A 72,089-nucleotide genomic window follows, 5' to 3' on the forward strand; every position below is an offset into this window, starting at 1 on the left:
CAAATTTTCTTCTTGTTCTATGGAATTAGAAGATTTTTTTCAATCTTGCTAAAATTTTTGAAAAAAGAAATAATTTTAACTCTCTTAAATCCTTACAGTTTAAATATTACTTTATAAACAGAAATTCCAAAATACCGTTGTAGGGACCAAAAAATGCCAAAAGAATACATATTACTAAACAAACAAACAACAAGTCAGTGAATGCATTGCAATCTATAGGTGTTTGTTATTTAAGCCCAAGGAAGGGTATCATGTTATTCATATGAGACCATTAGATATCTTGTTATAGTGTCAATGAAATATTAAACTGTCCTAGAAAACAAACTCCTTTCTGTGAACAAGAGTAATTTATGGACCTTAAATCAAGAAGGAAGAAATTAATAAGGATTCTGAAAAACATTTTGTCGCTGGTGTATTTACAAATAGTCAATATTCTCATCTAAAAAAGTTTCATCGTGATTATATGCAAAGCACCACATCTTTGTGATTATCATGGAGGGTGAGACTACCACAGATGATAAACATTTCCTAAAATACTTATATGATTCATAATGAATTAGTAAAACAAGAATAGATTATTTTGCATATCGTTACCCAAATTAGGTTTAATATACGAATATGTATTTTATTACTAAATGGAAACATTGTTTCAGTCATAATGAATATCCTAAATATGTTCAGATATTTTCACCAAATTAAAAACATTATTGCGCAAAGCAAATTTTAATAAACTATGTATGTACACACTATGAGAACTGCAAATGACTTTGTTTTTGAAAACTTAATAGGCACTTATACTAGAAATAATACATTTCGAACACCTAGTGCTTGACACCTTACGGTGAACTTTTGCTGAGATCTGAAAACGCTGCGCATTGACAGCTTTGTGGATCAGGGCACGGCACAGTCTCAGGGTTCTCAAGTCTCACGCTGGTTCTGCAAGCCAACTTCTTCTGGTTCAGCATCTTTGCAATAGTATGACCAAACATTACAGAACTCTGAGTTTAAGATACAGTCACTGGATTCTCTGCTTAGTTATTTTATAACCACAATAGCTATTTGCTGGCACCATATTATTTTCACATCATTCCAAAAGAGATATATGATATCAGAATCACTAAGTTACTATATCACTTACTTTCACGTATAAAATACATTTCAATTTTTTATACTTCTGATATTATATAACAATATATTTAAATTTTTTATAATACAAGACAATAAGAAAAACAGCATGTTATTTCAAAATACATTGAATTGTTCAGAAATGCATTTTGAAATAAATATCCTTATTTCTAATCCATGTTTGAAAATGTCTTTGAAGATAATTAGGTAATTATGGAATTTTTACACATTACTTATTTTTGCTTTGAATGTATAGAATTTTGATTGAAGCCATCCATGGGAAAAAATTTTAGTCTGTTTTCAATTACTAAAAAGTAATAATACAGAACTACCTTATTTTTCAAATGCAGACTGATGTTATATTAAGTGTTTGAAAACAGTTTGATTTCCTTAACAATCTGTGCCAGAGAAAGTGCTTTATAAACATTTTGAAATGTCCAGGCAGTATTTTCAGCTAGCAAAGATATCTTACTTTCCTAACCGCACCCCAAGAATACACTTAAAATGACATTACAAGGTCTCATTTCAGTGGGGTTAGAACTAATAATGTTTCCCTGTAACTGGTAATTGGCAAAAATCTGTTTACTTCTACTCTGCTTTCCCTTTGTGCTTAAATGTTCTGTTGATTCCATCATGAACTTCAAGGTGAACTTCAGAGGTTCACTGAGAGGTTTATTCATTTTGGCAGAGAAAAAAGCTGACTCTATATGTAGCTAAACTTTAAACTACATTCCTGTACCTTGCAAAACCATCAACATTTTCTCCACAACTGGCTATTTTCCATTTTTGATATGAATAAAGCCAAAATAAGAGCTAGTTAAGAAACCAGAAATCTTTTCAGCTCTGGAAAAGTAGAGAGAGAAAAAGAAATATCCAGCAGAAAATATTGGTTGTATGCTCACCAAATCAATCCTTCAACCTAATTTCATTTTTAAGACAAATTGGATTATCTTTCCCTTTAAAAAGCTGTTGAATTCACTGTAAATACAAAATTCAATTTAATTTACATATACTAATCAAGTAATCTTTCTATTGGTATTGGAGAAAAAAAGACCAAATATAATTCCAAATGTCATATTGCACTGAGCTGTATGTCACCTGTGGATGCCAATTTAAAGTCTGAGGCATAGTATATTTGTATTCATCCTTCACCTCTGCTTATTAGACTAGTTAAGCGAAGCCCAAATTTGAAAGCATGGTTATAAATTACTGTCTTTTGATTTTGTTTATGAACCAGTTTAGTAAAACATAAACTTTGTTCCTGAATAGTTGAAATATGGTAGTTTTAACATACCCCATGTCAACCCCTTTATTCTTATGTGTATTATTATGAAACGTTGTTATCTGACAGCTTTAGGAGAAAGTTAAAGATATGAGAAAATACTTGTGTAATTCAGTCAATAAAGCCAAAATATTCTTAGTAACTTGAAGAAATTAGGCTTCTTATGTTTGGGTATTTTAAACAATGAGTAGAATAGAATTGCCTTAAAATTCTGATTACAATTTCTGGATCTTAGGATTGAGCTCTAAATTCTAGGACTGTGGCTACAAGTGAAGCATTCTAAGAGGGTATTGCTGTGAAAATTAAGTCTAGCTGATCATTGTAATGCTTTTAAATGCCCTGCCATTCTTAATTCACATCCATCAATTGCAATCATTAATCAAGTTGAATGCAATGGTTTGGGTGAATACTTAATATTGATTCTAGCTTAAATTTCACTGTAATTATCACTTAATGGTAAGCAGTATGTGTAATATTTAAATATAATCGTTTAAACTGTCAATTAAGTGACAGCAGGGAAAAAGGACAAATCCTGTGACCCAGACAGGAATCATCAGGAGATCTTCTCTGAAACAGAGGAAGAAAAAAGCCAAAGGGTTGGAAAAAAGAAAAAAAGACAAGAGGAGTGAATATTTATTGGCACATGTAAGCTTAGTGTTGTCACTAACATGTTTACAAAAGTGCTCTTAGACACAAATGGAAAAACAGGCACAAACAGAGGACAGGCCCTTTGAGTATTAGAAGACAACCTTAATTTCCAATTACCAAAAATTTTCTGATAAAATTCAGGATAGTCCTCCTACATGGAAAGTTCAAACACTTATTTAATTCATTGCAAAATCCTACATTTGAAAAGACAAAACAGATCAGTTAATTCAACTCCTGTCCCAAATGTGTTACTTGGATTTTCATAAGTCAACTTTGTGAAAGTGCCTTAATTTCACTGATTATAGTTTTCTTCATTTGAAAATGAATGTTTGAAAATGAAATAATCCCCAAAGAAATGTAAACCTGCCTTCCTTCTAAACCACCACTTTCTGCTCTTTTTTGTTTTAGCTACAGGTAGCCAGCATGCAGTTTTCAGTAAGATGAATCAGTCTTATAACTCTGAATCCAGGCATCTGTTGAAGCCTTCAGCTCTGTTTCCAGCAGTTTAATTTGAGAATATATATCTGTTTAGGTCTACTTATAGAGATGTCTCAGTCTACTTGAAGAGTTGTCTAAATCTGTGATTCTCAAAATGTGAATCCCCGACCAGCAACACTGGCATCACCTGGGAATTTTATAGAAATATAGATTATCAGGCCTCACCCCACACATACCAAATAAGAAACTCTGCGGGATAAGTCCAGCAATCTGTGTCTTTCAGGTGATTATAGAAGTTTGAGAACTATTTTCTCACAAAGCAACAGGTATTAAATGCAAAATAGTTGACAGAACAAATGCCTTAAACTTGCCTCTCCCCCAAATCCCACCAAATTGACCATAGATATTAAGAGCAAAAATAACAAACAGAAGAACAAGTAAATAAATCCATGGCAATACCAATTATCTGGGACTCATCAGTATGCTCTATCTGTGAGCAGTTTCTGGAAAGAAAATACAGACAGGACAAAAATGATGCCAATATCCAATAGATATGAGGAATTACTTACTACATGAAAGTAAAGTAGAAAACCTTTAAAAAGATATGTTTTCCCCCATCCTTGGAATAACTTTAGAATCTGAACTCCAAGATCCTTGCAGTGGGACCAGAGATCACAAGGTTGCTGATGGGAATTTGATGTAATTATGATTTAAAAGCTCAGGAAGAGCTGCTTAGTCCCATTTTCAGATATAAAGCCACAAACATCACTCTGAAGCAGTTCTGACATTCTAAATGATCAGAGTACTGGAGATTTTTAAATTCATGAGTCCTACTATTGTGGTACAGTAATCGGCTGCTACATGTTTATGTGAAAAGAGTGGCAGGTGCATAGGCTATTCATATCACTAATGTCAAATGCATATGTATACGCATTATATAGGTATATACATGTATCACATATGTATAGGCATTATATATGTATATGTGTTGTATAAAATATATATACTATATATGTGTATATATATTCCCCAGATCCTAAATATTTAAGGAAATCCATTGCTCAAGAAAGAGAACAAGAAGAAAAAAAGAAAGAAAACAAACTCATACCCTCAAACAACTATTCAAAGATGACTAAACATCTGTACATGCCTGGTAATAGTGAATACAGCAGGCAAAATTTATTGGACTTCATCTCATAATGCTGGAAAATATATAAATAATATATAAAAAGAAAATATTATGAGTAATAGAGAAAATTAATAAATTGTGCATTAGAACTTTAGATTTGGTCATTAAACAAGTAATGGGTTCTTTGTAAAGCCCTATAAGCAAGACACAACTTTGAAAGTCTGAAAAACTGGAAGAATTAAAAAAGCACAGAGAAAACACATAAGTTGTAAGAACAAGGTAATTAGTATAAAGAGAACATTAAAGTATTAAAAACAAGATAATTAAATTTATATTAATAATTTTGAAAATCTCACTGAAATGGTTAGCTTTACAAGAAATATAATTTACTTGAGGTCATACAGTTTAGTAATGGAATTAGTTCGGTCTGAATACAAAGTTTCTTGTATCAGATGCTGTTGATTGCCAACTTGAAATCTACCCTACTACCCACTTTTTTTTCCTGGCAATTTGGGAGATGATTTTGATTCAGATGTCTACCTTCTTTTACAAGGCCAAATACTTCAGAGGAAGCAGCCAATTTCCACAGCCCCAGGGAGAGAATTATAATAGGTTTAATCCAATTCCGGAACCATGTATTAACTCAGCCAGCTTTCTCCCACTGACTTGAAATAACAGCTTTGTCATTTTTGAGATCACACGTATGTGCAGATCTATTTCTGGAAGCTTTTTTTTTTCTGTAATTGTACCTCCTTCTTTGGTTATGCCTGTATTAATATAATATTCTTTTAAAAACAGTAACTTTTTATTAAGTTTTAATATTTGGAAATAGAAGTCCTCACTTAGTTGTTTCATTTGATACTAAACATTTTTTATTTTTAATTTTTATGGGTACATATTAGATGTATATATTTATGGGGTACAAGAAATGTTTTGATACAGGCATGCAATGTGAAATAAGCACATCATGCAGAATGGGGTATCCATCTCCTCAAGCATTTATCCATTGAGTTGTAAACAATCCAATTACACACTTTAAGTTATTTTAAAATGTGCAGTTATTATTGACTATAGTCCCATGTCGTGGTATCAAATAGTAGGTCTTGTTTATTCTTTCTAACCACTTTTTGGGTACCCATTAACCATTAGCACCTCTCCCCCAGGCCCCACTACACTTCCCAGCCTCTGATACTCATCCATCTACTCTCTATGTCTATGACTACAATTGTTTTGATTTTTAGATCCCATAAATAAGTGAGGCCATATGATGTTTGTCTTTCTGTGCCTGGCTTATTTCATTTAACATAATGATCTCTAGTTCCATCCATATTGTTGCAAATGACTGGATCTCATTTTTTTTAATGGCTGAAGCTGAATAGTACTACTCTGTGGTGTATATGTACCACATTTTCTTTACCCATTCATCTTTGATGGACACTTACATGGCTTCCAAATCTTAGCTATCATAAACAGTGCTGCAACAAACATAGGAGTGCAGATATTTCTCTTCGATATACTGATTTCCTTTATTTGGGGTATATACCTAGCAATGGGATTGCTGGACCAAATGGTAGCTCAGTTTTTAGTTTTTGGAGGAACTTCCAAATTTTCCTCCATAATGGTTGTACTAATTTACATTCCTACCAATAGTATATGAGGGTTTCCTTTTCTCCATATCCTTGCCAGCATTTGTTATTGCTTGTCTTTTGGATAAAAGCTATTTTAATTGAGGTGAGATGATATTTTATTGTAGTTTTTATTTGCAGTTCTCTGGTGATCAGTGATGTTGAGCACCTTTTCATATGCTTGTTTGCCATTTGTATGTCTTCTTTTGAGAAATATCTACTTAAATCACTTGCCCATATTTTTTATCAGATTATTAGATGTTTTCCTATACAGGCATTTCAGCTCCTTATGTATTCTGGCTATTAATCCCATGTCAGAGGGGGTAGTTTGCAAATATTTTCTCCCATTCTGTGGTTGTCTCTTGACTTTGTTGTTTTCTTTTCTTTCTTTCTTTTTTTTTTTTTTTTTTTTTGAGACAGGGTCTCACTCTGTCACCCAGGCTGGAGTGCAGTGGCACAATCTCATATCACTGCAACCTCTGCCTCCTGGGTTCAAGCAATTCTTTTGTCTCAGCCTCCTAAGTAGCTGGGATTACAGGTGCATGTCACCACTGCCTCGCTAATTTTTGTATTTTTAGTAGAAATGGGGTTTCACCATATTGGCCAGGCTGGTCTCAAACTCCCAACCTCAGGTGATCCACCTGCCTTGGCCTCCCGAAGTGTTGGGATTACAGGCATGAGGCACCATACCTAGCCAACTTTGTTGTTTTCTATCCTTTGCTGTGTAGAAGCTTTTTAACTTGATGTGATCCTGTTGGTCTATGTTTGCTTTGGTTGCCTCTACTTGTAGCATATTGCTCAAGAAATCTTGGCCCAGATCAAGTCCTGAAGATTTTCTCCAATGTTTTCTTATAGTAATTTCACAGTTTGAGGTCAGATTTAAGTCTTTATTCCATTTTGATTTGATCTTTGTATTTAGCAAGAGATAGGAGTCTAGAGTCATTTTTCTGCATATGGACATTCAGTTTTCACAGCATATTTATTGAAGAAACTCTTTTCACCAGTGTGTGTTCTTGGCAGCTTTGTCAAAACTGAGTTCACTGTAGGTGTGTGGATTTGTTTCTGGGTTATCTGTTTGGTTCCACTGGTCTTTGTGTCTGCTTTTATGCCAGTACCATGCTGTTTTGGTTACTATAGCTCTGTAGTATAATTTGAAGACTAGTAATGTGATTACTCCAGTTTTGTTCTTTTGGCTTAGGATAGCTTTGGCTATTATGGGTCTTTTGTGGTTCCACATACATTTTAGGATTGTTTCTTCTATTTCTGTGAAGAATATCATGGATATTTTGACAGGGATTGCATTAAATCTGTAGATTGCTTTGAGTAGTGTAGACATTTTAACAATATCAACTATTCCAATCCATGAACGTAGAATATTTTTCCCACATTTGGTGTCCTCTCAATTTCCTTTATCAGCGTGTTATAGTTTTTATTATAGAGATCTTTCACTTCATTGGTTCAGTTAATTCATAGGCATTTAATTTTATGTGTGACTATTTTAGACGGGACTAGTTTTTTATTTCTTTTTCACATTGTTTACTGCTGCTGTTTAGAAGTGCTACTAAATTTTGTAGGTTGATACTGTATTCTGCAACTTTCCTGAACTTTTTTATCAGTTTTAATAATTTTTGTGGATTCTTTAGGTTTTATTCAAATATAGGATCAAATCATTAGCAAAGGAGAAAAATTTGACTTCTTCCTTTCCAATCTGGATGCCTTTTATTTCTTTCTCTTGTCTGATTGCTCTAGCCATGATTTCTGGTACTATGCTGAAAAACAGAGGTTACAGCGGGCATCACTGTTTTCCAGATCTTTGAGGAAACACTTTCAGTTTTTTTCCCATTCAGTACAATACCCGCTGTGGATCTTTTGTATATGAATTTTATTATGTTGAGGTGTGTGTTCCTTCTATCCCTAGTTTTTTGAAGGTCTTTATCATGAAGGGATGTCAAATTTTATTAAATGCTTTTTCAGCATCAATTGAAATGATCATATGATTTTTATCCTTCATTCTGTTGACATGATGTCATGTTGATTGACTTGCATATGTTGAATCATCCTTGCAACCCAGGGATAAATCCCATTTTGACATGATGAATGATCTTTCTAATGTATTGTTGAATTTGGTTTGCTAGCATTTTGTTGAGAATTTTTGCATCAATATTCATCAGAGATATTGGCCTGTACTTTTCTTTTTTTGACGTGTCTTTGTCTGGTCTTGGTTTCAGAGTAATACTGGCATTCTAGAAGGAGTTTGGAAGTATTCCTTCCTCCTCTATTATTCAGAATAGCTTGAAGAGGATTAGTATTAGTTCTTCTTTAAATGTTTTGTAAAATCTGGCAGTGAAGCCATTACATTATGGGCTTTTCTTTACTGAAAAACTTTTTATTACAGAGTCAATCTCATTACTTGTTATTTGTCTGTTCAGACTTTGGAGTTCTTTCTGGCTCAATCTTCATAGGTTGTATATATCCATTTCTTCTAGATTTTCCATTTCATTGATATATAGTTGCTCGTAGTGGCCACTAATGATTATTTAAATTTCTACAGTATTAGTTGTAATTTCTCCTTTTCATTTCTGACTTATTTATTTGGATCTTCTCTCTATTTTACTTAGTCTGGGTAAAAGTTTGCCAATTTTGTTTAACTTTTACAAAACCAAATTTTTGTTTCATTCATCTTTTGTATTTTTTTATTTCAATTTCATTTATTTCTGTTCTGATCTTTATTATTTCTTTTCTTCTATTGGAGAGATTGCTCTGCTTTTTCTGGTTCTTTAAGATGCATAATTAGACTAGTTATTTAAAGTTTTTTCCTTCTCTTTGATTTAGTCACTTATAGCAAATAAATTTCTGAGTACTGCTTTTGCTATAACCCATAGGTTTTGGTATGTTGTGTTTCCATAAGCATTTGTTTCACTAAATTTTTAAATTTTCTTCTTAATTTCCATATTGACCCACTTGTCCTTCAAGAGCATATTGTTTAATTTTCTTGTATTTGTATAGTTTCCAAAATTCCTCTTGTTATTAATTTCTAGTTTTATTCCATTGTGGTCAGAGAAGATGCTTGATAGTATTTCATTTTGTTTAATTTTTTAAGACTTGGTTTGTGACCTAACATGGTCTATTCTTCAGAATATTTTATATGCTGAGAAAAAGAATGTGTATTCTTCAGCTCTTCAATGAAGTGTTTTGTAAATACTTATTAGATCGAATTGGCCTGTAGCACAGATTAAGTCTGATGTTTATTTGTTGATTTTCTGTCTGGAAGATCTGTCCAATGCTGAAAGAGGGGTGTTGAAGTCTCCAATTATCATTGTATTAGGGTCTATCTCTCTCTTTAGCCCTAATAATATTTCCTTTATATATTTGGGTGCTCCAGTGTTTGGTGCATATATATTTAAAATTATTATATTATCTTGCTGAATTGACACCTTTATCATTATGTAATAAGCTTGTTTGTCTCTTCAAATAGTTTTTGTCTTGAAATCTATTTTGTCTGACATAGGTGCAATGGCTCTTGTTCTTTTTTGGTTTTCATTGGCATGAAATATCTCTTTCTATCCCTTTATTTTCAGTCTATTTGTGTGCTTTTTGGTGAAGTGTGTTTCTTGTAAGCAACAGATCAATAGGTCTTGTTTCTCCATCCAGTCAGTCAGTTTATGTCTTTTGATAGGAGAGTTCAGTCTATTTACATTCAATGTTATTATGGATAGGTAAAGACTTACTCCTGCCATTTTGTTATTTTTTTTTTGTGATTGTTTTGTAATATTCTCTTTCTTTTTTCTTTCATTGCTGTCTTCCTCTAGTGAAGGTAATTTTCTCTGGGGATATTATTTAGATTCTTGCTCTTTATGTTTTGTGTATCCATTGTATGTTTTTTGGTTTGAGGTTACTATGAAGCTTGCAAATAGTATCTTATAACCAAATAACTTAACCTGACAACAACTAAATAATATTTGTATAAACAAACCAACAAGCAGACAGAAAACTAATAAAAATTCACCTTAACTTCATCCCTCCACCTTTTAATTTCGGTTGTTTTAATTTTTGTATTATTGTACTGATTATGTCCTGAAAAGTTGTTGTAGTTATTACTTTTGATTGGTTCAATTATTCTTTCTACTTAGGATAAGAATAGTTTACACACCATAGTTATAGTGTCAAAATATTCTGTGTTTTTCTATGCACTTACTATTACCAGGAAGTTTTGTACCTTCGGGTGATTATTTATTGTTCATTACTGTTATTTTCTTTCTGATTGAAGCACACCCTTTAGCATTTCTTGTCAGACTGGTCTGGTATTGATAAAATCCATCAGTTTTTGTTGCTTGGGAAAGTGTTTCTCTTTCATGTTTGAGGAATATTTTCACCAGATATATTATTCTAGGGTAAAAGTTGTTTTCCTTCAGCACTTTTAATGTTTCATGCCCCTCTCTCTTGGCCTGTAAGGTTTCCACTGAAAAGTCTGCTTCCAAATGTACTGGAGCTCCGTTGCATGTTATTTGTTTCATTTCTCTTGATGCTTTTGGGATCCTTTCTTTATTCCTAACCTTTGGGAATTTAATTGTTAAATGCTTTGAAGTAGTCTTTTTGTTAAATCTGTTTGGTGTTCTATAACCTTCTTGTAATTGAATATTAATATATTTCACTAAATTGGGGAAGTTCCCTTATTATTCCTGTGAATACACTTTCTACCCCATCTCTTTCTCTACCTTCTCTTTCATGCTAGTAACTCTTAAACTTGCCGTTTTGATGCTATTTTCTAGACCCTATAGGCATGCTTCATTGTTTTTTTTCTCCTCTTGATTTGTATTTTCAAATAAAGCCTGTCTTTAAGCTCATTAATTCTGTCTTCTTCTTGCTCCATTCTGTGATTAAAAGACTATTATGCATTTTTCAATGTGCCAATCGCATTTCTCAGCTCTGGAATTTCTGCTTTATTCTTTTAAATTATTTCAATCTCTTTGTTAAATTTATCTGATAGAATTCAGAATTTTTTTCATGTTATCTTGAATTTCTTTGAGTTTTCTCAACACAGCTATTTTGAATTCTCTGCCTGAAAGATCTCCTAACTCTGTTTCTCCAGTATTGGTCCCTGGTGCCTTATTTAATTTATTTGGTGAGGTCATGTTTTCCTGGGTGGTGCTGATGCAAGTAGATGTTCTTTGGTTTCTGGGCACTGAAGAGTTAGATATTTATTGTAGTCTTTGCTGTCTGGGCTTATTTTTCACCATCCTTCTTGGGAAGCCTTTCCAGATATTTGAAAGAACTTGGGTGCTATGATCTAAGTTGTTTCTGCTTTAAGGAACACCTCAACCCAGTAGCACTGTGATTCTTGTAGACTCATAGAGGTACTGTCTTGATTGTCTTGGATAAGATCTGAGGAATTTCTATAGATTACAGTGAAGAGATTCTTGTTCTCTTTTTCTTTGTTTACTTTCTCCCAAACATACAGAGTCTCTCTCTCTTTCTCTCTCTCTCTCTCTCTCTGTTCTGAGCCACCTAAAGCTGGGAGGAAGGTGGGGTGACACAAGCACCCCTGTGACCACCACCACTATTACTGTGCTGGGTCAGACCTGTATCTAGCACAGTGCTGGAACTTGCCTAAGGCGTGCTGTAACTACTCCCTGGCTACTGTCTCTGTTTGTTCAAGGTCCTGTGGCTCTACAATCAGCAGGTGGCAAAGCCAGCCAAGCCTGTGTTCTTCCTTTAGTGTGTCAGGGTCCACTAGGCCCTGAGTGAGTCCAGAAGTGACATTCAGGATTCTTAGGCTAGATTCAAAAACTTTAGAAGTCTACCTTGTATTTTATTGTATTGTGGCTGATCTGGCACTTAAAACACAAAATGCAGTCCTTCCCACTCTTCCCTCCCCTTTCCAAAGGCAGAGGAGACTCACCGAGCAGCCACTGCCACCCTTGGCCACAAGGAGTACTGCCAGACTACCAACCATGTTCCCTTAAGGGCCAAGATCTCCTAAGTCAGCTTGTGGTGAATGTTGCCTGGCCTGGGACTCACCTCTGCCCCATGGTAAGTCCAGAAATTGCCATCAAAGAGTCATATCCCAGAATTGTGAGCCCAAAGAGTCTGCTTAGTGCTCTACCCCCTTGTGACTGTGTTGGACATTAAGCCAGTAAGTCTCAGAGGGTCACCCAATGCCCTTCAGTAATACCTTGGTGGTTATTCAGGGTCCAAGGGCTTTTCAGTAAGCAAGTGATGAATGCTGATAGAACTAAGTCCTTTTCTTCAAGCCTATGGGTTTCCTTCTTGCCCAGGGTGTGTCTAGAAATGTTATCTTGGAGCTAGGGCCTGGAACGGGGGCCTTATCACTCTGATCAGTGCCCTATCTTGCTGTGGCTGAGCTGGTATTCAGGATGCAAGACAAAGTCTTCCCCACTCTTCCTCTCCTCTCCTCAAGCAGAAGAAGGGGTCCCTTTTGGGACCACAAGCTGTGCAGCCTGAGATTAGGGAAGGGGTTGTGCCAGCACTCCTTTGGCTGCCCCAGCTAGCGTCTCAGTTTGTTGTGTGCCCTCCCAGTCTACTGTCTCTGGGCGTAGTTCAGCCCTAGAATTGCCTAAGAGTTGAAGTCCTTGTTTCTTAGACTGTCTTTCAAATTTACTGAGAGACTGAGAACACTTTGGCCCTGAGTGACGAGGTTTGTAGGCACACAAGTTCAGGCCATGGGAAGGTGATTCTCATCTGGCTAAGGCTGATTAAAGGCTCCCTCTGTGGGTGAGCATCAGCTGAGTTTGGTTCAGCTTTTCTTTCTGCCCTAACAGGACTGAACTGAGTTCAGTGCCTTACAGTTGCTGTGTTCTCCCTCACCCAATGCCCAGAGATGATCTCAGCACACTGCTGCTGCATGGATTGGGGAATGATGGCCTTGGCGATTCAAGACTGCTTTTTCTATCTCTTTAGTGCCTCTTTCAGCAAAATGAAGTTAAAAGCCAGGTACTGGCCAGGCGCAGTGGCTCATGCCTGTAATCCTAGCACTTTGGGAGGCTGAGGCGGGCAGGTCATGAGGTCAGGAGTTCGAGACCAGCCTGGCCAATATGGTGAAACCCCGTCTCTTCTAAAAATACAAAAATTAGCCAGGCATGATGGTGTGCATCTGTAGTCCCAGCTACTTGGGAGGCTGAGGCAGAAGAATTGCTTGAACCCAGGAGGTGGAGGTTGCAGTGAGCTGAGATCATGCCACTGCACTCTAGCCTGGACAACAGCGCTAGACTCTGTCTCAAAAAAAAAAAAAAAAAAAAACCCACAAAAAACAAAACAAAGAAACAAAAACCCAGGTACTATGAGTGCCTACCTGATTTTTGGTTCTTACAAGGTGCTTTTTTCTGTGTAGATAGTTGTTAACTTGGTGTCTTTGCATGGAAGATGTTTGGTGAAGCTCTATTTTCTGTCATCTTGCTCTGCCTCCTATGATATTAATCAGTTTTTGAGAAGCAATAATTTTTACACCAGGGAATATAGTTTTTACAATTTGCTTTTGAAATCTTTGAAATGGGCCTACTTATTTAAAGCTTCTTGATACGTTTAATGCTACCATTAATGTTTTGTTTATGGAATGTCTTATGTTCCCTTCATTATTTACAGATCTTGTTCTCTTGTCGTGCCCAAGAATTTTAGAACAAAGTAAAATGAAATTGTTTTAAATGACGTGGAAGATCATTAATGTTAAATTATTTTAGTTTTAAATATTTGTGTTTGCATCAATCGTGTTTGAAAAAAATCCATTTATGATCATTCCCTTTGTGTACTATAACTTTCTCATTGTTTTATTTTTATTATTTATTTCATATAGGATATTTACCATATAGCTTTCCTCTTATTTTTAGTGGAATTAAAGAAAACACATGAAAACATGCTAGTCTTCTGACTGTCATTTAACTTAAAATTTTAAATGTCATGAATTCAGAAAGCTACTTCTATAATAGTAGGGTATGAGCATATCTTTGAAAATGTGTACAATCTTAGGCTATTAGAGTGAGGGGGTGGGGGAAACAGGCAATTTAGATGAGATGGCTAAGACTTCTAAAGGTTAGTAGTCCAATCTAAAGTGTACATCATTCTGCCCCTGTGCCGTCCTCACTGGGCAGAGTACACAGTGTAAGGGGTGAAGCCTCTGGGTGATTTGTCCCCCATCAAGGCCATAGGTATGAATTGGAGATCAGGTACAGTACTTTAGTTAAGCAGGGTATGACAGGCAAAATGAAAGAAGGACCCTTGCTGTAGGGGAATTTGGGAGCTAGGTGAGACTCTAAAAAGAGATCTAAAGACAATATAAAAACACGAAAGATAGTCCAGTTGAATAATCTAGGAATACATAACAATTGAAAATGTGTTGGAAATTCTGTAAGAGATCCAACAGAATTACATTGTATTGTTGAGTATAATGCAGAAGTCCCAAGATCAAATTTGATGAACTACCAATGTGATGAACTGATTCTAAGCTCTTCTGGTTATGCACATGTTAGTGATAGTGTGGGAAGAAAGGAGATTGTTGGTAACGTGAGTGAGTGAGATTGCTCATATTTATTCTGATTTATCATTAAGTTGGCTTGGAAACTGCATCAGAGCAGCGTTTGCTATAGTTAAAAGCTCAATGGCTTAATTAAAGCCATTATCTAATTATAGACTTAGGGAAGGCAGATCTAAAAAAGTTAGGTAATAAAGTTCAGGGAGAAGCTGACTGGCACTATCATGTTTTGCTTTTTCAGTAAACTGACTTACAAATTGCTTCCTATTTAGCTGAGTGGATTAGTCATGAAGTTGATCTGACTAGTGTAAATATATTTAAAACATTGATTCACTTTAATTCTATTTTTCTCCAATAGAAAAGTCCATGGTTAGCTTTTCTTGTAATTTGTTTACTTTGCCGATTTACTTTAAGTTTTTCCTAAAGAAATGACTTAAAATTTCAGTGTCTTTCTAGGAGTAGAAAATACCATTGACTTTGAATAAATTTGGTTCAAGTAAAGGTGACAAAAAGACAATGCTCAAATATACAAAGCAACTGCTTCAACAAGAACAAAAAGGATTATACAGATTTAGCCACAGTGCTTGAATCTTCCCAATTCAATCACATTAGAATAATTATGTACAATTCAGTCTACATTAAAGTGGTCTAACTGTGAATATAATATTGTGTTCCTAATTCTTTGTTAATCTAATTCATTTCCTCATATGACACAATACCCCATGTTCACAAATTTACTTTTGAATCAAGAAGAAAGAAAAACTTGAGTTCTGGAACAGCGTGTCTTCTTTCACATTCTGATATTATCTAGCTCTTTGGTAGGGCAGCATAGAGGGAGAGCTGACTCACTGGGGAAATTAAAAATATGTGACAGCACTTTTTAATACAAAGCTTCCCAGGAACCAGGCAAATTGGGATTGGCAGTATCAATATCAGCTCATGTTGGGTGGATCTGCTTTGCTCTGGGTGGTCTTTGTGCGCTTCCTAGTGGGCAGCTTGTTTGGCTAAAGGCAGAGAAATAGCGCTTCAAGGATTTTGAAATTATCAGGAAGATAAGAAAAGACAAAAGAAAACGGACCGAGGAAAGTACTGTGCTTTAGGGTTTGGGCAAAATACCAAGACATTAATTTAAAGAAAAGAGCAACAAGTAGGTTTGGGGAAGGGAGATTTTTGTATTTAAATGTATTCTTGTTTCTTCCTATAACTCTTGAATCTCTGGACTCCCATGCTTATTCTATTTAATGCCCTAAATCTTATGAAGTACAAGGATTCACTTTTCTCTTGCCTTAACCTACTTCAATCCCATCCACATAAGTTCGGAAGTAGAGAATGATGCCTCCAAAAGATGTAAACCAATATTTAGATTCAATGTATAAATGCAGGGCCCCTTTAGAGATAGTCTGTACAACACAGTGAGGCCAGAGGCTAGACTGACAGCTGAAATATTACCTACCTGCTGCCCATTGTGCTCATGAACCCATTGAATGAGACGAACCCATTGAATGAGTTGAACCCATTGAATAAACACAGGGAAAAACAAAGCTAGTTTTCTCCTTAATTTCAACCTGCAATTTTGAAATATGAAATGAAGAGAATCTTGTGTCTTAGCATGAGAAAGACAGAAAACATGTCAGTTCTCTATGAATGATCAAAGTCCATATCCTCTAACAAAAATCAGAGAACCAGTATTTTAGTTCATTTTTTTAGAAATAAATCTACAGGTGCTTAAAATATATAAGACAAAGCACTCTGTGAAAATATGCTATATTGAACAACACTGAATAATTAGAAGTATTTTTTTTTTAATTCCTTTTGTACTTCGGGGTTTAAACTAAGATATTATTGATTGACATTAAATAACATCATGATCAGAGTTATATGGTTAATAAGATATTTTTGTTCTTGCATATCTAATGTTTATAGTATCTCTGAGTATTACTGACAGGGTCAAATATACAGCCTAATACCAAAAGATAAAATCAAGAGTGGTGTGAAATAAAAGGAGATGGCATATGATGCAAGGAAAAGGATGTTTGTATGTGGAGATCTGAATTCTACTTGGGATTAAGTAACTCACTTGTTTCATTAACTTTGGAAAAGGAGTCTAACGTTAGATTCCTGATCTGTGAAATGAGGATGTTAAGATCTGGCCTGCTCATCTCACAGGGTTATGTGAACATAAATGGAAATAATAAATCTTTAACATTCTTATAATCAAAAATAATTTATAAAGAGGTAAGAGATTATAAAACAGAGCTGGGATATGGAAGACAGTCTGTATATAAGTTTTAGTCCCTGTTATTTTATTTTAATTTTTTGAGATGGAGTTTTGCTTTTGTCACCCAGGCCTGGAGTGCAATGGCATGATCTCGACTCACAGCAACCTCTGCCTCCCGGGTTCAAGCAATTCTCCCACCTCAGCCTCCTGAGTAGCTGGGATTACAGGCACCCGCCACCAGGCCTGGCTAAATTTTTTGTATTTTTAGTAGAGATGGGGTTTCACCATGTTGGCCAGGCTGGTCTCAAGCTCCTGACCTCAGGTGATCTGCTCTTCTCTGCCTCCCAAAGTGCTGGGATTACAGGCGTGGGCCACCACACCCAACCTAGTCCATGTTCTTTTAAAAGTATGAAACTTCTATAAATTTATTTTGGGGAGAAGAAAACAGCAATGCTTACTGAAGTGCTTAATCAATTCTTAAATTTTCAACTTGCAGTATACAAAGAATATTGAGACAATTTAGAGAGCTGACTCAATTACCTGCTCTTCCATCAAAGTAGATATAATATTGGAATATAGCAGCCCTTATTTATCCAAAGTGATACCCTCCAGTACCTCCAGTAAATGCCTAAAACCACAGATATACCAAACCCTGCATATACCATGTTTCTTTCTTACATATAAATACTATTATAAAATTTCATTTATAAATTAAGGACTGTAAGAGATTAACACAATAATAATAAAATAGAACAATTATAACAATATATTGTAATAGAAGTTATATGAATGTGATCTCTCTCTCACTCTCAAAATACTATAATATTTTCAGATCATGAAATCATAGAAAATGAAACTGCAGATAAGGGGAAACTTCTATAATATTCTATCTGAGCTAGTAAGAAAGGCTTTGGTGACAGCCGTGAGGGAAGTAGGCATCTCTGAAGTCTAGACAATTCAATGGTTATCAAAAAACAATACAATTCACTGGAAACTTTTTTCCCTCAACAAAATATCCTTTTAAAATAGTTTACTATTAAATTTTTTTCAAATGTTTATGTAGCATTTACAATTTTATACTGAAATTTTGAGGCTGATATTTCATATATTTCAAATAAATGTTATTTGTCATAATCATTATCATTATTGTTGCAAAGAAAAGAACACAGCCTATTTCTCGAAATTCCTACTGAGTCCAGTGTTCTTATAACATAAAATAAATTCATTAGTTTTATATATGTAATACACCTACACATAAAAACATAGCTAATGTTTAGCAGGCATTTCCCATGTACAGAGGATATTTTTGTGTGCTACATGTTTTGTCTTGTTTAACTCTCACAACAACCTTCTGAGGTCTATTCCAAATGTGCACATGAAATGATGCTCATGAGATGAGCCATAGCAAGGTTAAGTGACATGCCCATGATTCTATCATCTGTAAATGGCAGAGTCAAGAGTAAACTCAGGCAGTTTGCCATCAGAGACTCTACCCCCTGTCACTCTACTGTATGGCCTCCTCACAGGATCTCTTTATAAACCACAAATTTTTCAGATATACCTCTAATGTGGTATGGCACTGTGTCCCCACATAAATCTCATGTCAAATTTTAATGCCCAGTGTTGGAGGAGGAGCCTAGTGGAAGGTGGTTGTATCATGGTGGCAGACTTCCCCTTTGCTGTTCTCATGATAGTGAGTTCTCACAAGATCTAATTGTTGTAATGTGTGTTGCACCTTCCCTTTCGCTCTCTCTCTTCCTCCTGCTCCTGCTATGTAAAGATACGCCTAGTCCCCCTTTGGCCTTCTGACATGACAGAACGTTTCCTGAGTCATCCATGCTACCTGTACAGCCTGCAGAACCAATTTTGAAGTTTATGCAGAACCTAAACCAATTTTCTGGGAAGGAATTCAAGCTGGCTGAAGAAATTTGCATAAGTAAAGGGGAGCTGAATGTTAATAGCCAAGACAATGGGAAAAATGCCTCCAAGGTATTTCAGAGACCTTTACAGCAGCCCCTCCCATCACAGGCCAGGAGGCCCAGGAGGCAGAAATGCTTTCATGGGCTAGGCCCAGGGCCCCACTGCTCTGTGCAGCCTTGGGACATGGTGCCCTGTGTCCCAGCTGTTCCAGCTCCAGCCGTGGTTAAAAGGGCCCCAGACACATCTCAGGCAACTGCTACAGAGGCTGCAAGCCAGAAAACACCAAGATCTCCATGTGGTGTTAAGCCTTCAGGTGTGCAGAGGGCAAGAGTTGAGGCTTAGGAGCTGCCATCTAGGTTTCAGAGGCTGTATGGAAATGTCTAGAAGTCCAGGCAGAAGTCTGCTGAAGGGGCAGTGTGCCTAGATGTCCAGGCTTCAGTCTGCTAAAGGGGCAGTGTGTTCATGGACAACCTCTAGTGGGCAGTGTGCTCATGGACAACCTCTAGTAGGGCAATGTGGAAAGGAAATGTGCATTTGGAGCCCCCAAACAAAGTCCTCACTGGGGCACTGCTTAGTAGGGCTGGAAGAAGAGAGCCACCATCCTGCAATCTCAGAATGGTAGGTCCACCGACAGCTTGCACTACTCACATGGAAAAGTCACAGAAACTCAATGCCAGCCTGTGAAAGCAGTTGCAGTGCCTGTACCCTGCAGAACCATAATGGTGAAGCTGCCCAGGAGATTATTTTGGAGATTTAAGATTTGGAGTTTTAAGATTAGCTCCGAAATAATCTACTTTGACTCCATGTCTCACATCCAGGCCACACTGATGCAACAGGTGAACTCTTAAGGCCCTGGGCAGTTTCACCCTTGCAGGCTGGCATTGCTGGGTTTCAGACTTGCATGTGGCCTGCTCTGCTGGGTTTCAAACTTGCATGGGACCTGTAGCCCCTTTGTTTTGCCCAATTTATCCCTTTTGGTAGAAAAAATTTACCCAATTCCTGTATCTTTATTGTACCTTGGAACTAACTAACTTGTTTTTTGTTTTATAGGCTCAGAAGTGGAAGAGACGTGCCTTGACTCAGATGAGACTTTGGACTTGGACTTTTAAGTTAATTCTGGAATGAGTTAAGACTTTAGGGGACTGTTGGGAAGGCATTATTGTGTTTTAATTGTGAAAAGAACATGAGGTATGGGAGGGGCCAGGGGTGGAATGATATGGTTTGTCGCTGTGTCCCCACCCAAATCTCATGTCAAATTTTAATCCCCAGTGTTGGTGGAGGAGCCTAGTGAGAGGCGACTGAATCACAGGGGCAGACTTCCTCCTTGCTTCTCTTGTGATAGTGAGTGAGCTCTCATGAGCTCTGGTTGTTGTAAAGTGTGTGGCACCTTTCTCTTCACTCTCTCTCTTCCTCCTGCTCCTGCTGTGAGAATAAGTGCATGCTTCCCCTCCTGCCGTGAGAATAAGTGCATGCTTCCCCTCCTGCCATGAGAATAAGTGCATGCTTCCTCTTTTGCCTTCCACCATGTTTGACAGTTTCCTGAAGCTTCTCCAGCCATGCTCCCTGTGCAGCCTGCAGAACTGTGAGCCAATTAAATGTGTTTTTATATATAAGTTACCAAATCTTAAGTAGTTCTTTATAACAATGCAAGAATAAACTCATACAACCCCCCTTATCATTCAGCTAAGTATGGTTGGGTTTTTGGAGCCTCAAGCATGAAAGTGAACTGGCTATGGCTATACCAGCCTGAAAGGGTTCATCTCTCCCCTGGCATCCCAGAACAAATTCCTTCAACTGAAAATGTCTCTCCTGTCTCGAGAAGCAAGTCCCCACAAATTTATTTTCTCACTTTCATCCAAACTCTGCTAATTCTGGAAAGAAATCCAAAGATTTGTCAATAACAGGCACTCTTAGGGCAGTGTCTCTTCCCTGAGCTGATCACAGGAGCATGTTGGGAAATTTCATCAAATGTAAAATCAAAGCCTTGTATTAGAGTTGGCAAAAGTTAGCCGTTGGCAAATCGTGAAATTGATTAAGTGTGTCTGTGGCACCTTCCCACTTTCATGATTAATTTTTATGCCCTCCCACTTGGCTCTTATAACCGTACAAGTATAAATAATTGGTTATTTGTGTGACTTTCTGTTTATTGCATGTCTCTACTTAACTTGCTATAATTTGCATATGTGTGGAGACTACACTTGTCTTTTTGGCTACTATATCCTTCTGTCCCCTAATATTGTACCTGATTATGGAATATGCCAATTTATTGAATGAATAAAGAATTTTTGAAAAGATCTTGACCCCTTTTTGGAACATTATATAGCACAAAAATAATTGTTCAATGACTGTACCTTAACTGAATGGATTGTATGAGTAACGGAAGTGGTTAAGATATGAATCATTCTGGGATTGCATCTCCACAAAAGTTTTCCAAGACCTATCATAAGAGGGAGGGAAGAGTGAGACCTCCCAATACACTGTATATTTACAAGAACTGCAAAACTTTCAATGGTATGTTTCTTTACTTGTAGCAGTCTTCAGGTTTCAACCTGTTCTCTCTAATGCCTGCCACTGTCTACCTCATCTCTGTGACTTCGTCTCCATGTAATTGGCTGCGAAATGGATGCAGTTTCTTCTTCTTCCCTTGCTATTTTTGTTTAATGGACACAAGTCCCTATTTAATCACCTGGAAAAGTTACCAGAAGGGGAAGAAAGCAAGCCACATTGAGAGTATGCGCTACTCTTACTAATATAATCTTAGGCCATTTGTAGTGTTTTTGTTTCTGGGCCATATTGTAAACTCTTTGGTATGGAACAATAATAATCAAAATTGCTCACATGTATTGAGTACATGTTATATATTATACTCATTTGACACTTTAAACTGTTTTGTCATTTAGTCTCAAAATGGTTTGGATTTACAAATGAGTACACTGAGGCTCAAAAAGGAATAGGCCGTTTTCAAAGGTAACTCAGCTAGTAAGTGACAGAGGTGGATCTGAAATCCGGGTCTCGATTATCCCAAAACTTTTGTTTTCACTGTCCAACGACTGATTTAAGACAAAACGTTGCTGGCTTCTAATTTCAGTGAACAACTGTTATTTCTAAGGATGTCCAGAATGGATGAAATGCAATTTATTAAACTTCTCCTCTTACACATTTTGGCAATTCTCTCTCATCTTTTTAGTATGTGAAGCAGTGACTAAAACCTAAAGTATAATAATAATAATAATAATAATAAAAGAAAAAAAAAAAAAAGAAAATAAATTCCCAGAGTAAATGAATACCTGTAGCCCCCTAGTGGCCCAAGAATGTTATCCACTTCACTGCGAACTGGGATAACTCAGAAGCATTTCCTCATTTGACTGCGTGTCTCCCTAAGAGAGACTAATGTAACAAAAAAATTTCTAAAAACAAAAACAAACAAACAAAATTCTATTTAGTAGAACTTGAGAGACCTCATAACCTTTTTTAGAGCATCTTTCTTTGTTTTTGTTTTGTTTTGTTTTTGAGACGGAGTCTCGCTCTGTCTCCCAGGCTGGAGTGCAGTGGCGCCATCTCGGCTCACTGCAAGTTGCGCCTCCCGGGTTCATGCCATTCTCCTGCCTTAACCTCCCGGTAGCTGGGACTACAGGCGCCAGCTACCACGCCCGGCTAATTTTTTGTATTTTTAGTAGAGACGCGGTTTCACAGTGTTAGTCAAGATGGTCTCGATTTCCTGACCTCGTGATCTGCCCGCCTCGGCCTCCCAAAGTGCTGGAATTACAAGCGTGAGCCACCGCGCCCGGCCTAGAGCATCTTTCTTTAAGTATCCATTGGTGGTGTGTAAGCCCCCTCCTCAATTGTTTGCCACTGCATGCTCTTTCTGAGCTAAACAAAATCCATCCGATGAATAGAGAAGTGTGGGTTTGGGAAAATGCTAGGTTAACAACAATAAAAAAAGGTCAACTCAAATAATCAGAGTAGTAAGTGACAAGAAGAAGGCTCTAAATCAAATGTCCTCTCATTTATTGGTTCCCTCTTTAAACACCTGTTTGTATGAGAGTTTACTATGTGACAGGGACTGTATGACATTGTTGATTTAAAGACAAGAAGATTCAGTTAGTGTCATTAAGATGCTTACTGTCTAATGAGAAAGAGGGCATACCAGAAAAATTGTAACAATGTATGCTAAGTGCTGTAAGGTACCCTGAAAATATAAAGGGGCCATAGAAGAATGAGCTCCTAAATTTGCCTGAAGCTATCAAAGAAGGTTACACTAATTAGATAAATTCTGATATAAAACATGACATTTGGAAAAGAGCTAGCCAGAAGCAGAGCTGGGCAGAGAGAACTCCAAGCCAAACCCAAAAGCAGAAAGAAAAGAGTGTTGGTTGGAGAGTCACAGGTAATTGGGTATTGCTGGTATATTTGTATTGCAAAATGTATTATCCTGAAATTTATGGGAAATACTTGAAGTCACTGGAATCATAATACTCCTTGCATTTTAGACTAATAGTCTGTCAGCAGTATTTCTATTGCAATAAAATGCAATAGAAAGTATTAGGGCATGACCAAAGTTTGTAAAATTGGCTATTAAGACAAAAGAGAGGGAAGAAGCTAAGGAGATAGAATATAATAATGTAACGAACAGCTATTGGTATGTTTTGATGGAGGCTTGGGAGCCTAAAGAAAATAATGAGTGACTGTGTCTCTTCCAATGTGAAATATGATAGACAATGCTGTAACAGCCTTTGCCACCATCACCACTCCACCGCCAAGTTTTCCCTTTGCCAGGCCAGCTCATTCAGCCCCCAGCCCCTGAGAGTGGTCTGTATTGCTCAAAGCTGCCACTCTTCCCCTAGAGCATTGTTCTCTGCTGATAAAAACCATTTAGCGCAAGAAGTTACACTCCTCCAATCTTCATGCTGAGGCCACCTTCAGTTCAATACTGCCTGATGTAGATGACAGACTGGCTTCAAGTTAGGACTAACACTGTGGTGTTCTTTGTCCTCTAAAGCAAATTCCACGAGGTTACGCAGTAGCCAGCATCTAGTTGAGTCCATGTTCTTCTTATTTAGCTTCTTACTTACTTAGCTCTTGACCTATTTTAATTCCCTCTTTCCAATTATTTTGGTAGTATTTTCAGAAAAAAAAATCGCTTTGAAAACGATCTCTGTTTCTGGCTCTGCTTTTTGGGAACCCAGTTTAGACATCAGAAGTGACCTATCACTCAATTTACACTTTCTCTTTCTTCCTCTTCACCAAGTAGAAAATATATGAGAAAATGTGATGAGTAACAAATAAAGAAACATCAATCTTTAGAGAACATGTCATTCCAAGCATGAGGACTTTCAGGAACTGTTTCTGTTGTTATCTTGATCCCTGATCCATAGTTGTCCCAGTCAGCAACTCTGACCATGACTATATTCATTTACTAAGCATCAACATATCTGTTCAGTTGATGTGATCGTGACCCATATTTCTGACTACATCTCAGTCTATCACGTACCTTGTTGCTGATAAACTTCTGAATCAGCCATGCCCTATGACACTGGCTGACCCTGCTCTCTGCCTATTAATCACACTTCTCTAAAAATTCTGCCTAAAACATGCGCTGACACAAATTGTTCCTTTGCAATTGTGTTTTGGGCTTAGGCCCCACAACACTGCCTTCTAATGTTGTAACTAAGACTGCTTTCGTTAAACAGTGCCTTCCCACAGGAACATTCATTTAAACCCCATGTATTTGGTAGTTCCTCTCTTCTAGTCGTGCTAACTGCTAGGGGTATAGAGGTGAAATAAATAAATAAATCTTGGTTCTTATTTTAAATAAATATAAACACACACATACATACGTACATACATACTATATATATATCTGGTGAAAAGATGGGCTGAAAAATGAATAAACGCATACTAGTAAACCTATACTAATTAAACCTACATAATTAAACTGATATTAATATACCAATATTGAGCAGCCAACATTTAAGAGTTTGCTGGATGAGCGTATGCTCTTCTTTAGTCATACTGCCTTTGGGTTTGAATCCTGACAAATACACTTTAATAAATATGATAGCAAATTATTTAGCCTCTCTCTGCTTCAGGTCCTCATTTTTAAGATTAAGATAATAAAGTGTTTAGGATTGTTTTAAAAATTTAGAAGATACTTAGGAAGGTTTCTATTGTTGAGCGAGCACTCAATGATTGCTAGCTACTGATAATATCCATCATTTGTTAGTCCCCTAAGGCATCATATCATTTAATCATGAGCAGCCATACATAAAGACTACTGTTCTTCCATTTGACAAATGATGAAATAAACTTTCATAGAACTTACATGATAATATGAAAGGCTAAAATTCAAATCCAGGTCTCAATTTGTACTATTGCCTCCAAAGGCAAGATGGACCTACAAACAAATAATGTCAGTATAGTATTCTAAGTAATAGGATACAGTTACCTATATAGTCCATGGGACAAATAGATGTAACAATTAACTTTACCTGAGAAACCGCCCAGAGGAAATGATAGTTGTCATGGGTGAAAAATAAGAAAATATGGGCCATTCCTCCTCATCTTTTTTGAAGGAGAAAGTAGGAATGGCATACACTTAAAACTTGGAGGATAAAATGAAAACCATCTAGGAAATATTGGTAATATCATCATTGCTTCCATATGGGAGAGTGTAAGGAGTGAAGCTGGAATAGTAGACATTATATACTAGAATAAGAATGGTGTATTAGCTAGAGTTCTCTAGAGGGACAGAACTAAGAGGATATGTGTATATACAAAATAGAGTTTATTAAGGAGAATTGACTCACACAATCACAAGATGAAGTCCCATAATAGGCCACCTGCAAGCTGAGGAACAAGGAAGCTAGTAGTAGCTCAGTCCGAGTCCCAAAACCTCAAAAGTAGGGAAGACAAGAGTCCAGCCTTTAGTCTGTAGCTGAAGGCCTGAGAGCCCCTGGCAAACCACTGGTGTATGTCCAAGAGTCCAAAATTGAAAAAATAAAAATAAAAAAACTAAGTCTGATGTTTGAGGGTAGAAAGCATCCAGCACAGGAGAAAAATGAAGGCCTGAAGACTCAGCAAGTTAGCTCCTTCCACCTTCTTCTGCCTGCTTTTCTAGCCACGCTGGTAGCTGATTGAATGGTGCCCATCATACTGAGGGCATGCAAGTCTTTCCCCGTCCACTGACTCAAATGTCAATCTCTTTGGGCAATCTCCAGAAACACCCAGATACACCCAGAAATAACGCTTTGCATTCTTCAGTCCAATCAAGTTGACACTTAATATTAACCATCACAGATGGGAAACATTTAAGAATTTTTGGCAGAGTAGTGAACGATCATATTGATTTATTAGAATAATTAGATCAAGAGCTGTTTGCCAAATATTCTAGAAAAAGGTAAGACCAGATTTAGGGATACCTATTAGAAGTTTGCTTCTGCGGTCTAACTAAGAACTATTGAAAGCAGGAGTACTTTATGGGCCATGATGAGAGAGAATAGGTATTTGAAGAAATCTAGAAGATGATGTAGAGAGACAACACTAAGAAATTTCTGGGAATACTACTGAGATGATAGTTTTTATATGTTTTACCTAGAATTTCTTACACTAGTTAGGTGGATTTTCTGCTTCACATGACCATTACAATTTAAATAAATAAATGACTGTGATGGCCATGAAAATGTGCTTGCAGACCTCCAACTACAAGAAGCAAATCAACTGACAGCACCGGCTGCTCTGCTTTGAAATCTGTGGCTTCCTGAAGCAATGCTTCCAAAGGGCTATTCTCAGCCAATGATTTGATATAGTAGGAAGACTAAGGCAGGCTCATGGCTGGGAGACACCAAGCTACTCCGGTAGACAACTTTGGCTCAAGGGCTCTCCAAAATTTTGCTGAACCTCCATGAGACTGTCTGAAAATCAGGACGTTTCCATCCAACTTCCTCTCACTTTCTCCTTTATTTTGTATCAAATTGCATGCATCACAATCTGATGATCTCACGGAGCCTCCTTCTATTCTTTCTCAATTCCCCCCGACAGATTTGGGAGCCTCTCTCCATTGCTCCCCTTTCTTTCTAAGGGGAAACCCTTATGGAATTTAATGGGATGAACTACAACCTTTTTTTTTTTCTTTTTTTTTGCAGCTGATCCCCTCATCTTTCTTTTTACTATCCATTCTGAATTCCTCACATCTTCAGCTATCATGTCTGCTGGTCTTTGTGGTTTATGACCCACACCTTCATACCTGAAGGGACAGAACCTTTGATAGGCACACTGTTCTCAGTTTGGGGTTGTGGCACATGTCCATTTACAATTACAATGGAACAAGGGAGTACTAGGGTGCTCCCATGAGGATCACCTGGGTTGCACAAATATTTCTCTTTGTTTCTATTTTGTAAAAGAGTCCCTACCCACCGCTGATTGGGGTACATTATCCCTGACAGTATGGTGATTTCTGTTTTTTCATGCTTGTCCTTGGGTACAATGTGCCTTAACTTGTAGTTCACTGAGACTCTGGCTGTGCCTCTTGGTAGAAGTTTGTCCCTTTTAGGAATCAGAACCTACAATTCTGTAGAAATCAGAGTTGTGAAAAGGTGAATCCCACAGTGAATCACTGGGAGTTATGGTAAATGGAGACATTCCTGATTCCATATCTTGTATCCTGGATGTATGTTGTATGTGGGGTTTTTGGGGACGTGCGACACAGCACCATACAGAAATCTCCAATATAATAAACTTCATGCTGACAGGCGGCACTCCCTCCTTTCAGAGTGCTTCCTCTGAGCTGGTCTTTCAGCTGCACCTTTAGAAGGCTGTTCCAGCATTCCTGACGGTGTTACCCATTGGATGATACAGCACATGATATAACCAGCAGATTCCCTTGTTTTGGGCCTATTGCCATAACTTTTTTGCTAACAAATGGATCCCATAGTCAGATGCTGTGTTGTGTGGCATCCCATGCCTGTAGATCAGGAATTCTGTAAACCATGCATACCTGGAGCTTGGTGGCACACACACACACACACACACACATACACATGCACATACTAAGTATCTGTCTCTTTGATAACAAATTACTGGGCTACTGACCAAAATAAAAGTGATGCAATACAGTCCACTTGCCACCAACTGGCCATTTGATCTTATCAATGGATAGTGCTATGTTGGTGGCTCAGCATTGGTGTTTGTTCTGATGGGTTTGGATATTCAGAAGGAGCCAAAGCTAGATTGGCCTTGGTAAATGGGAATCTACACTGTCAGGCCCTTACATAATCTCAGTCTTTGCCACCTGAGCCAATCTTTTCTTGTGTCCATTTTGCCAATTTTGACAAAGTTTGGCTTCTATCAAACAGCTGACAGCATTTTGCCTGCTTGCTCGTTCACTGACTTTTCCATGGTGGACGGTTTGTACTTGGCATTAACATGTGATACAAAATCTGTACACTTTATGCCCATGCTAGTATGTCTATCTATATGCTTCCACCTGAGACACTTAGGGCAGAAGGGTAGGATCAAGGCAGCGGGGACTGACAGGGATCCTTCTAGAAACACTTGCTATTAGGAGGAAGTTTTCATTGATATTGTGACAAAGAAGAGATTATCGAATAGCCATCTATACATAGCTAAATACTGGGATTCTGAAGGGGCTGGTGTAGCAGTGGAATCAGGCCTCCCCATGGAAATTATATGATTTATAAGAAAAAGAATACAAAGTACCAAATGTAAAATTAGATTAAAAATGTAATTATTTATTTAGTATGAGAAAAAAGTCTCAACCAATGAATGGGCCTAAAGAGTCAGATCCTTTTTATTTAGGGAATTTTTAAAGCATTTGCCAAAATTCTTACGTAAGCAAAAATGTTGGGGGCAGGGAGTATAGGAGAAATCTCTGTACCCTCCATTCAACTTTGCTATGATCTCAAAACTGCTCTAAAAATTGTCTGCGGAAAATATTTATTTTCTGATTTTAACCTGGCTGCTGTCCCCAGCCGGAATACTCTATAATTCTCCCGTATCTCTCAAAACTCATAGAGCCCATGTAGGCCTGTGAAGGATCTCAAGTCTCAGGCATCATTAGCTTCACAGCATCTACTCCTGAGCTGGTGAGACCAACTACAGACCAACTACAGCTTGAGCTGGTACCAATGGTATCTCATCCATTGGTTTTTAAGTAGTATTGCTCAGTGATTTTCCTTCTTCTTTGGAATTTTTTTTTTCTCTTAACTTTCTTTATCTAGCCACCAACTTTGGAGTTCTTTGAGGCTTGGGCCTAGTTCTACTTCTTATTCTGTACTCTCTCGTCAGACATTTATATTTCAGTTACCTGTTAATGCACACACAACTTACAAACTTATATTTCCAGACCAGATGCCTCCTCTGAGCATCACATCCAAATGCTATCAAATCTACATACAAAAGCCAGAGTGATCTTTAAAAAAATATAAATCTGATTAAATCACATCCCTGCTTAAGTCTGGTCAATGTTTCCCCTTTCTCATAAGAAAGATAATAAATTATTCAGCAACGATTACAAAGCTGTGGATGGTCTGGTCCTCCTACTTAAGCCTCATCTCACAATATGTTTTTATTCCATCTACTTATGACATAGAGTGGTCCCTTACACACACTATGTGCTTTTCTGCCATGTCCTTCACAGGTGCTAGAATATGGTTTCCGCTATTCTCAGGTAACTTCTAATCATTCTCAATATTTCAGTTCAATCATCATCTGGGAAAGTTTCCCCAGACCTCCTTATTAGATGTTATTACCTGATTAACCATCCTTATAATGATGGCAGTTTTACACGTTTCATGGGTGTTTGCCATCTTTCCCACTATATGGTAAGCTCTATAGTAATAAGAAAATTTTTACTTTTGCTATTCTTGAATTATCAGTGCCTAGCACAGTCCTTGCCACCCAACACTCAATTTATATTCATTAATGAATGGATGAAATGTACGTAGTGCTGTTATTGATAATTTTTATGTGCAAGAAAGGTATATTTAAAATACTTGTTAGCTACCATCTTGGTATTTGAAAGATCTTGCCTTGAAGGTAATTTTAAAAGGCCTTTTTTTTCCGGTAAAATAGGGCTCCTAAGGTCTAGTAAAATATGTTTGTGTATGTGTACAGAGTGGAATTCAGGGAGTAAACTGCATGAGCTAAATGTGTTATCTACCAATTTTCCTAATGGTAGTATTTGATCATAAATGTTGGTTGTCACTGTGGTCATCTAGTTAAATTTCTAAATATATTTGCTATACACATATCAGGTTGATTAGAGATGATTTGCTGATCTGTTTTACTTTAGGTAAATAGACGTCTAGTGTTCCAAAACATGCAATTGAATTGATTTGGCAGACTGCTAAAAGAATACTTAACACATGTTTTCCCACCCAAGGGCATACAGTCTGAAGTCATAGCATCAGCCAAATTGGATTCTTTGTGAAAAGCACAGGGGAAGCTGGTTCTATATTGGCTAGACTGGTGTTAAATGCAAGACTTATAGGAAAGTGAAGGGTGAGAATAGAAGTCAGTAAGAGAAGGATATGGGTTTGGTGTCTTCAACTATAGATTCCTATTATATTTTATAGAGTTTAATTACAATATCTCATCATTCTTTACAATAATACTACAGAAAATATTTTTATCCCAATTTATGAATGATGAAGCTGATGTTCAGTTATTAACTGGTGTTCAGGGACTATCTAAATAGGTGCTATTCAGAAAATATTGGTGGCACCCAATTCCTACATTTTATCTTTTGTCCTTAAATGTCAAGGGAAGATTTCTTTCAACGTTGAAGGTTACGGTAAGCACTGCACTATGGTGTTCTCATGGTATCCATCTCTTTCTTCATCACATCATACTGTAATTGTCTTATCATTCATCTGTATATCACAGTTGAGTGTACATTTTCCAAGACTCAGATTGTATCTTCCCTGTTCATCATTTTATCCTTTATTGGAAGAGCTTGGCTTTAAAAGGCTGCTGAACAAATGAATGTCTAAGAGAACTTGGCATGAAATAATTTGGTTGAAATAATTAGTTATATTTCTAACCCCAAACCACACTTTGTGTTTCACATCATGTCTCTTAAAAGGTATCCTTATTATTATTCAGGTATGGTGAGGCCAGCAGATCAGGAGATAATTACCATTAAAGAGTTTATTAATTAATTACTCACAACTCACAAGAGGAGGCAGCATAGAGAGTCACCAGGGCAGGCTAGGAGGCAGAAGGTACAAGGGGAAATGTGAGCAAGGGGCTCTATTTTAGTTTTTGTAAGGAGTCAAGGCAAGGCAGGGTAAGCAGGTTTAGGATTGGTTAGTTTGAAAAAATTTTGCAGGCCCTGGCCCTAGAGTGTGTCCGTACGTGTTTGGTATATGGTTGTGGGGTGATTAGGCCAGGGAGACAAGAGACTCTGTGTGTATTAGTCCATTCCCATACTGCTATAAGGACATACCCGAGACTAGATAATTTATAAAGGAAAGAGGTTTAATTGACTCATAGCTCAGCATGGCTGGGGAAGGCTCAGAAAACTTACAATCATGGTGGCCCACAAAGGGGAAGCAAGGCACCTTCTTCACAAGGCGGCAGAAAGGAGGAGTGCTGAGTGAAGGGAGAAGAGCCCCTTATAAAACCATCAGATCTCATGAAGACTCTCTCGCTATCATGAGAACAGCACTGCGGAAACTGCACCCATGATTCAGTTACCTCTACTTGGTTTCTCCCTTGGCACATGGGGATTATGGGGATCATGATTCAAGATGAGATTTGGGTGGGGACACAAAGCCTAAACATAGCACTATGTTTGGAAGCTCTGTAACAGCCCAGTAAAGAAGCTGGTTGGAGTATGGGCTTCAGGTTGGTGCATAAGAAAGGTACATAAGTGCATAAGAAAGGTACATAAGAAAGGTGCACTTGCAGGCAGGTTTTTATTTTTTTCCTTGAGTTTACTCAATTTTTTTTTTTTTTTTTTGAGACAGAGTCTCGTTCTGTCGCCCAGGCTGTAGTGCAGTGGCACAATCTTGGCTCACTGCATCCTCTGCCTCCCAGGTTCAAGCAATTCTCTGCCTCAGCCTCCTGAGTAGCTGGGAATATAGGCCCCTGCCACAATGCCTGGCTAATTTTTGTATTTTTAGTAGAGATGGGCTTTCACCATCTTGGCCAGGCTGGTTTGAACTCCTGACCTCGTGATCCACCTGCCTCGGCTTCCCAAAGTGCTGGGATTACAGGCGTGAGCCACCTCGCCCGGCCTATTTATTTATTTTTAAATTATTTTATTTTGTTTTTATTTTTTCAAATATAACTTTAATGAAACCATTTAAAATGGCTTGATGAACATCATTCTATAAATATATTTTATGTATAAGTACATGCATTTAATTTATTCTTGTTTTCTTTTTCTTAGTTTTTACTTTAGTTTGGGGGTACGTGTGAAGGCTTGTTACATAGATAAACATGTATCATAGGGGTTTGTTGTACATATTATTACATCATCCAGGTATTAAGCCCAGTACCAAATAGTTATCTTTTCTGCTCCTTTACCTCGTCCTACACTATCTCTAGAAATTGGGTAGCCCTGCAAGGAGTAATCTTTCCAGAGTCAGTAAGGCCTAGATGTCAAAACATCAGAATAAGAAGACTTGCTTACTATACCATGTCAAAAATTAAGAGAAAAGAATGAGTGCTGAATTTAAGTACTGCATATGAAAAGCACTATAAAGTTGCTGTTATTCATGTACTCAAGGATATACAAGAAGTCTTAGAGATGATATTCCATCTTACTATATTGTGAGAGTACCAAATTTAAATATTTTCAGGAAAATTTCTTTTCTCCTCTGACATTATAATATACTTCAATGTATCACAGCAACATCTTACATCCACTTATTGTATCTTGGATAAAGTTTGTATCTAGGTAGGAAACTTAATACTAACCCTGCTGTAAGTGAAGAATGGATAGGCAGAGTTTAGGATCTGGGGAAGTTAGGATTAGCTAACATTCTAAGAAAGGTTTGTGTTCATTCAAAAGAAGTGCTCTGTCATACTTCTTGCCATGAGGGTCTCTGATGAAACAATAAATGATTAAAAGACATGTTGTATTAAAGAATAAAATGTCAATAAATATTAACAGCAACAGATTTTGTTGGTCTTTTTTCATGACTTCTGTTCTCAGTAAAAATATTATTATCACTAAGCAAATATTTTCATGGCTCTCATGATCTGAGCAATCACTGAGCTCCCTAAAAAATTTAAGCAATATTTTCCTCATTATCTGGAAAAATCTTTCACTCTTTTTCTTTGATATTTAGGTGAAATGTATGTATTTTTGTGAGTGCCTGCATGCATAAGTTTGTGTGCACTTGGTGAATGAGGCAAACACTATTGCCCCAATTTGTATTTTTCAGTTGTTTCTTGAAATCCAGAGTGAAATATGCTAAACTGATTTGTTTACCATTTTTAATATTTTGAAAAATGAATTTGAGATGGAAACTTGCAGGGAAGAATTTTAGTCTGACACAGTTGGAAATGTTTAAACACTCAACACAATGAAGTTCACAATGGAAAATCTGACAAATCTTTTACATTAGTAGCAATGTGAGGCTCTACTGAAATTACCGAACAGGCAGCAAATGCCATAATAAAAGCACAGTTTCTGGAAATTTTGGGGAGAAGGCCTGTAGCCACTCTTAGAGAATTATATCTCTAATTGTGTATTCCTACCTCAAAGGAGAGCCTGATTGTAACAGTGTGTTCCTCTATTGTAGTTTATCCATTTAGTTTGCGAATAGCCATGTTAGATTAGCATTGTGCTTAAGGCTTGGAGTGCAGTGTTTTTTGTTGTAAAAGAAAAAAAAAGGAACATAAAGAGCCTCTTTTAGCAATTTAGGTTCCATGTCTTTGAGTTAGATGGCACATGATGAATGTTTGATTTGTTTTCACAGATAGTGGCCTAAAAAGCAAATCAAAGAATGACTTCCCAACATGAAAAAAAAGAGGAAAGAAAAACATGAGACTTTTTGGTATTTTTGTTGTGCCTAAGCAGGATTTTTCTGAAAGGCAATGAAATAACAAAAGTACCATCACAAGCACTGTCAATGTCTTAAGTTGAAAATAGGAAAGCATATAGCCAGCAAAAACTCACTTTTAAAAACATTGTCACCATAAAAAAGGTCTGGAAATATCTACTTAAGATCTAACGCATCTCAGATACATTAATTCATTATTTGCTTAAATATTTAGTGAAAGATTGCTATGTGCCATGTGTTGTTCTGAGATACACAGTGAACACAAAAAGAACACATGCTCCAGAGGCATACATTTAAAAGCATTTCTCTCTTTGGATAATTACTTATTAGTCAGCTCTAGAATGAAGCCATTTGTAATGTTATTTACTTCTTGTAGTGTCTTTTTCTTAGGTGGACTCGTGAGTGTGTGTGTATGTATATATACTTTTGTGTGTGTGAGAGAGAATAATATATGGGTGTGTCTGGCCAGGAGAAAGTAAGGATTTTAATTTAATAACTACAGATTTTGTAGCTACATATATTTAAAGAATAAAAGTTATAGGTGAGAATAAAATACATTTTAAATAACGGCTGGCTCAGTAAAAACTAAGTTTTCTCCTCCTTGTTAGATCTGATAGTTTCCATCCTCCGTTTTCATGATTCTGTTTCTTCTATACTGCAGTCAGTCTCAAACATGACTGTCTAGCACAATCACCTGTGGAGATTTAAAAATTACTGATCTTGAGTCCAAAAGTACCCCCATCCTGATAATTTGATTTAGTTAGTCTGAAGTGAAAGCTGGCATGAGGAATTATAAAAGTTCCACTCATAAATCTCATATTTCACCAAGGTTTAAATCCACGTCTCAAAAACACCAGCTCTCAAAATGTGGTCCTTGCAGCTTCAACATCACTTGGGTATTAGTCAGAAATGCAAATTCCAACCTGGCACAGAGACTCATGCCTGTAATGCCAGCATTTTGGGAAGCCAAGGCGGGAGGATCACTTGAGTCCAGGAGTTTGAGAGCAGCTCGGGCAAAATGGTGAAACTCCGTCTCTATAAAAACTACAAAAAAGCCGGGTGAGGTGGTGTGCCTGTAGTCCCAGCTATCAGGAGGCTGAAGTGGGAGGATCACTTGAGCACTGGAGGCCGAGGCTTCTGAGGCTACACTGGGTCTTGGGTCAAGCCACTGCACTCTACCATGAGCTGTACAACAGCATGGGCAACAGAGGGAGACCCTCGAAAAAAGATTTTTAAAAAGTGCAAATTCTCACGTCTCACCCTAGACCTACAAAATCAGAAACTCTAAGGATAGGGCCTGTACTCTCCATTTTTCAAGCTCTCTAGGTGATTCTGGAGCATGTGAATGTTCCAGCATTGTGGTAAGACTGAAAATTTAATTTGCTTTCCTAATCAAGTCCCAGGTGATACTGATTCTACTTCTGTGAACTACTATGAGAAATGCTACGAGAACTACCGCCGCATCCCAACTCCCATCTTATTACTTCACGATACATCTGCTCACACTTGATGGAAAAGATTATTCAGGAAAAAACGTAACAGCTGAATATCTGACAGATTCAGCTAATGCAGAAAATCAATACTTTATTCTTAATGATATGGTCTTATCTGATGGTTTACTAGATGGGGGGAGGGGTAGGTAGTTTTAGAGTAGAAATCAAGTTTAAATTTATCTCCTACTAGCACAGATATTGGATTTGGAATATAGATTGGTTGAGTTTTTAGTCTCTTGCAGGCAGGAATGAATATTCAGGTATTGGAGCCACAGAAAATGCACCTGACTTACAGCCAGCTTTTTTGTTTGGCTTCAAGGTAACTCCCAAACTTTGCCAGACATACTGACCACCTGTGAAATATTTGATCAATCTGCTGATCCAGCTGTGGTCTCTCTGTGCCATAAATTCCAGCTCTCCTATGAGAAGATAGAGGGTGTTCAGCAGGATGACAGTCTGATATGGGCCAAGTCAGCAGGAGAGAGTTGACTCAAGTTCGGTTGGCACAAATAACTCAATTTTCCCTATTTTCTGGACAACCAAAGCACACATTTTAGTACTACCTTATACTAGTTCATGGTATAATAAGGTCCCTTTGTTCATGTGAAACCAGGTCAGATTGCTGGCATAATTGACTCCCATAAAATGTCTTAGACTAATAAATCACAATTAGTTTCCATTTTATACTTCCTAGCATCTGGCTTCTTTAGGAGTACACATCTGCAGAATTTGACAGTACCTTCTTTTTGTCCAGAAAAGGTCTCATGACTTTTCATTTGTCTCACAGATTGTGGGACTAAAAATGGGGCAAAGAGAGAATTTATGATAGGCTTCTAATATCAGTTAAGAAAAATGATAGGGTTCTGGTGTCAGTTAAGAAAAAATTAGCCACAACTTAAAAAAATAGAAACTCAAAGAATTTTAGTGAAGTAAATAATCAAAGACATCAACCAGCCAGGGAATATAAAACGTGTCTGATCATCAGAATTACCCAGGAGATATAAAGATAGAGATATTGGGACCCATCTAGAGATTTTTCTTTGGGTGGGGCTTGAATGGGGGCCAGATGATTCTGATAATTTTCTTAAACCTCTCTACCGCCTGCTATCTCACTACTACTTTGTGATACACTGACTTAGACCAGGCTTCTCTAAAGACTGAGTAATCTTTTCTTAAAAAACAAACAAACAAACAAAAACAAAAAACACTTTTTAAATATCACACTCAAAGGGTCTCTTAAAAAGATAATTCTGGATAAAGAAAAGTTAATCGATGAATTCCTATGACACTCTGATCCTAGTCCTGTCTCAGCCACTGACTAGCTGTATGACTTGCTTCAACACACATTTTAACTCAGAGTTCTCTCTAGTAAAATAGTAATAGGAATTCCATAAAATCAATGTAGGGATAAGATGAGATAAAGAGGATTAAAATATTTTGAAAATAATAAAGCACAATATACATTTTAGATATTTGTAGTAGCAGTATAAAATAACATTTACTAAGCTTGAAGGATGAGATTTATATTACTTATATTGTCAAATATTAAAAAAATGATTTTAGGAATCTTGATTTAGGGCACTGCAGAAATCAAATTTATATGAAACAAAAGATGAAACACACAGCACATATCTGGCTAACCAGAGTTGGTACATAAATATTATGTGATTGCTTATTAATTCAAAAATATGTATATTAAGCTCCTATTTTGTGCCGGGCATCTGCTGAAATTACCAATTCTTGACAAAACAAGTTTTGACATTTGCCATTTATTAGTAAAGGAACAACTGAAAACCTGACTAAAAACTTCTGTTGGACTTAAATACTTTTTAAAGCAGAAATTTCAAGTTGTTTAGCATGACAAATGAGAAACTTAGTAATATGGGTTCTACTTTTCTTCAAATGTCATTTATAGGACACTCTCAAGACATACTGACTTTTGTCTTTAAATTGGATAAGGCATCCATTCAAGATTTTGATCATTTGCATAAAGACAGGTCATATTGCTGGAAAGAAAATTACTATTAATTTCTCTACAAAGAGATGTACAAAGAGAGGTATTAGGTTCTAGGAAAACAATATGTTTCCTGGACTTTAAGTTTGAGGATCCTTCGGGGCAGCTCCTGAACTCTGCTAATTAACTGGGGAAACAAGTCAAAGCCAGGCCACGCTCACTCACACGCAACTCAAATGCAAACTTCCCTTTGAAGGCTTTTACCAGGGAGAGCTTGTCTTCCCACAAGCCCGTATTGATATTGCTGTTACAGCAAATATAATATTGTTCAATATTGTCTTTTCACATTTCTCCTCTTTTTTATCCATAAGTTCAAAGGCAGGATCTTATGTAATCATTTCTCTGTCACAAATACTGATTGCTATCCTTAGCATACAATAAGTCCTAAACAAATATGTGAGAAAGAAAGGAAAAAAAGAATGAAAGACAGGAAAGAAAACAGACTTAGCTTATAGCCAAATACCCACTTGTAACTTACATTATGGATTTTGTAACAGTTAACCAGGTGTTCCAAATAACGAGGCTATGAAAACAAAATGTGTTTAGAGATAAACAGACATTTCTTCAGATAATTAAAAAGAAAAAAAAAAGGTGAAATCAAGTGCCACACCATGTTTGAGGTCAGCATTGCCAGCTCCTTGGGCAGGCAGCCAAAGAGGAACAGAGAATTGGGAGAGGCTCGGTTGGCCTCCAGGTGTGTTTATACCCACTAAAATTATTGCACTGACAGTACACAGGAGAGATAGCCAAACCAGTAGAAGTTTCTAAATCTAGTCCTAGGAATACCTAAGAGAAAACTGTGGGCACTGATTCTAGGAGATAATAGATGGAAAATGCTAGTAGATGCTTCAAGTTTCCTTATTCAGAACAATGGAAAGTTTGTTTGGAAACCAACCATCACTGGAGGTTGTCCTTCCACAAGATGGTTTGTTTATGTCAAGGAATTTGAGTTGCTGAGATATTCAAGGCTTTTTTCCAACATGACCACGCTGGTAGCATCATGTTGAGATCAAATTGAAAACGGAGTTGTCTTTAGAAAAGGTTACAATGGAGTTTCTCTCTTGCAATTCATATTCCATTGTTATCTTCAAAACAACTTCAGTCCAGAGGTCACTGCTGGTCGGCTGGTGGCTGTGCTGGTGGCTGTTCAACTACTGTAAAAAAGTAAAGATCTATTATCTTTAGTAATACATAGTACTACTAGCAAAAACTTGCTGCTACTACATAGATATATGCAGCAAATTAATTGCATTGGAGGGTCGTGCAATATTTATTTCTTAAACAAATATGTATTAACAACGTATTTTGTCTCAGGCATTATTCTATGACTTTAGTGTGTAGCTGTGAACCAGAAAGAAGTAGTACCTATCTTTATGAGGCTTACATACTCATGGCATAGATAGACCATAAATAAATAATTGTAAGAAAATAAGACAGGCTATCTTCACAGCAAATGACATACTAGGCAACTTTTGATAGCATAGTCATTCAGAGTACCTCTGAAAGAAGAGTAAAAAGGAATATTTGAACTGAGACTTGAATAATAATAAGGTGTTAAATATGCAATGACCTGCATGATCTGCAAAGAAGGAACATCAAGTACAAAGTTCCTGAGGCAGGAACAAGTTGTACCTGTTGAGATGACAGGACCTGAGGCAGGAACAAGTTCCACCTGTTGAGGAAGGTGGAGAAAGGTGCAATGGAAGAGGACAAAATAGGGCCTTTCTAGATAGATATAAAAATGTGGAATTTTTTGTGCAATAAGGAGGTTTTGGAAAATTTTAAGCAAAGTAATGGTATAAAAAATTTATGTCAGTGAATTTCACTTTGCTTGCAAGAATAAATGAAAAGAAAATGAAAATTAATTGTTGCTAACAGGGAACAGAGAATGTTTCCTGGTGGAAGGATTTTGAATTGCATTTTAAAGAAAGTGTAAGGGTTCAGAAGATGAATAAAAAGGAGAAAAGGCCCTTCAACTTTGAAGATACCTTAAAGCAAAGCAACAAATTATGCAGGTGCATAGATGTGTAATATGAGTGGGATGTGTATATCAGAAGTGGCCACAAAAAAAAACATGGGCTTAGGTAATATAAAACTACTTACAAATATTTCGTCCTTGCAATGTACCAAGCATTGGGCATACCTATTTACCTTGACTGACTGCCAATCCACCGTGTTTTCTGAGTATGTTTATCCTTCATTTCTTAAGTATTTTATCTCTCTTCAAGCCTCAGACTTTTAACACATTGTTTCCCCCTCACCCATAACTGCTTCTTATACTATTAAGAAAATAGAAGCAATCAGAAGTAAAATTAATTTTACTTCCTCCACCAGATCTACTAATGTCCTTTCACTTACCTGTCCATGTTCTACCTTTAAAAAAATTTTTTTAAGCTCAGGGGTACACGTGCAGATTTGTTATATAGGTAAAATCATGTCATGGGGGTTTGTTTTACAGATGATTTCATCACCCAGGTGGTAAGCCTGGTACTCGTTAGTTATTTTTTCTGCTCTTCTAGATCTTCCCATCATCCACCCTCAGGTAGGTCCCAGTGTCTATTTTTCCCCTCTGTGTGTCCATGTGCTCTCACCGTTTAGTTCCCACTTATAACTGAGAACATGCAGTATTTGGTTTTCTGTTTCTACATTAGTTTGCTAGGGACAATGGCTGTCCAAGTTCATGCAAAGGACATAATCTCATCCTTTTTTATGGCTGCATAGTGTTGCGTAGTGTATTTGTATCAGATATTCTTTATCCAGTCTACCATTGATGGGCATTTGGATTGATTCCACTCACTATTGTGAATAATGCTGCAGTGAACATACATATGCCTGTGTCTTTATGATAGAATGATATATTCCTTTGGGTATACACAGTAATGGGATTGCTGAGTCGAATGTTATCTCTGTTTTTAGGTCTTTGAGGAATTGCCACACTGTCTTCATAATTGTTGAACTAATTTACACTATCGCCAACAGTGTATAAGCATTCCTTTTTCTCTGCAACCTTGCCAGCATCTGTTATTTTTTGACTTTTTAATAGTAGCCATTCTGACTGGTGTGAGATGGTATCTCACTGTGGTTTTGACTTGCATTTCTCCAGTGATCAGTGATGTTGAGCCTTTTTTATGTGCTTGTTGGAAGTATATGTCTTCCTTTGAAAAGTCTCTATTCATGTACTTTGCCTATGTTTTAATGGGGTCTTTTTGTTTTAAATTTATGTTCCTTATAGATGCTGGATATTACACCTTTTTCAGATGCATAGTTGAAAATATTTTCTCCCATTCTGCAGGTTGTCTGTTACACTGTTGATAGTTTCTTTTGCTGTGCAAAACTCTTTAGTTTAATTAGATCTCATTTGATAATTTTTCCTTTTGCTGCAATTGTTTTTAAAATCTGCTTCATAAAATCTTTGTCCATTCCTGTCTAGAACTGTATTGCCTAGGTTGTCTTTCAGAGTTTTTATAGTTTGGGATTTTACATTTCAGTCTTCAATCTATCTTGAGTTGATTTTTGTATATGCTGTAAGGAAGAAGTTTAGTTTTAATCCTCTGCATATGGCTAGCCAGTTATCTCAGCCCCATTTATTGAATAGAAAATCCTCGCCTCATTGCTTATTTTTGTCAGAATTGTTGAAGATTTGATAGTTGTAGGTGTGCAGACTTATATCTTGGCTGTATATTCTGTTACATTGGTTTACGTGTCGTTTTCATATCATTACCATGCTGTTTTGGTTACTGTAGCCCTGTAGTATTCTTTGAAGTTGGGTAACATGATGTCTCCAGTCTTGTTCTTTTAGGTTAGTATTGCCTTAGCTATTTGGGCTCTTTTTTAGTTCCATATGAATTTTAAAATAGTTTTTTTCTAGTTCTGTGAAGAATGTCATGGTAGTTTGATAGGAATAGCATTGAATCTATAAATTGTTTTGGGCAATATGGTCATTTTAACAATCTCAATTCTACCTATGCATGAGCATGGAGTGTTTTTCTGTTTGTTTGTGTCATCTCTGATTTCTTTGAGCAGTGTTTTGTCATTCTCATTGTGAAGATCTTTTCCCTCCCTGATTAGCTGTTTTCCTAGGTATTTTCTTCTTTTTGTGGCAATTGTGAATGGGACTGCATTTCTGATTTGGCTCTTGCCTTTTATCTTGTTGGTGTATAGGAATGCTAGTGATTTTCATGCATTGATTTCTTATCCTGAGATTTTGCTGAAGGACTTTATCAACTTAAGGAGCCTTTGGGCTGAGGCTGTGGGTTTTTCTAGGTATAGGATCATGTCTTCTGCAAACAAGAATAGTTTGACTTCCTCTCTTCCTATTTGGATGCCCTTTATTACTTTCTCTTGCCTAACTGCTGTGTCCGGGACTTCCAATACTATGTTGAATAGGAGTGGTGAGAGAGGGCATCCTTGTCTTATGCTGGTTTTCAAGGGGAATGCTTCCAGCTTTTGCCCAGTCAGCATGATGTTGGCTGTGTGTTTGTCATAGATGGCTCTTATTATTTTGAGGTATGTTCCTTTAATACCTAGTTTACTGAGATTCCTTATCAAGAAAGGGTGTTGCATTTTAGACAGAGCCTTTTCTGCACCTATTGAGAATATCATGTGGTTATTTCTTTACTACTGTTTATGTAATGAATCACATTTATTGATTTTAATATGTTGAACCAAACTTGCATCCCAGGAATGGATAAGCTTTTTGTTGTGCTCCTGGATTCTGTTTGCAAATATTTTATTGAAGATTTTTGCATCAATGTTCATAAAAGATAATGGCCTGAAGTTTTTTTTTTTTGTTGGGTCTCTGCCAAATTTTGCTATCAGGATGACACTGGCCTCATAGAATGAGTTAAGGAGGAGTTCCTCCTTCTCAGTTTTTTGGAATAGTTTCAGTAGAAACAGTACTAGCTCTTTTTTGTACTTCTTGTAGAATTCGGCTATGAATCCATCTGGTCCTGGGCTTTTTAAAAAATTTGATTTGTTACTGATTCAATTCCAGAACCCATTATCGGTCTGTTAAGGAATTCAGTTTCTTCCTGGTGCAGTCTTGGGAGGGTGTATGTGTCTAGGAATTTATCCATTTCCTCTATATTTTCTAGTTTGTGTGCACAGAGGTGTTCATAACATATTCTGATGGTTATTCATGTTTCTGTGTGGTCAGTGTCTGTTCTCACATTGCTGTAAATACCTGAGATGGGTAATTTATGATGAAAAGAGGTTTAATTGGCTCAAAGATCCATAAGCTATTCAGGAAGCATGATGCTGGCATCTGCTTGGCTTCTGGGGAGGCCTCAGGAAACTTCATAATCATGGTGGAAGACAAAGAGGGAGCGAGGCATCTCACACGGTGGGAGCAATAATGAGAGGGGGAGGAGCCGAGAATGTTGCCACACACTTTTAAATTGCCAGATGTCATGAGAACTCACTAACCATTGCAAGGACAGTACCAAGGAGATGGTGGTAAACCATTCATGAGAAATACATCCCTATGATGCAATCACCTCCTACCAGGCCTTACCTTCCTGATTAGGGATTACAATTTGACGTGAGATTTTGTGGAGACATAGATCCCCACCATTATTTGTGATATTTCCTAGCATTATTTGTGATAGATAAAAAGTGGAAACAATGCAAATGTCTATCAAATGATGAAAGGATAAATAAAATGTAGTATATCCACACAATGAAATATAACCTTAAAACATTTTAAGTGATAGAAGCTAGAAACATACAGTTTGCTGTATCAGTGGCCGTGTTCTAATCTAATGCCAACTTTTCCACTTGTGCCCTAGATTTCATCCTCTTTTATTTTTCAAGCACTTGCTCCAGTAATTATTTATTGTCTTAATTCATTATCAATGATTGTTTCTATATTCTATCATTTTCTTCATTATCAACCCATGGAGTAAGCTCTTTAATTAAACAACAAACAAACAAAAATGACCTGGACCTCTGAACTCCTAGGTTATACTCCATTTTTCTGCCTTTCTTTGCAGCAAAGAGTAAGGAAGTTCTCTCAGATCCCTATGGTTCTATTTGTTCTTGAAACCACATCAATCAGATTTTTATCACCACTCTTTTGAAACCACCCACAGCCATACATGATCCCTCTGTGGCAAAGAAAGCTCACAATCAATTCTCTCACTCAACCTTTCAATAACATTTAACACAGTCAGTAACTCTTTCTTCAAAGCTTTTTGTTCAATTGGCTTCTAAGACTGCACTATCACCTAGTTTCCCTCCAGGCTCGTTGGTTACTGCTTTTAACTCTCTCAAGTTGAGGTCTCATGGTTTCCTAAACTTTTGGAATGTTATAAGCCTCAGTCCTTGTTTCTCTTTTGATTTATCTATACTCACTCCCTAGGTAATATTATTTTTACCCATAACTTGAATGCCGTATATATGCTAATAGATCTCATACTTACATATCAAGCACCCTACCCTATTCTAAAATTCATCTGGCCTTCTCACCACTTTAGAAATCCTACACACCTCTCATCATTTCTCCTAGTTTTGAAATCAGCTATCACAAACATAATATTTCCACCTCAAAACTGACTCCAATCCTACCCCATCAACAGGATTTCACATATAAGAAAATTATCATACTCTTTACATATTACTTTCCTGATTGTACTAATATGTTATTTGCCTTAATCATACTGTTTCTTAGCTGTATAGTGGAGTTCTCCAGAGTTTATATGGAAAACATAACAGCATCACTTTTTACAGTTAATAGAATTTGTGCTTGTGTATTATTTGTATTTTAAAAATATCTGAGTTTTGATTGGAAAATGGAAGCCTGGCATTTCCTCAAAGGTTAAACATAGAATTACTATATAATCAGCAATCCTACTCCTAGCTTTCTATCCAAAATGAATGAAGACATGTGTAAAAACAAAAACATATGCACAAATGTTTATAGCAGCATTATTTGTGATAGATTAAAAAGTGGAAACAATGCAAATGTCTAGCAAATGATGAAAGGATAAATAAAATGTAGTATATCCACACAATGAAATATAACCTTAAAACATTTTAAGTGATAGAAGCTAGTCACAAAAACCACCTATTGTATAACTCAACTTATACAAAATATCCAGATACCCAGAATAGGCAAATTTGTAAAGACAAAAAATAGGTAAGTGGTTTCCTGAGGTTCGTAGAGAGATGAGGAATGACTGGAAAATAATACACATTTATTTTGGAGGTGATGAAAATATTCTAAAATTAAGTGTAATGATTGCACAACTCTGAATATTAAGAAACCGTTGACTGTATACTTTAAAAAAAACTTTTAAGTTCAGAGGTGCAAGTGCAGGTTTGTTACATAGGTAAACTTGGGTCATGGGGGTTTATTGTAAAGGAAAACTAACAAATTGGAGCTAGGCTTAATACCTGAGTGAGGAAATAATCTGTATACTTTAAGCAGGTGAATTTTATGGTATGTGAATCATATCTCAATGAAGGGTTTTTTTTTTTTCAGTTTTGATTTCTTTCGTTCCTTCCTTCCTTTCCTTTTTTTTTTTTTTTTTTTTTTTTGATGGAGTCTTGCTCTGTTGCCCAGGCTAGAGTGCAGTGGTGCAATCTTGGCTCACTGCAACCGCTGCTTCCCGGGTTCAAGTGATTCCCCTACCTCAGCCTCCCTAGTAGCTGGGATTACAGGTGCATGCCACCATGCCCGGCTAATTTTGTATTTTTAGTAGAGATGGCATTTCACCATGTTGGCCAGGATGGTTTTGAAATCCTGATCTCAGTTGATCCACCCGCCTCAGCCTCCCAAAGTACTGGGATTACAGGCATGAGCCACCGTGCCCAGGCTTCAGTTTTGATTTCTAAAGCAGTAGCTAGATATAGCTCATTTAAATAAAAGTTCTTTGAGGTTCTCAATAATTTTTAAGAGTTTAACTGTTGAAAGTTTAAGAACCTCTTTCTTAATATAAACAAGAATCCCCTAATTGGTCTTGATGTTTTTATTCTAATTCCCTGATGATCTACCTTTAATAATGATTAAACAAAGCTATCGTTTAAAAATGTATGTTAGATTATATCATTCTCTTATTTAAAATCCTTTCAACAGCTTTTTATTAGTTAAGATAAATCTTATAGCCCTCATCATGGCCTTATTATCTTTATCAATAGTCATCTTCTCTCACACTGTCATTCTTACTGTGTCACAAACATATCAAGCATGATTTCACATCAAGATCTTAAAATTTCTGTTTTCCATGACTAGGTCATCCAAAGATATTTACCTGAGTCACCTCCTTACTTTATTTAGTTAACAGCTCAAATATCACTTCCTCTTATAGTCCTTTCCTGACATGTTTCCTCCTATAGAACCCTTTATTTCTCTGTATCCCCTTTCTCTTTTCTGAACTACTCTGCTCATGGACAGAGCAGATCATAATTACCAAATAAACTCATAGCTACTCAGTATCCCTTGATCAATGATTGATAAAAGTTGATATTAAAACTATTCCAGCTCCCGTGATCCCAATGTGATATTGCTCTTGAGACATAATGTTCTTCACTGACACCTAGAGTTCTCTAGAGGGATTAAGCTCTAGCTTTCCACAGTGGTAAACTACTCAATAGCACACACTATATTGGTAGATTTCCTTTTGCAGTCTCATTTCCCTAGTTGCTTACGAGTATTTCCTGTTCACATTAAAATATTTGTTTCTTAGTTACCAGATTTGATAATGTTTATTATATTTATTTATATTTACTACTATATTTCTTCTAAACCTCTAAAATGTAAATGCAAAGAAGATAAGGATCTTGTTTTTCCCATTGTGCTCACAGTGCCTGGTACAATGCCTTGTATAAAGTTGGCACCTAGTAAATATTTATTGAATGTAAGAATAAGTGATTAGATTTATTACTTAAAATGATCCTCTGATGTAGGTGCTATTGTTTCACTTCTGTATCACAGATGAGGAAAATAAGATTTCAAAAGGGTAATTAAATTGTCTAGTGTTGCACAGTATGTGGAGAAGTGTCTCTATCCTACCTGTGTGATATCAGAGTCCATACTATTAACAAAATTCATAAAAGTGAAAATTCAGCTTTAAGATCTAAAATAACTGATTAGAACACAACTAGCAACAAGTGACCTTATAGAGAACATCTTAATATTCTTAGATTCCTCCTGATTAAGCTAGGAATTAAGTAAGGTAAATCTTCAGAAATTAAACAAACGTAAAAGTTAAATAAAGACCAATTAGTATATATTCTTATGAAGATCTGAGCTCCTCCCTTCTAAGTTTTGTTTTTTGTATTTGGCTCACATATGCCTCTTATACTCCTAGATGATTGCTGTGGTCACTTTTATCATCAGATAACTTTATGCAACTTATGATTCTCTGATTTACTTATTTAAGGGTCGAATCCACCTTCTGTTGTTTTAAACTACCTCCTCGCTCTGAGCATTAGGTTTTTAACTTCAGAGTAAATCCACGATCTCATAGATCTCTGTCATTCTTCATCTAATATATGGGAGAGCAACCTATAAACCTGCCCAGGAGAATAGCCAGCATTGTCCTCAACAGGTGGCCATTTAATGGAATTACCCAAATGTAGCAGTTGGTGATCTCTATTTTCTATTCAGTAACTGCACACCTACAGTATTCTATGACATCAGAATAGAAAGAACAAAAAAGACAAATTATGGGTGTCTAACATTTTTTGATTATTGTTTCTTTATTTTCTTCAAATCTTAATAGATAATTCATAAACTCATTTGTCAGATGGAACAAAATTGAAGCATTAGCAGCCCTAATTTATTTTATTTATTATAATTATGTCTATTGTGAGGGAAAAGACAAATGACTTTAACTTCTTTATTGCCTAACTTAAAGAATTTGTGAGTTCTTTAACAAATTATCTTAGAATAGGCCAAAGATATAGATATTCTGTCATAGGTTTTTAAATGATAAACAGGATGAGGACTCATCAAAAAAGTTTAAAGCAAAGCGGGGATCTGGTATTCAAGAATATAACAGTAGGAACGAGTAAAAGAGAAAGAAAGGGTGAATCCGATGAAGAGACAGCAGACAAAGCCAGTTATATGACTCAAAAGATTTTGCCTGAGAATTTTAATATTTATAAATTCTATAGCTTTGCCAAAATTATTAAAGAAAAGTCTTACCGAAAGAACAGTTTTATAGAAAATTAAAAGCAAGGAAATTTGATATAAAACTTGATTTGATTCTGCTCTACTACAATCTTATGGCTTGAAAAAAATATCTCCATTGCCAGTGATACGATGAATTCCTTCAAGAATGAAAGGTTCACAAACACCATTTATTGTGTTGACTTCAAGTTCCTAAAGATACAGTCCTCATCTTCATTTATCATTTTATCTCCAGCATCTAGCAAAGTCAGATGATTGAGTTATTATGTACATTTACACAGGATATATATACACACACACACATAGCGTTATTTATGTTACTTATCCTGACATAGGTAATCTCACAGTTTTATAAGTGTTAAATATTAGCAACTTACATGGCTGTTAACTCATTTTGTTCAAATTCATGCTGCCATGGTGTTATGAATACATGGCAGAAAAAAAAGGGAAGAGATCTGATGGCATGCTTTTCCACATTGGCTACCAAAGAGGACTAGAAATGGCCATGCAGGGTTGGAAGAAATGCTTCGGAGACCACCCTTATGTAAAAAGGTAATAGGTTTGATTGAAGGAGTCAAGTGTGAGACAAAGGAGATATTTGTTACCTCTCTTCCCCTCACAAAGAGCTTCCCAACTTGAAGGGATTTGGCTCATGCCAGGAATGAAGAATTTCATAGAGAATAAACTGATAGAATAAAAATGTTATCATGGGTTCAGTCCTTTATTTTTTTCACTCCCTTGGAGGAAACAATGGGTAGCATTTCATGATTTTTAGCAGTTGTCCTCCTCATTGCTAGGATCATCATTCTGCATATCCTGGCCAACATTCCCAGTTCTGAACTCAGCAGAAACTTTTAGTTTGAGGTAAATTCAAGGCAACTAAAGGACAAGAGAACATAAAAGCAGAGTGTATGTATCTTAGAGCCTCACCCGGTAATAAATGTACTTTTATATATAACTTTACACATGACAACTAATCCAGGAGAACCAAAATTAGTCTAGAGAAAATGTCCTTTTACTTTTTCCTACCTTCCTTGCTTCCTATAATATTACATTATTATGTATTAACATGAAGAAAATATTGGGAAATATAGAGATGAGCTTTATATTCATAAATTCATTAATTTGCCATCTAGGAACTATATATAAATTCAATTAGAAACTTTTGGATTTAAATATTATTAGTAGTGTTGTTTCTACAGATTTAGAGTTCCAAATTCTCATAACCAAAAATAGCAAGAATAAAGTCTTCATCATAAATCCAGTCTACTAAGGTATTCCTAGACACTCAGCTTCCTGTCTTTGATCAGCAACACTGCAAAGACAGGAACAGGGAAGAGAAGCCTCCTTTTTTTTGTCTTTTCTAAAGGAATTATTGTACTGAAATGTCCAGAGCTTAGAGAGTACTATCACATTGTTTTTGGCTAGACAGTTTTGGCTTGAAATCCTTTCATTAGATGAGACAAATAAGATTTTACTGAGCCCTAGGGAGTTAGCAGGTTCTCTGAGCCAGTCAGGAATATCATATGGTAAGAGGCTATACATTGCAATTTAGGTACACAAATGAGCATGAATTGACAGGCTTAGAAATAAAAAGAAAGGTGATATAGGTGATCACAATTATAAAAATAATTTATAGTACCAAGAGTTTTATTTTTCTTAATACCATAAGTGGCCCTTGTTATTTAATGTTATATTTTTATATGTTCAGAAAAACAAATGAAAACTTTTTGTTCCTTTGTAACTGGCTAGGACTCATCAATCTTTTAAAATCCTGAAAAAATTATCATTTTGTTGATATCTTTTTAAAGCAGAGTAAAATAATGTACCCAGATAATATATAATAATAATTATACTATCCTGTTATTGGTAAGTAGAGAACTATGTTTGGCAAGGTTAAGTCATTAGATGTGAAATGTTTTTGTATTTTTTTAATAAGTGCAAAGAAAGAGCAGAAAGGTGTAGAAGTTTCTGATTTTTATTTTATAAATGTGATTGAATATAGAATAGGTGTTAGTGTCCATGGATTTATTTACATCTTTCTTCTTCCACATCTCCCAGCCTCTCCTTTATCCTCCGGAGCTCTCTCTATCTTTCTACATCTCCACATTTCCCCAGTCCAATTATTAAACTTATCATAAAAATGCACTCAGTTTAACTTTGCCACTAATACTCAGTAGTTACAAAATCATGCTTTAACTAAATGGGTATATTTAATTTCTAGAAGTCATTTCTTAGTGGCCTTGCTATAATCACCCTCTTGTAAATTGACCAGAATTTTTCTTGACATTTTCAGATGAAGATAGCTATCTTTTCTTTTTGATTTATGTCACTTGGCTTTTACAAAACTATTTCTCTTCAGAAAAGACCTGGTATTGTCTAAAACGACTTCACAGAAATGAAAGACCCAAACAATGCATAGAAAAGCTTTCTGTGCCTGTAAATTAATGAAGGCCTTATTTCTAATTTGAAGACTACATTGTATCTAAATATCTAACATAAAGGTCATTTACATACCTTGATTTTAAATTGAGGCTAGGTAAAGAAGATTAATTTAACAGCAAAAAACAACAGTAATTACACTTTCCCATTCATTTAATATGATACATAATACTAAATCTGACACCATTTAAAAAGTCCTAGGACTTTTCCTTCTCTAAATGAAAGGTGTTATCTAAATGCTGCAGCGTGCTTGGTGGTAATTACTGAGGTTGTTTGGTGGGGAGATAATTGCAGGCCTTGTTAACTGATCCACTCACAACAAGAAAACGGTAGACCAAAATCTTGCTAAATCACTCACCTGCTCAAATTAGAGTATGGCCAAAGGTAGGGACTTGAAGGCAAAAGGCAGGAAACTTGACATGGTGCCACCAGCCACCACCCTGGCAACATATTTTACCGAAGACAAGACACAAAAATGCCTTTCAGTGTCTATGACAGATGAATTCGCCTAAAGCTGCTATCCAGTTGAATTTGGAACACTTGTCAGAAGCCAGAGGATTTTTATAAGATGGGATCACCAGAAGAAAACATGTAGAAAAAAGGTACTGGATCAACTCTGTTCAGGGGCTATAAGAATAAATCCCATCAGTATTGTTCTGTTAGGGGTGAGAAAATGAGCTACATGATACGTTGGACATATGTTCTCTGTTCTCTGTGAAACTGTAGTTTCTTTGAGGTCATACGCTAAATGTAGAACTAAAGATTTTACTTACAGAAATGCATTTCTGTTGTCCTTTTTATTCTTTATAACTTACAGCAACTCTTCTCCAATGTCTGATCTTGTGCTTTTTTTTTTTGGAATGCCACTGGAAAATTTACTGACCAAGAAAAGGCTACAACACAAAAAATGCTGCTCAGCAAAAGAGGGAAAAGTTTAAATGTGGTAGGGTGTGTGAGCTTTTAAGCAGTAATCTGTTCGCTTTATTCCAACTTCTTTACTGTTGTTTTTCAGGGTGTGTCCTTTAGGGGAATAATTTTCCCCACTGATGGTTACATGCGGGAAAAAGATTGTTTGTTGTTCTGCTCTGTTTGAAGTACAGCAATGCATAAAGCAGGTCCCTGACGAAGCTCTGTGAGAAGGTTTGGTGTATATTGGAAACGGGTTGAAAGTGGGTGGGTGTAGGAGGCGGGGGAGGAAGCTGATAAGTAAGCTTGTGTGTTTCAGACCCAACAGCAGGTTTTGCCAGTTCTGACATTGGTAATGAGTTTGTTCTCTGAAAGAAATCTGGGCCTCTGTGTGAATAAAATAAACATTTTAAATTGAAACTCATAAAAGAATGAAAGAGTCAAAACACTCTTACTCACTCTCTTTTTCTCTCTGAGGGGTAGATGGAAGACTTTGGTGTCTGACAGGTGCAGCTTATGAGTAACCTGGACAGCAGCCAGAAGTTCTTGTAAGAACAGACCTAGAAGACCACACCTGTTGATTGAAAACACTGTCTTCCAACACAAAAATATCAAGCCACATAAAATGCCATCCCTATTTTCCCATTTTCTGCACTGCCTGATTGTCATTAAATGAAGGTTAACACTAACTACAGTATGCAATTCCAAACCTGGGGGTCTCCATTGGATAGAGAATGTGCCAAATTTCATTTGAATAAAATCATGGCCTTCCCTGAAGTGGGAAGATTGATTTTTAAATTGTCTTCCTAGTGTTGTTGAAGAATGCCTTTGAATGCCCTTTAATATCCTTTGTAGGGCATTAAGTTAATCTATTTGCTTCCTAGACATAAATTAGTTTGTATAACTTTCCAGAGCTAAAAGCATTATGAAAGCTTGCTAAAGGTGAAAGTCATGTCATGTGCCTAGAAGGTAAATGAAACAAGTCTCCAGGGTAATCTCTTTAGAAGAAATACACACCATCCAATGAGCAATGCAAAGAAAGAGGCTGTAGGGAGTAGTTGTCTGGATAAAGAAGAGGAAGCTATCTAATAGGAGGGAACAGGAAGAGAACAGGGAAAGATCTGTGCCAAGAAGTTTCAGAACAGTCTGCTGACAAGAATACTTACGGAAAAACTGTTTAAATTCTGTTTAAACTATTCACCTATAAGTAAACCTCTCCTCTCCGATTTCTGTTCAATTCTTTATGTCCATTCTAGTTGTTTTTCTTTCTTTGAATTGCTATAATTATAAAACTCCTTTGTGTAAAGGTTAAGATGTAAAAGAACACAATCACATTGTCTGTCACATCTTTTAAAGTATTGGCATGTGAACTTTGTTCCTTCCCCTAACTTGGGCCAAAGATTCTGGGTTTTAGATCTTATATGGGTTACCTGGATGAAAATTCACATTACTCCGGTTGTCTTTGCAGTTTAGCTTTCTCCTAGATACTCTTATGGTCCTGTCAGTCATGTTTGTCCATATCCTGAGTTTATGTTAGTGCTGGACATGAACTCTTACTGCAACCGATATAGGAGAATTCTGGCTTCCTCACTATATAAATAAAATGCCTTCCTCTAAAGAATTAATGGTGCTGGAACAATGTTTTTGGCCAAATATTTTATACATATTTTATGTATATAGAAATATATATATGAAAAAATTATAAAGCAATTACTTTCTCTATATTCATTTCCTCTGTATTCCATATCTAACCCCCAACTTCACATACACGAGGAATAAGATTTCAGAATGAATGAATTTGCTTTAATGTTTCTGATAGAAGGATGATATTAACTTTATTTTCTGCCTCCCCAGTGGGAAAAATAGAGTAAGCTATTATTATGTACAAAGCACTGCTAAGGAAGCAGCTAGAGGCAATAAAACTTAGATTATATACCTTCTGTATTTAAATCTTTCTTCTTTTGTTTTCCTGGGCCTGTACCAGATAATTTCTTAGGTCCCATGAGCATATTTTTCATATTGTCCTCTACAGTAGCCTTAAGATGAGCAGAGGCAATAAATCAGAAGTGTTTAAACCATGGAGTTTTAGTAGTTTCTTAAGAAACATTTGAGATATACTGTTTCTATTCAACAGCTGTTGTTAGAAGTTAATTCATGACTCTTACCAGGCTCCTATATAGCATTTACTCCAGAATGCACGTGAGTTTCATTGTCTTCTTTGTCTTTAAGCATCTTACCCCCACCTGGGTGCACATCTTTCCACTCCACCTCAGAACACACACTACATAAATAGCATTTGGGCTGGTTAGTAGTAAAAGTCTAGATGCTTTGGGCCCCATGTGGAAGATATGTGTTGATTAGTGACAGGGATGAATGCTAGGTGCGGGTTTGTTTCTATCTTATGAGCTAGTGTGACTCTATTTACATTCATATGTTCCTGGATTTATGGATATGTGGTAACACTGTTTTCTAAACGGACACATAATGCATTCTCATAAAAAAGGAAGAGCTCAAGAATTAGCAGAAACAAGAAATGCCCCTCTTTTTCTGTTCTTTACTCTGATAGATTACATAGGGCTGACTTGGAGAGCATTCAAATAAATATTTTAGTGCTAATGATCAAGCTATCATAGATTTTTCAATCAGTTCAAGAAAGAGGGAACAGAATGATTTAAACTTTCCTGATATAGAAACATAGGCATTTCTATCTGTGTAGGCAAGGCTGTTACACATCAGTATCCTCTCAGCATTTTCTTTGCGATTTAGTGGAGATTAGGCGACCTAACTCCACCTGCTGGATGACTAAGAATTACATTGCTTTGGCTTAAGAAGGTGAGCTGGCATCATGGGGTGGACAGCAACATAAAAGCTGAGAATTTTAAGAAAATTCTTAATTTCCTAAAGACAAAAAGACCTAATAACACCTCACCTCAGAGGACGTACACAGTTTGAAGGGCATTTTAGCAATATCACAACCTCTCTTTTTGATGACCCAGGGTATTTGTGGTTCTAGGCAAGGTAGCAATGACAGAGACAGAGTTGTGTGAGAGTTTGTTTTACTAATTAATGCCAGCAATACAAAAGCAATATTGGGAACAATTCCAACACAGGTAAAAGAAAATGTTTTAAGCAAGAGTAATACAAATCATGAGAAAAAATGTTACCTTTTTCTCATTTCAGCATATTATAATTCTTTCCCTGTGACAACACCGTGAACCCTCTGTGCTCACTATGGCAACTCAAATCACAGAAAATCACACCAGTACAAACACTCACACACACCCATCCACATACACAGAAAAAGAATGCCCCAATCTTTAATTCAGACCCTGAGGCCTCTGCTTATATTTTGCCTGCGAATACTCAGCCTCTTGGTATGTCCAGGGCTCACAAGTGAATATTTAAAAGTAAACAGATTGAACTAGGTATAATTTCACATTTTGGCACCAAGAGTATTGTTTGTGTCTTTCACCCTGTCAAAAACTTTAAAGATCCTATGTATTAGGTAAGAAAATTGTGAATAGCTAGTGACCAAAGATAAAAAAGGATACTTGTTTAAATGGGATGGTCCTATTTGATAGTAAAAGAATTAAAGGGGAAAAGACTTAAATAAAAATGGATTTGATCTTACGTCCCCAGAACATATGAAAGGAGTCCTGATGGGCTTCTTTAATTCAAATCAATTAATATTAGATCCTCTCATGCTCTTATTATTTCTTATTCCTCTTATATGTCTCTTTGACAATAATTTACCCTTTTTTGCCCTGCTTCTGACCTTTTCAGCTCACCCTTCTGTTAGTGTGTTATTTAATTTCTAATATCTATTTTTGTTAGTGTTTTATTTAATTTCTAATATTTTTTTCTAATGAGCCCCATTTTCTGAGAACAATATAAACTAAGATCATTTTTTCAGTGTAGACATTCAATATTTATTTCCAGCCACTTAAAGATCAAAATATTTCATATATATATATTTCATATATATGGACATATATACACACATATATACATGGTGATCATATAGATCATATATATGTGTATATATGTCATAAAGGCATATGATCTGTGTGATTTATAGATCATGTGTCATAAAGACATGATCTATATGATCGCCATGTATGTGTGTGTATATATATGTCTATATATGTCTTTATGACATGTATACACACACATATATGATCTATATTGTCACAATATTTTCTACACATGCACACATACATATATATGAAGGAAAGAATATATGTATATATGTCTTTACTAAAAAGCAAGAGAGCCATAAATGCTTTCATTATTTACTAATGTACACTCAGGCATTTAAAAATAATTATAACCTCTTTTGATGTAATTGGGCATAGTAGTTCTCATTTTTGAAAATTGAAATGAAAACTTACAAAAGAGTCTCATGAAAGGAGAAAATCACTTTATAATTTAACAGGGTCCATTTTAGTCAAATAAAATGTAAATCTTTCTCAAGCGCTCTAGGACCTTTACTTTGCCTGTAACCTCAAGAATGTGAAGGTTCTTAACTCCAAAGTTAATAGGGGAGAATATAACAGTCGTGATTTCAGAGATCATTTACAAATTACAAGTTTACTAAGTGAAATTTACCTATGTATATACAAATACATATCTGTAACTAGATATCGTAATTTAAATTATGTAATTTTAAAATTTAATTATACTATTATTTGAAAAGTTAATAAGAATAATAGCAGTTAAAACATGAGCTAATGTAAGATGATGGGCACTGGAATCTAAAAGTAAATATCTCAACAATTTGGGTAAGGGAATCTGATAATAGATTCAACCTATCCTAACATCTGGAATAAGTTTTTAACATTTGTGTTAGTGAAACCACTAATAGATTCTGACAGAGTTTTCCCAGCTATATTTCTAAGCATTTATTGAAACACAGTTAAAATGGAATCCATGTGTACCCAGTTATCATTGCTACATTCTGTAACACATGGCTTTTTATGTCAGCCACTGAAGATACATTCTGATTGCTTTTAGAATATGTTATTTCATACCGCCAACTCTTCTCCTTTATTACAAAGGTAAAAACATATTAATCCTATATTTCCATTTTAGAATTCATCTAAAATATCTGGTATCTCTCTTCAAACTACTTACTTCCTCCTCTCAAAACAAATGAATCTCTGATGGCATTTTTATATTTTATCAAATGAATATGACAACTTTTTTCCTGATTACAGAAGTAAGACAGAATCAATTTTAGATGTTCAGAGAATATTTAAAAGTAGACTGATAGAATGGATTTATTTGTGTTCCAGACTTTACAGACTTGTCCTTTGCATATACAAGAAACAAAATGTCTCTTCAATCACAAAATAAGATGATGTTATTGAACTGCTTAATAGCATGCATTTTTTCCCAATACGTTAGCATAGACATAATGCTACGGCAATTACTTTGATCCACTTCCATCATTTGGAAAGGCTACATACTATTCTATCCACAAACATATCATGATTTATTTAACTTGTCCCCTTTCAAATGTCATTTAGATTGTTTTCATTATGTTAATATAAACTACCCTGCAGTGTATGTCCGTTATATGTGTCTCTGTACACTTAACTGATTGTTGTCTTTATAAATCCCTGAAAGGAAAGTTGCTAAGTTAAATAAGTTAAGCACTTCTAAAGGTTTTGATTCAAATTTCTAAAGGCTTTGCCAAATAGTTCTCCAGATTATTTGTATGAATTATTTTTTTGTCGATAGTATATGCAAATGCGTATTTCCTTACATTCTCACGAACACTGTTAAGGTCATTGGTAAGGGCACTATATAATTCTGCTTGTTGATGTTATGTATATGCTTCTAGTAGGGAGGTTAAATACTAAAGGGTAAGTGTTTAGTTTTTAGATCTTGGACTCTATCTAAAACACTGAGACAGATTTATAAGCAGCATAAGACAACCATTCTGTATTGTAAAGGTTCAAAAAAAAGAGCTTTATTACATATTTTTCTAAACACTCACTTTGTGTTTCAAGTTTTTTAGAGGCCCACAATAACAGAAGCAGAATAGTAATTAGAGACTTAATTTAGTAATTGACAGATAGATTACATTCAGGTATAGCATCGACTTGCTTGGGGAGTTGAAATCATCCCCTGAGTTTAAGGTTTCACAATGGAGCTTGGTTATGATGAGAAGATGGTTATAGTTCTCTGCCTTAGCTAGGTAACTAGTGATAATTCAGACTTCAGAATGCAGTTTAAATGAAGGGGTAGATTGTTCTAGTGTAGGGTGTTTGTGTGTGTGTGTGCATGTATGTGTATGTGTCTACGAGAGAGAGAGATTCACTCCCTCAGATGTTTTTTTGTATTCTGGGTAAAAAGGTTATATTTCAGTAATTCCCTAAAGCTCTTTCCAACTTCATCTTCCTTCTCTCTTTATTATCACTGTTTTCACAGTGCTGTTTTTGTACCCAGCACTGTCCTTCCTCCTCTTTGCCTGTGGACTGGCCTTGGCATGTTTTCTGCAGTGTCCCTTTGTTTATGGGACACATTATCTGTATCATGTGTTTTTAAAGCTCCTGTTGTAAATTCCCATTGAAGCGGCCCTTTCCTTTGTAGGGCTACTTTTCTCTATTAAAATTATATTCCTTTATGGTGACTGGCTTAATTTTAATGCAGTTTCTAATATAACATAGTGCCTCTCATGAGTTTAGCATTTCCACTTGTTTTCGGATGTGCTCCAGTCACTTGATGTGAGTTGCATTGACCTATTGTGTCATATTCTCTCCCTTTCGATGGTTTCTTCCTCTTTCAATTTTAATCCCTTCTTATTCTTTGATGGTATTTTCTTCAACTGTACTCTTTTGTTTTAGATGAATTTTTTTTGCGTTTCTTTCCTCTTATGCTTTTATGTTTAACATTGGTCTTTTTAGTTTCCTTTCACATCCACTTTCTCTGAAGCTCTTCTGTTCTGTCTTGGTATATTGTTTCCTGAGATAGTCTATCATTTTTTATGATAACATACATACAACATGGACCTCAAGGAAAATATCATTTAGGTGAGAAAAAAGTTATGTCTCCTTTTATCACCATATTATATTGACTAAAGCAGAATCATGTGTAACTAATGAGCTGGCATCCATTTGAAGTTTTGGAAATTTCTTGGAATATCTATTATGCTCCAGTAAGTGTTAAAAATATAAAACACTCAAAAATGGTGCTGAAAGATAAGATAAAAATATGTTTGAGATCTAGTTAAATAATGACTCTACCCTCATTAAGTCAGGCTCAGAATGATTTTAAATGTCCTTTAGATCATTTTATTATCTAATATCTGAAATCTCTACAACATCCCAAACAAATAATCATTTAGAGCATGATTAAGGAACAAGGATAACCAAAAACAGAATAGCCAATTAGACTTTCATATTTTCCTTATATAGAGTGAAAATCTGTGTCAATGTAGACTTGCATTTTGGCCCTAGTTTTACTCACTGACATCATGCATTTTTTTATAGATTTTATTTTTAAAGCAGTTTTAATAGGTTCACAGCAAAATTGAGCAGAAGGCACAGAGATTTTCCATATGCCCCCAGCCCCCACACTTGCATAGCCTCCCACATTATAAACATCCCCCACCATAGTGGTGCATTTATTATAATTGAGGAACCTAAATTGACACACCATTATCACCCAGACTCCACAACCTACATTAGGGTTTACTCTTGATGTACATTCTATAGGTTTGGACAAATTTATAAAAACATATATCTACTATTATAGTATCATACAAAGTGGTTTCACTTCCCTAAATAGCCCCTCTGCTCCATCTATGTATCCCTCCCTCCCTCGCTTCTAACTACTAACAACCACTGATCTTTTTACTGCTCCATGATTTTGCCTTTTCCAGAATGTTATAGCACTGAAATCATACAGTACGTAGACTATTCAGATTGGCTTCTTTCACTTAGTAATAGATGTTAAAGTTACATCTCTGTGTTTTTATGACTTGATACCTCATGTATTTGTAGCACTGCATAATATTCCATTGTCTGGATATATTACAGTTTATTTTTCACCTACCGAAGGACATTTTAGTTTCTTCCAAGTTTTGACAATTATGAATAAAGCGGCTATAAACATCCATGCACAGATTTTTGTGTGTCCATAAGCTTTCAAACCCTTCAGGTTAATACCGTGGGGGCATGATTGCTGTATCATGTGGTAAGAGCACATTTATCTTTGTATGAAACCACCAAACCATCTTCCAAAGTGACTGTACCATTTTTCATTCCCATCAGCAATGAAATAGAATTCCTGTTTCCCCACAACCTTGCCAACATCTACTGCTGTTGGTATTCTGGACAATGACAATTCTAAGAGTTGTGTAGTGGTATCTCTTTGCTGTTTTAACTTGTATTTATCTGATAACATATGATGCAAAGTATCTTTTCATATGCTTATTTGCCATCTCTACATCTTGTTTTTTGGTGTGGTGTCTTTTAAGGTCCTTGGCCTGTGTTTTTAGTTGACTTGTCTTTTTTTTTTTTCTCATGGTTGAGTTTTAAGACTTCTTAATTGTATGTTTTGGATAACAGTCTTTTATCAGATATGTCTTTTGCAAATTTTTTTTTTCAGTCTGTGGCTTGTCTTTTTATTCTCTCATCAATGACTTTGACAGAGCAGAATTTTTAAAATGTTAATGAAGTCTGGCTTATCAACTCTTTCTCTCGTAGATCATGTGCTTATTGTTGTATACAAAAAATGATCACCAAACCCAAGGTCATCTAGATTTCTATGTTTTCTTGTAAGTCTTTGACAGTTTTATGTTTTACATTTAGTTCTATGATTCACTTAAAGTTTATTTTTGTGAAGGGTTTAAGGTCTGTATCTAGATGCAATTTTTTTTATGCGAATGCCCAGTTGTTTCAGCATCATTTATTAAAAATCGTTTTCCCTTACTGCCTTTGTTCCTTTTCCAAAGGGCAGTTGACTATATTTACATGGGTCTATTTCTGGGCTCTCTATTTTGTTCCATTGACATATTTGTCTGTCTTTCACTGATACCACACTGTCTTGATTACTGTACCTTTATAGTAAGACTTGAATTTGGGTAGTGTCAATCCTTCAACTTTTATTTTTCTTCTCCAGTATTGTGTATGTTATTCTGGGCCTTTTATCTCAAAATAAAAAGTTTTTAATCAGCTTTTTGATATCTACAAAATATTATGCTGAAATTTTGATTTGGATTTCATTAGCTCAACACACCAAGTTGAGAAGATCTGACATGTTGACAATACTGTCTTCTTGTTGATGAACATGGAATATCTTTATTTATTTAGTTCTTCTTTGAGCTATTTTCTCTGAGTTTTGTTTTTCTCATATAGATCTTATACCTATTTTGTTAGATCTATTCCAACTATTTTATTTTTAGGTGTGCTAATGTATATGGTACTATTAATTTCAAGTTCTACTTCTTTATTGCTGGTATATAGGAAAGTGATTGAATTTTGTATATTAACCTTGTGTCCTACAGCTCTGTAAAAATTGCTTATTAGTTCCAAGAATATTTATTGATTCTTTCAGATTTTCTATATAGATAATCATGTCATCTGCAAACAAGGGCATCTTTATTTCTTCCTTTCTAATGTGAATACTTTTTCTTTTCTTGCTTTATTGCATTAGCTAGGACTTTCAGTGCAATTTCAAAAAGCAGTGGCAAGAGACCATATCCTCACCTTGTTTCTGATCTTAGTTGAATCTGATTTTATCATACTAAATATTCAGTCATTTATCATTGATGAATGTTATTCTCTATCCATGGTTATTGATAGATTAATTAAAAATAAGAAAAAAGTAAGTTTTTATTTTACTTTCATTTATTTCTTCCCTGACACTCTTCCTTTCTTTACATGGGTGAGTTTTTGAACCGTATCATTTTCCTTCTCTAAAGAACTTCTTTTAACACTTTTCACAAGAAAGTTCCACTGGCAGCCAATTCCTTCAATTTTTGTTTGTTTGAGAAAGACTTTATTACCTCTTCACTTTTTTTTTTTTTTTTTTTTTTTTTAGATGGAGTCTTGCTCTTTTGTCCAGGCTGGGATACAGTAGTGCAATCTTGGCTCACTGCAAACTGCACCTCCAGGGTTCAAGCGATTCTCCTAACTCAACCTCCCTAGTAGCTGGCATTACAGGTGCACACCACCACGCCCAGCTAATTTTTATATTTTTAGTAGAGATGTATTTTTAGTAGAGATGGGGTTTTGCCATGCTGGTCTCGAACTCCTGGCCTCAAGTGATCTACCCACCTCAGCCTCCCAAAGTGCTGGGATTACAGATGTGAGCCATGGCACCCAGCCCCTCTTCACTTTTGAAGAAAAATTTCACAGTTTATAGAATTCTAGTTTGGTGGGTTTTCTCTCTCTCTCTCTCTCTCTCTCTTTTCCCCAATGCTTTAAAGAGTTAATTTCACTCTTTTCTTGCTGTCATGGTTTGTGAGGAAAAGTCAGATGTAATTCTTATCTTTGTTCTTTTTATAACAAGTAAATTTTTTGATTTGTTGATTTTTTTTCTTCTGTCTTCTTTCAGGATTTTTTAAATTCAATTATTATTATTATTTTTTAATGAGATCAGGTCTCACTCTGTCACCCAAGCTGGATTGCAGTGACATGATTACAGCTGATTGCATCCTTGAACTCCTGAGCTCAGGCAATACTCCCACTTCAGCTTCCTGAATAGCTGGGACTACAGGGACAGGCTACTGTTGTTCCTGGCTAATGTATTTTATTTTTTATTTTTTGTAGAGCTTAGGTCTCACTTTGTTGCCCAGGATTGTCTGATACTCCTAGCCTCAGATTCCCTGTCTCGCCCCCTGCAAAGTGCTGGGATTACAGGCATAAGTCACCACACCTGACCATGAATTTTTTTTTTAATCTTTGATTTTGTGTACTTTATAAATGACATGCCTAAGTGTAGTTTTATTTTCATATTTTTACTGCTTGTTTTTCTATTGAACTTCCTGGATCTGTGGGGATTTTTTTAATCTGATATTAATTTGGGGAAATTCTCAGTCATTATTTTTTCCAATATTTTTTCTGTTTTTTTCCTTCTTGATTTTTACTTCTGATATTCCCGTTACACATATGGCATACATTTTGTAGGTGCCCCACAGTCCTTGGATATTTTGTTCAGTTTATTTTTCAGTTTTTTTTTCTCTTTGTTTTTCTGTTGTTGAGGTTTCTACTGAGATATCCTTAAGTTCTGAGATTCTTTCCTCAGCCCCATTCAGTCTATTAATAAGACCATGTAAGTCACCCTCATTTCTGTTACAGTTTTTTTTAATCTTTACAATCTTTTTGGTTTCTTCCTGGAATTTCCATCTACCTACTTACCTTGACTATCTGTCCTTGCATCCTCTCTACTTTATCCATTATAGCCCTTACCAAGTTAATCATAGTTGTTTTTAAATTTCAGCATTCTTCCCATACCTAAATGTGGTTTGATGCTTGCTCTGTTTCTTCAAACTGTGCTTTTTTGCCGCTTAGTTTGTTTTGTAAGTTTTCGTTGATATCTTTACGTGATGTACTGGATAAAAAGAACTGTTTTAAATAGGCCTTTAGTAATGCTGCAGTGAGGTTTGATGGGAGGAAAAGTGTTCCATAGTCTATAACGAGGTCTCAGTCTTCTAGGGAGCCTGTGCCTCTGGAAAGTGAACTTAACACTTGCTTCTCAGGGCCCCTACACTTATTTTAAGTGAGACAGGAAGTCTAAAGTAGGTTGGAGTTTGGTATTTCCCTTCCTCCAGGTCAGTTTGGAGCTGATAAAATCCCAGCAGTGAAGCTCTGGCTAAATATTTTCGCCGAGAGCAGACCTTCTTAGAACAGAATTCTCTGTGTATTTCAAAACTCCAGGCCTCAATCAGAAGGACAAGGAAATATTTTTCTGAGAACCTAGTAGAGCTCTAGGAAGTAAAATACAACAGTAAGGCGGGTAATTGGGTCTTTCTAGAGTTCTTAGCTCTTTGACTTGTCCACAGTGAGCCTTCAGCTATTTGATAATTACAACTGAGGTTTTCCTCCTCAGCACTGGTTCCCACAAAGATTTCGGCTCATTGGTTTCTGCTGCAGTAAGTTGTGATTCTCTGTATTCTCCTGTCAGTCTTTCCCCTTTTTGTGTGGCAGAGGTTTACCCTGTGATTTCACTTCTCTTACAGATCTAAGAAAAGTTATTGAGTTTTCAGTATTTTCAGAGTTTTACTTATTAGGATGAAGTGGTGACTTCCAAGCATCTTACATACAGGATTGGAAACCAGAAGTGCCTTCTACATTTTCTTTAAAATAGAATTCTTTTGTATCATGGTGCTCCAGACATTTGAAAACATATTTTATCATCTATTCTTCAGTTTGAAAAATTTTAATGACTAGACATTTCCAGTATCTATAACTAACTCTTCCTCAAGCAGAATTTTTTGTTACAATTTTACCATCCTTGTTATATCCTTCATAGTATATTTCTGTGTGTGTGTGTGCATGTGTGTGTATAAAACACATCATTCTGGAAGTAGTTGAGCAACTGATAGGAAAAGGCCCGTCTCATTCTTTAATCAAGAGATTACAGTAATGTAATATAATATATAACCGCATTAACATTTTTATAATTGAAACTCACATTGAATTTCTTTACCTTTCATCAATAAGGTACTATTCTACTGCATTTGAGTTTTTAGATGTGAACATCTATTGCATGTCATCTTGCAAGATATGGCTCACCACTCTTATCAAGATGGGTTGGAAACCTGACTTTATCATACTATCAATTTAGTTGTTTTTTCCTTGATTTATGTCATTTTCCATTCATGTTATTGATAGTTAACAAAACATATTCAAGGTCAGAACTCTGTGAAACGCTTTACAGACTGACATTTGTCCACTACCCAACATTATTTGAATACCACTATTCAATCAGTTTGAAATCCATCTAATTGAAATATCATCTAACCCTACTTGAGCTTTAATCTCATGAAAACATCTTATTAAATTAAATTTGTCTAATGCATTTCCCTTATCAACCAATCTAGTAATTCTTTCAAAATACATTTTATAAGCTTTCTTACTGAGGTAGAACCAATCAGGCACACAGATTCTGATTATATTAACTCAGGTTTTCATTTAAGCAAATGTTGCATGTTTAAGTGGTTCATATGATCATAGTCTGTCTCTGTTTTCTGGGTTACAAAAGCAAATAGATGATTTAGGCCCCTTGATTAATTGTTGTTGAAGTTCTACAACAAACGTGGTATAAACATTTAGTTATTAAAACATTTGCGGCTGGGCACAGTGGTTCACACCTGTAATCCCAGCACTTTGGAAGACTGAAGTGGGTGGATCACGACAGGAGTTCAAGACCAGCCTGGCCAAGGTGGTGAAACCCCATCTCTACTAAAAAAAATTAAAAAATTAGCCAGGCCTGGTGGCAGGCACCTGTAATCCCAGTGACGCAGGAGGCTGAGGCAGGAGAATCACTTGAACCTGGGAGGCAGAGGTTGCAGTGAGCCAAGATCGTGCCACTGCACTCCAGCCTGGGGGACAGAGCAAGACTCCATCTCAAAAAAAAAATTGTTTATTCCCCAGCCAAGACCCACAAGTTCAGTAGAAAATTCTTTGGCATCCTGTACCAAATAGGTATTTCTGAAATAGGTATTTCTAGTATCATGGCAATTGATTTCCTAAAAAGATATGACAATTATAACACCTTATATATAGACTATTCAATACTCAAATTCCCAAGCACAGAAACATAACATAAATATATTTGAAAGTATATTTTAAACTGTATAAAATTTACTACATTTTTCAATTTCAATGATGTTTAGCAGAGTTCCTCTTACATTGTTTAGGAATATGTGCTGTTATATTCTGCCTGCTAACATTCTACTTTTTTATGCTGATGTATCCAAATATAAGCAAGACTCCACAGGGAAGGAACACAAAGAAGGAATTAGCAAGAGGATATAAATAGAAACAAGTAAAGAACTTACATAATCAATATACTGGTTTCAATTCATATGTAATCACAAAATTGACACAGTGCAGCTGAAAGTACAATTTCATAGAAAAACAAGATTTTGTTCTTCTGTCCAATATTTCTAGGTTATGAATTTTCCATAATTTCGTATACTTTGTGGTTGCTTGTTGTTTTTAAATCTTGATTTTAGAACACTTTGAAAAAAATTGAAAATGTTCTATTGGAAAACAAACGTCACCTACATCTAGAGGAAAACTAAAATAAAAATGTATATTTAATTTTAAATTATACAATTTTAATTGTTCTGTTTATCTGATTCACTATGTGTAAAAAAAGCACACAAAAGAATATGACCAGAAATTCAAAAAAACAATTTACATCTTGACAAGGGACTTCTTGTAAGTTTTATAATTAATGTTCGTTAAGAATTCCAAACTGCTAGTGATCATTGTAGCTCTTCACCAATTGAACGTTCAATTTCACTTGGGTCTTGCATTGAACTTAGGTTTTTATTTACTGAAGGGCTTAGGCATGTGTGGGTATGTCTGAAGGAACGCAATAGTAAGCCCTTCAATTGTTCTATTTGTGTAGGAGCTCTGGGAGATTCCTGGGAAAGAATTCAACCTAAGAGAAGGAGAGTCTGGCACATGATTTTGATTCACAGAGAGTCAGAGCAGGGTGGTGTGATATACAATATGCTCCCAGTCATTCATGGTTTTCTGGCATTATTCCTGAATTATTTTTTTAAAGGCTGTAAAAAACACAGTGTAGACTAAAAGAACTTAAGAGTGTGAAACATAAGTAGCATTCAAGTAAACATGTTCTTCAGAGACAGGAAGTAGTAACTTCAGATGTGAATGTATGGGGCATAAATTGTGTTGCCAGATTTACTAAATAAAAATACAGAATACCCAGTTAAATTTAAGATAAGCAATACATACATATACATATATATGTGTGTGTGTGTGTGTGTGTATATATATATGTATATATATGGGGAGAGAGAGAGCTATAAATAAATATATATTTCACTTATGTACATATATTATATACAAACATATGATATATTTTTATATCTCTCACATATGTATATATACTTTTTAAGTAAGTCCTATGTAATATTTGAGGCCATACCTATACTAAAAATAAATATTGATTGTTCCTCTGAAATTCAAATTTAACTGGGTATCCTGCATTCTACTGGGCAACCCTCAGAATATCATCAACATTGGCAATTCCAGTGGAATGGGTCAGGACCTTTAACTCAGATATATTTTCCCTTGACACATGGAATATAGAGAGCAGATGTTCCTGCAATGAGCAACAACATGATTGGAACCTTAATGTTTCCTGTACATTGGCCCTGAATTTGTAGCCATTGAATATTTTTGACTTACTGTCCACTTCCTTTCTCTCTTAATGTGTACAGTTCCAAATAATTCTTTGTTTATACTTCAATAATTAATCTAGAAAAAGAAAATACATAAGAAAAAAAGAATAATACATATAACAAAAATAAAACAAAAGAGATACAATAGAATAATACAGCAAATTATTGAGCCAACACCCAACACACTAGCAAAATAAGGTATTACCAATAGAGTGACAATATTCCTCTGTATCCCAATACCTTCTTCGCTAGAAAATACCCCATATTCTGACTTTCATGTTTATCAGTTTCTTGTCTTTTATGGTGTAGTTTTCTTTAGTCCTAGGATTATAAATGTTATTATATGTAATTGTTTTCTGCAACTTACTTTATTATGGCCTATCCATCATGTGGCCTATTCATGTAGTTTCAGTGACATACCATATTCTACAGGTATAAATATACTACATATTATTTAATCATATTCTGTTGATGATTTTTTCCATTTTGATTGTTGTTATTATAAATAATGTTGCCCTGACATTTTATTTATATATCTACAGATACACATATGCAAAATTATCTCTTTAAACACTGTATTTAGGTGAGGAATTGTTGATTTGTACAACACGGGCATATTCAATTTTACAAGATAATGTCAAATTGTTTTCCAAAGTTACATCAATTAAATTCCCACCAGCTATGTCTAAAGTTTCTCACTTCTCCATACCCATATCCATACTTAGTATTTGCCAACTTTTCAATTTTGCCAATCTAATAGGTATAAAATGGTATCTGTTAGGCCTTAATTTATGTTTTCCTGAATGCTAATTAAATTGAACAGCTTTTCCCATGCTAAATGGCCATTCACTGTTCTCCTCTGTGAAGAGCTTTTTTTTGTTGTTGGCATATTCATGTTTTATGCATTTATTTAAGCATTTCATTATAAATTAGGACAAATAATTATTTTGTGTGTATTTTGGTTGCCAAGATATTTTTCCACCTTCATAAAATATCTTTGTTGTGGTTGCTTATGCCTTTTCATATTTTCTTTATTCTCTCCTTCCATCTGCCATTTTGAATGTATTCCTTTGTACTTTCTCTGACATGTTATGCAGGATAGTTGCCCATTCATAGTTTTGTCTTCTCTTGTTTGAAAACATATTTTCTTATGATCATCGCTTTTGATATTTACCTGCTTCAATATCTATGGATTCATGTCTTTCATTAGCTTTGTTGTATTCTTAACCTGCATGTTACCTCTCTTTTATTTTCTCTACTTTCTTCTTATAGGAATCTTATTAGAGATAACTTTTCTTATTCTATCATACATGTGTTCACATGTACACACACATTTTATTTTTCAATATTTTTATTTCTCTCTGCTGCAGTTTAGGTAATTTTATTTTTTCAGATTCAACATATAATTCCCTAATAGTACAAAACAATTGTGTTTAACTTTTTGTTTAATCATGGAACAGAGATTTTAATTTTGATAACTATATTTTTTGACAATTTTACTTGTTAATACCTAAAGAATGTCTGGTGGTTGTTTCCATATCTCACAGTATAGATACAATTAATTGGCTCTAGAGACACAGCATTTTCTAGTTTCAACTAAGTGTTAGTTTTTTATTTATTTTTGACTCTTGAAGATTTTTCTGACATTCTTGCAAGCTCAATCAACTTTAAATAGTAATTATTATGGCACAAAATCTATAATACTCTTACACTATTGAAGCATATCCAATCAAAACACTTATTCTTCTGTATTTCTGAAGTAGAAACCTGTTATTACTCATTATTCTTGTCTCACGTTACTTCTCCTATGACTAACTAAGTCAGTTTCTTGAGTTAAGTTTGCATGAAATAAAATTCAGTGGATATTGACTTTTTTTTTTCTAGTGGTAATGGTATCACATGGGACCAAAATTGAGGAAGTTGAAAATGTTCATTGCCATAGTTTAGCTGAGGGGTCTAATTTACTGATTAGCTGAGAATGTGACACCATGCGAGTTCTCTGATATTTCAGGAGAATTTTGAAGGGGTTTTAGTTCCTGAAGAAAGAAAAGCAGAGCTAGAGAATGATTTCATGATCCTGTGTTATCTATAGGCTTCTGTGTCCTGAGAAATGTAGGTAACTTAACCATTTAGAACTAAGAAAACAAGGCAGTTTCTTTCATTCAACTAGTAAATTTGGTATGTCTGATCATAGTACAGACATAACATTTTATAACTTTAAGGAAATTAGTGACCTTATTGTCATATCTTTTCTATTGAAAAAGTAGCAAGAAAGTGTGCCTAAAATTATGACTGTAATTTACCAGCCAGCATTAGAACACGTTGCATTTTAACAGACAATGTATAGTTTATAAAACAAATTTGGCAAGTTATTATATTTTAGATTTTAGATGTATTTTATACCAAAAAAGACAGAAAGGTACAACTTAATGAAACCAGTTTTTACTTCAACTACTGTCTTATCTCATCCTTATGATTTCTTTCCTCACATTTCCCTCGGTTTTGTTACAAATCATGAGTCTCTTCCCATGTTTTATAATTTTTAAAGGTTTTTTTCTAATATAAATTCTGTTTTGCATTCTTCTTGACGAAAAACTTTGAAATTTGAATAGATCGTTTACTTGAGCTTCTCTGTCCTCTATAGTTCTTACAATTATAGAAGCTTATGTGTGGTTTGTTTCCTCAGCCAAGCAGGTACGTTTCACATCCCTGAATATCTAGTCCTGGATAGACATGAGGAAAACAATGAGTCCATGATAGTGGCAATAAGACATACACACTGGCAATGGATTCTGGCCATGATATCGGGATTTAGCAGTGCCCGGGAAGGCCATAGCTTGAGCATAAAAAGTTACTCCTTTTCCCTGAATAGGACTGCACAGACTACAGTGTCTCTTTCTTTAACCATGTATAGGAATAAATTACCATAAGATAAGAGAAATTATGTAAAAGCTCTGTCAATGTCGACATTAGAAGAAACCAAAATCAACTCCAAATAACTTCTTTGTGGAGAAATGTCTTGAAAATGCAATCTCTTTATCCAGATAGGTCAAAACAAAGCCTGGATGAAGAGATCCTCTGTTGAGGCACTGGTGATATTTATTAGTAGTGACAGAAACTTCAGAAGGTAGTGGTCATCTTTTTCCATAGATTACAAAAGTTCAAAGCATTATATAAAGACTCACTAAGAGAATCTGAGGCAAGAAAGATGAGGAAGGCCAAGAGTTGCTTAATGAATGCTATGTATATCCCTTCTAAAAATATATTAATTATATCTATATTACATAAAAGAACATGTCCCAATTTTGTCAGTTCATCAGTATTTGTGACACCTTGAACCATCTTTAATACTGAAGGAAATATTTAAAATATCTCTACATTTAGAATAAGAGTGTCAGTAAAATGGCCAGTATGTTTTTGTTTATCTTTCTCACCTTGTACAGAAGAATTGTGGCTGTAAATAATTTTTCAATAATATGAATTTTAAAATCTATATTACCTGTTACCTGTAATGTAAATAATAAACTCTGCAATCTATGAATAATTTTAGTTTTTATTTTATTTGAAATTCAAAAACCATTGTTCCTTTGTATCTTTGTTTACATAAGATGATTATAAATGTGTGAGAATAGCATATAATCTTTTCCTGCCTCTTTAATTAAAAAGTTACTATTCTGATGTAGAAATGAGGTGAAAGATATACGAGCTGGAATTAGTTTAATTATATAAAATAATTAAGAGCTATTTTTCATTCACAGCTCTGGAATCTGCATTACAAAATCAAGACCTATATGAAAACTAAATATATAACATTTTTTTTCCCAAGATGGCAGATTAGAGGCTCTTAGCATGCCTCACCACTTGAAATAACAATATAGCACATAAGGATAAACTCTGTGGGCTTTAATTCAAGGAAGAGAATGATAATCCATCAGAATCATGAAGGACAGCCCAGAATCTGTGGAGGAAAATGGAGGCAAATAGCTCCCGTGATGGCATCTGGCTAATAAAGCTCGGATCCCCAGTGGAAAGGTAAGTCACAGAGGGAGGCTCCCTGCCTCTCTCACATCTCCCATTGATATGGTTAGGCTTTGTGTCCCCACTCAAATCTCATCTTGAATTGTAATCCCCATAATCCCCACGTCTCAAGGGAGAGACCAGGTGGAGATAATTGAATCATGGGGGCAGCTTCCCCCATGCTGTTCTCATGATAGTGAGTGAGTTCTCATGAGGTCTGATGGTTTTATAAGGGATTCTTGCTCTTTCTCTCAGCACTTCTCCTTGCTGCTGCCTTGGGGAAAAGGTACCTTGCTTCCCTTGCCCCTTCTCTCATGATTATAAGTTTTCTGAGCCTTCCCCAGCCATGCTTAACTGTGAGTCAATAAAACCTCTTTCCTTTGTAAATGACCTAGTCTTGAGCGATTATTTATAGCAGTATGAAAGTGGACTAATTCAGGAAATTGATACTGGTAAGGTGGGGTGCTGATGTAAAGATACCGGAAAATGTGAAAGTGACTTAGGAACTGGGTAACAGGAAGAGGTTGGAACAGTTTGGAGGGCTCAGAAAAAGACAGGAAGATGTGGGAAAGTTTGGAACTTTCTAGAGATTTGGCTTTGACCAAAATGCTGATAGTGATATAATCAATGAAGTCCAAGCTGAGATGGTCTCAGATGGAGATGAAGAACTTGTTGGTAACTGGAATAAAGGTGACTCTTGTTATGTTTTAGCAAAGAGACTGGTGGCATTTTGCCCTTGCCCTAGAGTTCTGTGGAACTTTGAACTTGAGAGAGATGATTTAAGATATCTGGCAGAAGAAATTTCTAAACACAAAGCATATGGGGATTATGCTCTTATGGCTTGTATGGTCTTAAAAGAATGTAGTTTTATGCATTCACAAAGATATGATTTGCAATTGGATCTTACGTTTAAAAGGGAATCAGAGCATAAAAGTTTGGAAAATGTTAAGCCTGGCAATGCTATAGAAAAGAAAAACCCATTTTCTGGGGGGAAAGTCAAGCTAGCTGCAAAAATTTGCATAAGTAACAAGGAGTTAAATGTTAATTACCAAGACAATGGAAGAAATGTCTCCAGAGCACATCAGAAGTCTTCACAGTAGCCCCTCCCATTAAAATACCGAAGGCCTAGGCAAAAAAAATAAAATAGTCTCATTGGCTGGGCCCAGGGCCTTGCTGCTTTATGCAGTCTGGGGACTTAGTGCCCTGCATCCCAGTCATAGCTAAAAGGGGGCAATGTACAGCTCAGAGGGTGCAAGCTTTAAGCCTTGGTGGCTTCCCCATGGCGTTGGCCCTGCCAGTACATGGAAGACAAGAACTAAAGTTTGAAAATCTTCATCTAGATTTCAGAGGATGTATGAAAATGCCTGGATGTCCTGGCAGAAGTTTGCTGCGGGGGTGGAGAGCTCAGAGAGAACCTATGCTAGGGCAGTGCAGAAGGGAAATGTGGGAGTTGGAGCCCCCACACAGAGTCCCCACTGGGGCAATGCCCAGTGGAGCTGTGATAAGAGGGCTACCATTTTCCAGAACCCAGAATGGTAGATCCACTGACATTTAGCACTGTGTACCTGGATAATCCTCAGACACTCAACACCAGCCTGTGAAAGCAGCCAGTAGGGGAGCTGTACCCTAAAGAGCCACACCGGTAGAGCTGCCCAAGACCATGGAAGCCCACCTCTTGCATCAGCATGACCTGGATGTGAGACAGAGTCAAAGGAGATCATTTTGAAGCTTTAAGATATGACTGCCCCACTGGATTTTGGACTTGCTTGGGACCCATAGTCCCTTTGTTTTGGCC

Source organism: Pongo abelii, chromosome 2, assembly GCF_028885655.2.
Source record: "Pongo abelii isolate AG06213 chromosome 2, NHGRI_mPonAbe1-v2.0_pri, whole genome shotgun sequence".
Taxonomy (NCBI): Eukaryota; Metazoa; Chordata; class Mammalia; order Primates; family Hominidae; genus Pongo; species Pongo abelii.